Genomic DNA, 51960 nt, shown 5'->3' with positions numbered 1-51960 from the left:
TGTTTCTTTGGCTGATTTCTCATTTTCAAGTCTCTTAAATTAGTTTGACGTTATAATCTGGATAAATCAGATTGTTCTCTTTATGTCTGAATTTAAAGGATCCTGAGTTAAACGACTCATTTCTGAATCTGGAAACTGACTGTAGTTTATAGAGACAATCAGCTAAAATGTCAGTAAACTTTTTTCCCATCAGGACTCAAAAGCTAAAAGACATTTTATTCCTGGAAAACAGACGACTGTGTTCTGTTGTTAGACTGGTTTCATGACCAGATAACTGGTCAAACTGGTTGAACTGGGTGGGATGGAACATCCCAGTCGACAGTCTCACTGAGACAACAAGCCTTTATCTCCCAGTGAAAGGCCCAGTTACTCACTGGGAATGATGGGAGAACATAATGGTCCGTTCTCTGCAGCATCTCCTCCAGGCGCCGACTCCAGTCTGGGATTACTCCCAACCTGGCAACCCATCAGCATCAGGGCAGGTACTGCCACAGGTTCATGATGGAGGAGATGATCGACTCTCAGTTCCTCCGGTTCTGGTTCTGGACCAGAACCAGTGGACCTCTCAGTGGGTTCTTCATCACCGATGGGACCCGGTTGGACCGGGCCGGTCTTCATCTGCGGCGCTGCTTTGGTTTGTAGAGGTGAAGAAGGCGCTGAGCTGAAACAGAGCAGCTGGAGTTCTGGTCCATCTCCGTTCAGTTCGTCACGTTTTACTCACAAAAACAGAGAATAGAAGTAAAGAGCAGCAGCAAAAGCAAAGGAGGCGGATTAGCAGAGCTAGCTGACGACTGATGATGTCATCCAGAACATCATCTCTGCCATTATCACATCATCACCGTCACACAGCAACGACCTTCAGTCAGAGGCCTGTCATTAATACACTGACTGCTACAGGAGCTCCGTGCAGCCCGCAGCATCACCGTCCACAACGACCGTCTGAAGAACCGTGGAGGATCATAAAGTCATAACCTGTAAATAAAATCTGATCATAAACGTGTGAAATGAAGCTGACTGTTGGTTCTCTTACAGTCAGACGGTTTCCTGCAGAAAGCAGCTCAGTTATCAGACATCACAACCTTTCAGCTCAGATGAAGATGAAGATGATGATTGTGGAGGTCAGAGGGTCAGTCTGAGGCTGTGACCTCACTCAGCTGCACTGAGCATGCTCAGTGCGTCCTGCTCACAGCAGCTCACATCCATTAGACATGTTTAATTATTGATCTGCAGAGTCCTGCTGGACACACACACACACACACACACACACCCCACACACACACACACACAGACACACACACACACACACACACACACACACACACACACACACACACACACACACACACACACACGCACACACGCACACACACACACACGCTCACACACACACACACGCACACACACACACACACACCCACACACACACACACGCACACACACACACACGCTCACACACACACACACACACACCCCCCACACACACACACACACACACAAACATGTTATGATGTAATCTGAGAGGATGTGTGTGTAGAAAGAATCAGATCAGGAATCCAACCAGCAACCTTCCAGAGACGCAGCACCTGGAGAAACTTGGTGTCTCCGTGTCTCCAGGTGTCTCCAGGTGTCTCCATGTCTCCAGGTTTCTCCAGGTGTCTCCAGGTGTCTCCAGGCGTCTCCAGGTGTCTCCAGGTTTCTCCAGGTGTCTCCATGTCTCCAGGTGTCTCCAGGCGTCTCCATGTCTCCAGGTGTCTCCAGATTTCTCCAGGTGTCTCCATGTCTCCATGTCTCCAGGTGTCTCCAGGTGTCTCCGTGTCTCCAGGTGTCTCCATGTGTCTCCATGTGTCTCCATGTCTCCATGTCTCCAGGTGTCTCCAGGTGTCTCCGTGTCTCCAGGTGTCTCCGTGTCTCCAGGTGTCTCCATGTCTCCAGGTGTCTCCAGGTGTCTCCGTGTCTCCAGGTGTCTCCATGTCTCCAGGTGTCTCCATGTCTCCAGGTGTCTCCATGTCTCCAGGTCTCTCCAGGTGTCTCCATGTCTCCAGGTGTCTCCATGTCTCCAGGTGTCTCGGGGTTCAGCAGTGATTGATTGATGCTTCAGTCTCTGTCGCCCCCTGCTGGCCGCTGGCAGACACAGCTCCTCTCAGTGTGGATGGTTGTGACTCCCAGATGTTTCCAGCTGCAGAGCAGAAATCATTTTTCATAGAGACACGTTGTTTCTGCTCTGGACTGAAAATCTGGAAAGTGCGGCATGCATTTGTCTTCAGTCCTCCTGAGACATTTGTTCACTCTCGTTTCCAGCTGTTCCAGACTCAGAGTTTAACAAAACGAAACATTTTAAACTCAGATTTCTTGAACCGGGTCGGGCTGGTTCTGGTTCTTCCAGAACAAACTGTTTGTCCTGCACAGAAAAATTTATCTGTTTTTCTTTTGATAAATATTCTGCAGGTAATTCTGACTCTTTATACATTTATCATCTTTTGTTTTGTTTCTTTTTTCAGATCTGTTAAATTTTAGTGCATTCTTTTATTATTATTATTATTATTATTATTATTATTATTATTATTATTATTATTATTATTATTATTATTAATAATAATAATAATAATAATAATAATTAAGGGTGTGTTGTGAGTATAAAGTGTTGGATATTAACTGTAGCTGTTTTAAGTTTATAAATTAAACCTTTCATCTGATATTTCTGCTCATTTAGATCAAAGTTCTGCAACATTAATAATCCTAAGATCCATATTCGCAACTTCTCAGGATCTTTAACATCTTAAAATGTTTCATAAATGTTTACTTTAAGAAATTTGTTATCATTTTTACATTTTATTTCTGTTTTCAGGTTTCAAAATAAAGAAAAACATAAAACGTGGGAAGAGAAGAAGAAACATTTGTTTCTTCTGGGATGTAGAAATAAAATCAAAAAGGAAATAAAACTATATTGTTTCCAACTTCATGATAAAAATGATGCAAAGCAAAATGATGTCATGGGAAACAATTTATTACAGGACAAAAGAAGCTTTTGAAACCAAATTTAATTTGTTATTAAATTTAATTTATCATGTTATTAAGAGCCACTTGTGGCCCCGGAGCCGCAGGTTGAAAACCGCTGATCCAGAAAATCTAACAGATTATTAGTTTCAAACATAAACTCAAATAAAACTCATAAATTCAATTCAGTTTCATTTAATTTTCTTTTTTTGGTCATTTTTATTCAAGATTTTATTTGAACATCATTTCATTAATTTTTAGTTATTGTTTTAAATTTGGATTTTTTTTTCTCTACGTTTATTTATATTTAGAACAGAAAATAACTAAATGTGGAATAACTGAGTCAGAGTCGGTCTGCTGCCACCTGGTGGCCATCAGGAGACCAGCAGGCGGCAGCAGAGAGTTTGGTCCAAGACAACAACTAACTAACTAACTAACTAACTAACTAACTAACTAACTAACTAACTAACTAACTAACTAACTAACTAACTAACTAACTAACTAATCCAAACCCAACATGTTAAATTATTAGTATTTTTTCTGTTTTTGTTATTAAAGATGAAATAAATGTAAAACTGACGTGTTTTCCACTATGACGGATCAGAGAGCTGTTTCATCAGAACCAGAACAGGTCCGGACCCGTCCTCGTTACCGGGCTCCAGGTGTGACAGCAGAACCTCCGTCTTCAAGTCCGGACCTGAACCCAGTTCACACTCAGTCCGCCTTAACTCAGCCCGGAGTAGCAGCTCCGATTTAAGGTGGAAGTGTTGGATAATGGGTCAGAACACGACGCGGTCCGACCCAAACACGCACCGAACCTCCATCCCGTCCTGGATCAGAACGCGAGGCGGTCCAGTCAGCTGCTTCCATAACTGATGATGAAAGTATTCATGTTTTCAAACTGGGAGTTCTGGAGAACCCGGTCAGGGCTGGAGGTCAAATATATTCATACAGAGGTTCTGGTTCTGAAGCTTCATCCTGCAGGACTTTCTGGTTCCGACCCGGTTTAGGACTACATCCCAGACATTCCTGCAAGTTTATCACCTGAACCACCGAGCCTGTTGCTTCTCAGCCCGTCCATCTGGACCGCTGCAGGTTCCTGCAGGGCCGGTCCAAACCCCCACGGGGCCCTGGGCCCTGGGCCCGGTTTGGCTTTGGGATCCTGATGATAATATTGATTATTGCAATCAGCAGTCAGATTACAGATCAAAACTTCTCCAGCAACAAAACAACCAGGAAGAAATGAAAGAAAAAATGTTTTGCCAAAAGTTTCATCTGGTTTATAATTTTTGGCTCCAAAGAGTTTAAAAATAATAAATACATAAATAATGTAAAGCAACTGGATCAGAACCAGGCAAAAATGGCCGAAAAACAAGTTTAAAGATGAATAATAATTAAAATCCTGTAAATATGTGGAACAATGAAACCTTTTATTATTCTGTTCTTCATCGTCTCTCCACTTCCTGCCTCTTCTGGCGGCTTCATGACATCACTGTCCACACAGCGTATGTAAATATCTGACCCTGTGTGGATCAGAACCGGTTCTGGTTCCTAAGAATCGCTGCAGCTGGAAGTTTGACAAGAGAAATAAAATGATCCCAACAGGAAACTAAATGTTCTGGAGGCTGATGCAGAATCTCCTGTAGAGGTCTGTGCTGCAGCGGCTCAGCAGCTGCAGCGGCTGCAGCAACGTAACCGGCTGAGAAAAAACCGTAAATATTGTCCACTGAACACAGAACCAACATTTCTATAAACATTACATCTACTCAGACTTTTCACATCAGAACCAGAACCAGGACCAGGACCAAGACCAAGACCAGAACCAGGACCAGAACCAAGACCAGGACCAGGACCAGGACCAGAACCAGAACCAGGACCAGGACCAGAACCAGGACCAGGACCAGAACCAGGACCAGAACCAGGACCAGGACCAGGACCAGAACCAGGACCAAGACCAGAACCAAGACCAGAACCAGAACAAAAACCAGAACCAGGACCAGGACCAGAACCAGGACCAAGACCAGAACCAGGACCAGAACCAGAACCAGAACCAGGACCAGAACCAGAACCAGAACTAGAACCAGGACCAGGACCAGGACCAGAACCAGGACCAAGACCAGGACCAAGACCAGAACCAGAACCAGAACCAGAACCAGAACCAAAACCAGAACCAGAACCAGAACCAGAACCTCCTTCAGGTCAAATGAAAATCTTAATAAAACTAGTTTCAGTTTTATTGAGATTCTCCACCGTTTAGAGAATCCAGACATTTCAGAGGAAACATGGAGATTACAGATTACAGATTACAGATTACAGATTACAGATCACAGATTACAGATTACAGCTCAGAGGGATCTCTGTGGATTACCCAGCAGGTTAGTCGGTTTGTTTGTTCCAGACGAGTCCAGAGCCGGTTAATGATTAACCCACAGAACCGTCCGCTCTGGTTCTGGACTCCAAACTTCAACTCAGTTGAAATTTAAAAACTCTGTGGTGCCGTTTAACTGTCAGGATGTGAACATCTGCTTGTTGTGACTTCAGATTACTGATGTTGTGGCATCTTTTTATTTTAACCTTTATTTTTGTCGTAGACTTTAAAAAGCTTAAATTGCTGCAGAAAGCTTTTCCAAAAAAGACAGGATTTGAATATTATTAGTATCTAAAGTACAGAAAACATGTTTAACGTTCCTGAAACATCGTTGATGTAAATAAAATAATGTCCTGGGGAATTATGGAAGAGTGAAATAATAATCCCATGTTGGTCATTTAGGTTATATGACTGGAAACACAGTGGAAGCAAATTCTACAGAAAATCTCTAAATGTTTTTAGTGTCTTTCATCTTACAGGTTTCTGCAGCCTGCAGTTTGAAAATGTGATGAAGTGAAGCTTCATCCTGGTCAAACCAAACACACCTCACCGACTTTCTCCTTCGTTTCAAAGGTTCAGTCTAAATTTACCTGCCAAACGTAGCGAATGTCCCTGAAATCTTCTCTGTCCTCCAGATTCTGGTTGGTTCATAGATTTTAAAGTGTTAAAATTTTAATGCATTTAATCCCTTTTTTTATTTTATTTTTTTTACAAACATCAGTTTCAGCCAGAACGTTTGTCTTTGTGTTTCTGGTACATCCGAACATCTGACGCACGAGCTACATCCGCTAACAGTGATGGCCGACGAAGCCTCTTCAGTTCTGCCTCTAATCGATCTGATGGAAAAAACTATTGTTGAGTTCAAGTTGTGCTAAAAGGAGTTAGCATAGCAACGCTAAACATGTAGCAGCTAATGCTAATGTCAGCGTCCACGGTCCATTTCTCTGCAGACGCTCCATGAACGATCAGAACTTCCTGAAACTCTGGAAAAATGAACTTTGTTCCAATCTGATGGATGAAAAACTGAAGAATTAAAAACTATTAATATCTTTGCTGTTCTGCTGTTTATTCAATAATCGACCAGCAAAAATAAGGTTTGAATTGAAAGTGCTGCAGATTTTGTTGATTGATTGTGATTAATTAATTACAGACGGAGAAATTAACCTGATTTCTCCGTTTGATCAAAACTCTGACGCCTCACATGATGTTGGTTCCCGTTAAGATTCAGCATCTGATTGATTTCTGTTTATTCAGTCATTTAGCAGGAAATTTGGGTTTTGAATTGAAAATGTTGCTAATTATATTGATTAAAATGAAATGAACTCCATTAATAATTGTCGCCACTAGTTTTCATGTGTTTGCTGTCAGTCAGTAACGGAGCAACGGTTCCTCTAAACTCAGAGAAAGTTCCATGAATCGACTAAAATGATCACATTTCAGTCAAACATTCAACCAGAACCTGATGACTAAACTGTTGTTTCTGCACAGACAGCATTAAGTGCAGTACCAGCTGCAGCCTGCAGGTGTCACCAACAGGACTGCGGTGTTGCTGTGTGGGTTGAAGTACAGTGTTTCCTTTCAGAGCTGCAACAGTGGAGGTTTGGCATTCCTGCCCCCCATCCACTCCTTATCTGCCGTCTCTGTCTGTCCTCCTTCCGACGCACCCCGCCCCCCGGCCGGCCCACACACACCCAGATCAAACACTCCTTTGATATGTGATGGCCTTTATTTGTGTGTGCATGTGAAGGGGGGGGGGCGTTTCCATACCGTAAAAGTAAAGAGGCTTTCTTTTCCCTCCAAATTGTTTCTGGTGGATCCAGGTTGGAGGAAGTCGGGTTATAAATGAGGCCTGGAGGCCGTAAAACGGCCCAACGGGACAATAAACGACAGGAAGGAGCGCAGCCCCAAAAAACCTGACTCAGCTTTTAAAAATAAAAACATGTTACACTCTAAACATTTACAAACTGGATTTTCAGCTTTCTTAGGGTCAAAATGTGTCGTCCGTTAAAGGTCAGAGAAGAAAAGACGTTTCTTCCTTTCATTTTTCAGAATAAAAGTCTCCTAAATGTGACAGATGGAGTGTTGGCTGAAGGATGAGGGGTCAGTGTGTTTCCAGGTGACCTTTAGTCTCCTGCCTGGCTGTAAGCGAGTGAAGGCGGCGCTGCGAAGGCCGCTGCGCGTCCGGACGTCTGCAGGTGTGAAGGTGGAAACATGGAGGCTGCAGACAAAGAGCTGCTTTTGTTTCTGCCATGATGCAGATGAAGGGCCTCTGTGCAGCTCCTGAAATGGCGGCCTGCTGAGGGAAGCAGGCTGAGCGGCGGCAGCGAAATCCCGGACCGGAGTCCGGCTCAGCCTGGATCCGGAGTCAAACCTGGTTTCACGTGTTTCACCCAAATAAAAATCTACTTTCTCATCCTGACCACATCGCGTCCCTCTGAAACCTGAGCCAGGAGTTTTATTTATTGCTAATAGACGCAGAAATTTCACATCAAAGCTGAAAGTTTGTGGATTTGGAGAAGAAAATGAAATCATGTCAGAGCTGCTGACTCACAGCAGACTGAACAAACAACAGTTCAGTTCAGTCAAACAGGAAGATTATTTCAGATGGTCAACATGATAACCAGCAGCAGCCGGGTCAATGTTGAAACATATTTACTCAGAGAAGAAAGCTGAAGGTCATTAGTCCACATCAACTGTTCCAGCAGGAAACCTTCACATTCATATTTATTCATTTAATGACTATTCAGTAATAAATCTACACTAAGCAGATTAGCTGAACATGATGGCTGATAACCGGTGAGTCAAACAGCAGTCAGTTTATTAACAGTCAAAATAATAAAAATCCCCAAAGGTCAAAATCAACATGTTGATCTGATCTTTAGAAAACTCAAAGTTTTATAAAGACAGTTAGATCAACTATGTCTTTATTAGATCCCATTAATTAAACTTACTGTAAAGCTACGCTAGCTGTTCTCAAAGTTTTTAAGTTCAACAATTACATTTGAACTTAATAAATATTTAGGAGCTAAAAAGAGATAAATGAGTTGTGATTTTAAAATATGCAGCTTAAATTAGCAGCAGGACAGACAGACAGTAGTTAGCTCCAAACAGCCTGCAGATAAAAACATCCTAATTTTATTTCATCTCCTCAATATTAAAAGTTATGATAGTCAGCTCAACTCTGTGTTTAGGAAGCTGTGCTAGCTTCTCCACAAATAAAATGATTGATAAATAAAAAAGAGGTAAAAACATAAATGATCTGTAGTTTTAAAAATCCATGTAGTAGTTTAGCTTAGCATAAGGATTTATAACAGGTTAAACGTATTGTAGGATAGTTGCAGCTGCACAGTGTTAGTCTGTAAACTGGTTAATAAAATGTTTATTTAATCTACATAAAATCCACAATTTAAATAGAATAGAGAACTAGATGAATTCTTTGTAAGGCCAGTTTATCCTCAGTTAGTATGATGGCGTGTGTCTTTAGCCACTATTAGCTAAGGTAGGTAGTGAAATAAGCTAGTTAGTTAAAATTGAAAATGACAAATAAACAGACGATGAAATGCACAAAATAAAAGGAACATGAATAAAAGGTCAAAGTATTTGATCTAAACTAAAGAAGACTTCTTCAGTTACAGCTAAAGGACTGAAAGCTGAGGAAACTTTATTAATAAGACTCCAATGTTTTACTTTCAGCAGGTTATCCATCCATCCATCCATCCATCCATCCATCCATCCATCTATACATCCATCCATCCATCCATCCATCCATCCATCCATCCATCTTCTTACACTCTTATCCCAGTGGGGTCAGGAGGTGCTGGTGCCTCTCCAGAGGTCAACGGGCGAGAGGCGGGGTCACCTGGACGGGTCACCAGTCCATCGCAGGGCAACACAGAGACAGACCAGCTACACACACAGACCTGCAGAGACCAGTTAACCTGACAGTCGTGTGTTTGGACTGTGGGGGGAAGCTGGAGAACCCGGACAGAACCCACCATGTACAGGGAGAACATGCAGCTCTGTGCAGAAAGACCCGGGCCGGGAATCGAACCCAGAACCTTCTTGCTCTAAGGCAGCAGTGCTACCAAATGCCTTCCACCAGGTTAGCTATGCTAAATTACGCTAACAAGCTAAACTTTAACTTGGTGAATCAAAATTCTGTTACTTTTGAATAAATGACCCTATGGTCTAAAATTTGGTTTCAGAAATGTAAAGCTATGACTGTAGAATATTTATGGTGGATTTTATTTTGTATCTAAAGTTTTATTGGTGCATTTAGTGTTTATATTCCAGTGAGGAAATCTGACTTAATCTGATGCATCTTTATTTATTACAGGAGGCCATTTTAGAGTTAATATTAGAAACATGATAAGATGAAGCTGAGATGAAGATCAGAGTAACGACCAGATGAATTAGTTTATTTAGGGGCGTCAAAACTTTCTATATCAAGACTCCAAAACTGTCAGATGAAAAGATCTCAAGCCTCAAAAATTATATAATAAAGTCACAGGAACTACTATTAACATTTTGTTCTCAATTGGAAAAACAAAACAGAAAAACAAGATTCTGTTCTCAGCAACAAGAAGAGGATTTAGGTCACTGTTTCTTTAAGAACGTTAGCTTCATTTAGCCAAGTTTAATGAACTCATGTTCCAGTGGATGTGATTATGAAAATAAAGACAAAACTAAATTAAATACTTTATGTTGGACCTAACCATTTTTTTGTTTTTGCCAAAATTATAAATAAAGTTTGCATCAACTAATTCAATTCAATTCAGTTTGAATTAATTGAAAAGTTTCATTAGTTATAAAGTTTCATTTCAGAACAAACTTTACAGTTTAATCACATTCATTTAAAACTAACAGTTTATTATTATTAGTTTATAAAGTTTCTATCTGAGGAAACCCAATGCTTTGTGTCGTTCTTGAATTGTAGTTGACGGCCGCACAGACTAAGTCTATGGGCCATAAATAGCCCCCGCCCCACACTTTGGACACCTTAGAACTTCCTCTGCTGCTGAGAAAAACAGAAGAATCGTTTATTCTGAAAGCAGAAGTTGGTGTGAAACGAGGCTCAACGGTTCAGGCTGCAGAAAGAGCAAATTAAAGCGTTTTAAAACGCTGCAGTTCCTCATGAGGACCGACTGGCTTCCAGGCCTCACTTTAACACCGACAGCTTCCTGTCTGCAGAACCGGGCCGCCTGGTTCTGGATCAGAACCGGCCTCCTGCAACAACCAGAGGAAACTTCCTGTTAGCTCTGCTGCTAAAGCCAAAGATACCAAACAAGTTTCAGATCCACTTCCGAGCCAAAGGCTGACGTGAACGAGTCCAGAACCGGAGAGGTTCTCCAGCACCGGAGAAGCTCTACAGAACCAGCGTGGTTCTGAACATGAGACAGAACCAAAACATTTATCTGAAGGTTTTAATCAGCTCCTCCAGAGCTGCTGCTCTCTGGGGACAAACTTTCACCTCCACTGGAGGGAAAATCCCACCGAGAGAAGGAAGAAGAAGAAGCAGAAGAAGAAAAAGAAGCAGAAGAAGAAGAAGCGTTTGAAGCTGAGTGACTGCAGGTTGTTGTTAGAGTCGGTTTGAGTCGTTCTGCAGCTGATTCAGCAGAGCAGGAGGCCGACATGAAGAGACATGATGCTCCATCTGTCACTGTCAGCTTCTCCTCCCAGACACACACACACACACACACACACACCCATCCACACACACACACACACACACATCCACACCCATCCACACACACACACACACACACACATCCACACACACACACACACACACACACATCCACACACACACACACACACACACACACACACACACACACACACACACACACACATCCACACACACACACACACACACACACACACACACACACGCCCTCTCTCAGCAGAGCCAGTAAGTCTGCCTCTCTAAAAATACGGGAGTTGCCCTCTGAGACCGGGAGGAAGCCGAGTCCCTCCCCGCTGGAGGATCAGGAGAAGTTCCCTCAGACCAAACATGGAGGAAGAGAAGAAGGACGAAGGGGAGGAGGAGGAGAGAGGGGAGGAAGAAGAGGAGGAGAATAAACAGCAATAATAATGAGAGCCGTTGCAGCAACATGGCGTCTGATCTCTGGGAGATTTTATTGATATGTGGAGATTTTTAATGAGTTTGTTTTTCATGTTTTCTCCTGCCTCATTTCCTCTGAACTCCCTGCAGACGCCGTCCATCCGTCCGTCTATCTGTCTGTCCGTCCGTCGGCCATTAGCTCTGGTAGCAGGTCCCCCAGGGCCACAGGGAGGGGTGGGCCAGGGGGCCGGGGGCCCCGGGGGGCGTCGTCTCATTAGAGGAGCGAGTCCTTCACCAGTCACACAATAAACCAGCTATAACACAACACAGAATATTTATTTACATCTTAAATTATTACATATATGTTTAAATTAGTTATAAAAAAGTAAACTTTAAATATAAAATAATATGAAATAAATAAATGCAATGCATTAAATTGTGATGGAAAGTATATCTCATAAGAATATAAAAATATGAATAATATTTACAATTAAGAGTCAAATATTCATCAGTAATTCAAAAAATATTAATTAATTTATTTTTGCCATTTTAAATAACTATGACATTTATTTTTATATAAAACACTTTTAGAAAATTATTTCAGATTAATTATTTTTTATTTCCATTTTCTGAATAATTTTAACAAGTTAAGGTGAAAGGTCACATTTATACAACGTCTGCAGAAAACCATAAATTATTGTGAAAATAATTCATGAAAACAATAACAAAACATTACAATTAAAAAATACATTTCAAAGAATTATGTTAAGAAATTTGTTGTTAAAATGAATTATAAATTTAGAATATTCATTAAATCAGTTCATTCTGCAGAATGTTTGGTTCTGGACAGAGACCCGGATTACTGGACCAGGAAGCAGCAGAACTTTCTGGTTCTGTTCAGTTTTATCAGTTTTTTGTCACTTTCAGTTCTGGTTTTTATCAGAACTTTGTCAGATCAGAGCAGCTGCTGCAGCGCCACCTGCAGGGCAGAGCGGGTCTGACATTTACCTCTGGAAACACACACGCGACCGCACACACACACACACACACACACACACGCACCCACACACACATACACACACACGCCCGCACACACACACACACACACACACACACCCCTGCAGGGACAGAAATAACTGGCTGTTCTGTGTTTTTCTCCATGTGAACTCGGGTTCCTGCAGCAGATCCAGTTCTGCTGGTTCTGGATGGAGAGCCGATGTGAGCCGGGCCTTTTTGGGTCGGGTCGGGTCAGGTTCTGGGGGGGTGGGAATGAGGAAGTGTGTGTGAGCTGCAGGAGTCGGCCTGCAGGCCTGAAACTCATCGGATCACTTCCTGTTTTTGTCTGCAGCAGAAAACAGGAAGTGAGGAACGGCGGAGAGGGAACGGGTTCCCTCCAGGTTCTGGACGGTTCTGGACCCGGACCGGGTTTCTCAGTCAGCTGCAGCTCTTTGATCTGCTGACAGAAGGTCAGATCTAAAATAAGAGCAACCAGAACTGGAACGGTTTGGGTTCTGCAGACTGAGCGGGTCCAGAAACACTCCGGCTAGAAGCAGGAAGTGATCAGAGGTTTTCACTTCCTGGTTTCCTGTTTGTCTCGTTTCAGTTTCTGATCATTAAATCAAATTAATTATTGATAAAAACAACATTCAGTTTTTATTTTATTAGTATAAAACAATCCAAACCTTTGAACAGCTTCTTAAAGGTCAGGCCACAGCATTAACTTTGACTAGGCCAATCCAGAGTCCTCATGTTGTTCATCAGCCAATCAGAGGAAGAGCTGCTGGTGTGTTTTGGATCAGAACCTGGTTGAAGACACCATGCTGCCACCACCGTGCTCTACTGTGGGATCAGTCCGAATATTTTCCCAGAAGTCTTTGGGATCATCTGGATGTTCGGCCATTTTCCCCTCCAGTCTGATGGACCGTGACCTCTGACCTCCAGTTTCAGATCAAACAGATTTTAAAGTCAGATAATAAATCTATTCAAACCGACCTGCTAAATATTCACACCCTGACCCACTAGTGTCACTGTGGATGACCTTTGACCTGCTTTGGTTGAAGGGTTTTGCTGCAACAATTTCCTGGTGAAGGTTTAGACTTTGACTAAGCCATTGTATGGCTTAGTCAATTCCTAATAATTTCCATGCTGGGATGAATAAAGTAATTCTATTCTATTCTATTCTATTCTATTTTGTCAGACCTTCAGAAGTGGAGCAGGCCCACAGCATCATGCTGCCACCACCATGTCTGACTGCAGCGGTGAGCTTCTGAAGCCTGGAGGATCACCAGGAGGTTCCTGGGTTCTTCTGGGTTCTTCTGGGTCAGCAGCGGTTCTGGTCTTAGACCTCGACATGGAGGCCATTTTTGTTTTGTTGAATCATGACCTCTGACCCCTGCAGAGGTTATTATAAAAGTCACATTTAAATCCATCGTCTGCAGCAGCGTTGGGCTCGGGTCTCTGAACTGGGCCACTGGGCCACCTGGTTCTGGTTCTGGTTGGTCCCAGGAGGTTCTGCAGCGTTAAGCAGGTTAATTATCTGGATCACAGGAAACTGAACAGAACCGTTCTCCCAGAGACAGACGGACGGACGGGTCGAACAGAACCAGAACCTTTAACCTCATTAGAAACCTGCTCTCTGGTTCTGATCCAGGATCAGCTAATTACAGCACCATTTTCATTATTTGATGTTGTCAGAAAACCTTAATGTGAAAAACCTGAGAAGAATAAAAGTTCTGCTCAGACCCGGTTAGCTTTGACTCTATGAGCCTTTTGGGTCGGGTCGCTAAGCACCTAAAGCTAATCATTTAAGGTACTGTGCCTTTAAGAAAGTTTAGCTCACTCTGATTGGTCAGAAAAAGACTGGGGCCGTCAGATTTATTATAAAAAGTTTTAATTGTTCTGATTGGTTAATATTAATAATATGACAAACTGGTTCTGTAAAAAACTGAAAAAGACATGAAGACAACGCCTCTTCTCTTCCTTCCTCCTGTCTTTGCTGAGAGTTTGGTTTAGATTTGGTGGCAGACTCCCCCTAGTGGCCTGGAGGATTCTGTTTTCAGGAGTTTAATAATTGCTCTTGTTATTTCTTGCAGCGTTTTTTGTTTGAGTTTTTTGGAGGGATTTTTTTTTTGTAAGGTTTTGAAGTTTGTATCATTCGTATGTTTGAAGTGCAGTTTACACCTGCTGACCTCCGTAGTTCTATAAATTAACTTCAAATGAAACATTTAGGTAAATCAGTAAATAAAATGATGAACAACAGAATATATTTACAACTAAAAGAAAAATTATTTAAATAATACAAATGAATAAATAACATAATAGAAAATTTCTTTATAGACTTTAAAGAAATGCAACAAATATATCAGATAAAAATATTAGCTGCCCAATAAAGTAATTAAGTGATGCATAAAATATTAAATAAAAATGAAATATTTCTTCATGTATGAACACGGTGTTTAAACATAGTGAAGGTGGTTCTGCTCCGGTAGAGCGCCCCCTGCAGGCCGCACACAAACAGCATCCTGCTCCGACCGCTGACGACACTGCAGAGCTGCCCTGGCAACCGAACAGCAGCCCGTCGCCCTGGCAACCAGCCCAGATTGAGAGTCACCACCGGAGTGAGGTCAGTGTTTCCATGGCGACGGAGCAGATGAGCGGTAATCCGTCCTTATTTGTGAACAGTGAAAACAGGATGGGAAGGGGGCGGGGCCAGTCTGGTCACGTGACCACGCCCCCCTTTGAGCAGCAGCTGCAGCAGCGCTGCAGATCCTGCAGGAACAAGATGGAGGTCAGACCGCAGAGCTGCAGCTCCTCTCTGACGTTCAGCAGCTCAGTCACCTTCATTAAAGTTTTATTAAAGAAACAAAAACATCTAAGCGCTTTAATGAAACATTTCTCCACGGATTTAAATAAAAAAACAGGAATTAAAGAAGCTGCAGTTCCTCTAGTCGCCACCAGATGCTGCTAAAGAATCTGGATCTGTGATCAAAGCGGTAAATAAAGGTAAAGCCAGAATAAGAGCAGCTGACCTCCCCTCCAGAACCAGCTGTGGTTCTGGTTCCGATCAGTAAGCTCTGCTGGTCATTTATCAGCAGGAACCAGAACCGGGTCGTGTTCTAACAGACTGCAGCTGCTGCTCATGACTCCAGCGGGACATTCATCATCTCTGACTCCGGGTTTTTTCCTCTCACCCCCCCAACAGTCTTTCTTACCCCTTCTTCCCCCTTCATTGCCCCCCCGCCTCTCTTTTCCTTCTAGCATCTTTCAAACCGCGTCCTGGCCTCTGATTGGTCAGGCCTGGTGTGAGGAGGCGTGAAGCCACAGCCAATCAGATGTCGCCTCCGTCTCCCCGCCCCCTCTTGCCTTTTTCCTAACCCCCCCCCCCCTCCCCCTGAATAAAAAAATCCCCTCTGAGCTGTAAATCTGCCCCCCACACCTTCCTCCTCCTCCTCCTCCTCCTCTTTCTCATGCAGAAGCGGAGCAGCTTCCCAACATGGCGGCTGCTTTGTGTCACTCACACAATGGAGCCCCCCCTCCACCCCCCTCCAGCCCCCCACCAGTTGGGTGGAGGTTTCTGGTTGCAGCAGCAGCAGCTCGGCCTATAAATAACCCGGCAGCCATCTTGTGTTGTCTCTGCCCTGTAGAGGAAGGACATAGGAAGAAGAGGCACTCCAGGGACAAAGACAGTGACGTCACGGCCCGTCAGCATCTAGAGGTTCTGACCCGGTCCCGGTCCAGTTAGTCTGGGGTCTCAGAGAACATTTGCATTCGTGTGTGTGTGTGTGTGTGTGTGCAGCAGATGCTCTTCAGCTGACATGTTTCAGGTTTTCTTGTTCTGTTTGAACCCAAACCTCACTAACCAGAAATGAGTTTTTATTTTTAGATATCTCTGAATAGTGTGGCATGCATTTGTTTTTTTCCTCTAGAGGCAGAAATCTGTAGAACTTCCTCTATTCAATACTTTGCTGTTAGTGAGTCTCACAATGTCATCATTTTAATAGTTAGCATTAGCTTTCACCAACGTTTTTAACATGCTTAGCGGTTTGGCATTAGCTTCTGCTGTGTGTTTAGCGGTTTACAATTAGCATCTACAATATTTTGTGTGCTAGTCAGTTTATGTGTTTAGTGGTTTAACTTCTAACTTGTTGTTTAGCAGTTCAGCGTTAGCTCCTGCAAATGTTTTCTATTCTGGTAAATTAGAAGCTGCTACAGCACCTGAGTTTTGGTTAGCTGTGCTCGGCTCAGTATGTATCATTTCTATGGCTTTTGCAGAAAGACTCAGACAAACTGAGCTGCTTGTCAGAGGCCGATGTCACTAGAAGCTTTTTTCTGATTCAAATTAATATTTTATTATAATTTTATGAGGTTTTTCTGGTATCGTCTTCATTCTGATAACTGAAAACTCATTTCATGGCCCTGATTCTCCGTCATACAATCAGAACGGATGATTGAAATAAACATTTTTGAAAATATATTGTAATTTCCTTTTTAGAAAAGACAGAAAAATAAAAATCTGATCTGGTATAAAAAACTGGATTTTATTTTGAATCCAAACCAGGAAGAGAACTCTGGTTCCTACCAGCTCCAGTTGATCTTCATAGGAACCGTTCTCCTCCAGCCGGACGCCATGATCAATGACAGGACAGGAGCTGCTGCCCCACTGCATTCTGGGGTTTGTAGTTTGATCCTTCAGCCAGAACTACAAACCAACCGGTGAATCAAAGTGATGTCAGCGGCTAAACGTGACACACGACCAAATATGGAAATCCTGTGTGAGGTCGGAAATATGAGACATTATATTTAGAACCAGTTAAATCAACAGAACCACCGTCCCGGTCCGATCCGTCTGGTACTGACCAGAACCCGGTCCAAACCTAACATGGAGGAACCTGGTTCTGATTTAACTGATGATTTCATTTCATTTCTATAATCTTGAGTTAAGGACAAATCTGGACCCGACCAGAACCAGAACCAAACTGACCTGGTCTGTAGAGCATTTATCAGTATTTGAGCGATTAGAACTGATCCAATTCCAGAACAACAGAACCGGGTCGAGCTTAATGTCAGAACCGGCCCAGAACCCGGCGCTGCTTTCAGGCTGGTTCTGTAGAACATCCGGGTCGGGTTCAGAACCTCTTCCATGGGTCAGAGTAAACCAGGCCTTCAGCTTCAGTGCAGCCCATCTGTACCGGGTTTGGACCCGGGTCCTGGCAGAACCGGCCTCAGGAGGACAGATCGTCAGTCCAGGTGGAGTCTGTCCTGCTGCTGGAACCGGATCAGAACCGGCCTCCTGATCCGGTCCGGTTCTGTGAAGAAGTCCGACTGACATCCCTCTGTCTCTGAAGGGAACTCGCATCATTCCGGGTCGGGTTTATCTGAGCGGAACCAGAAGACTGGTTTGGATTCTGAGGCCCGGTTTGGGTTCTGATCGGGACGGCTGGACGGAGAGGGGGATGATGGGAAACGGGCGCCGAGGAAGAGGAAGATGATGAAGAGGAGACGTCTTACTTCGTGGACAGCGACAGCCTGAAACAGAGACAGGAGAAGAGGTTCTGGTTCTGACCCAGTGAGACGGGCCTGCTGCAGCGGACCGGACTCACCTGAAGCTGTCTCTGTCCTGCAGGTTGAGCACCAGGCTGTCTGCGTTCAGGTACACTCGGTTCTGGGACTGCGCCACCTGCAGGACGGACACAAATGGATCAGAACCAGAGCCAGGTTCTGCAGAGCCCTGCAGGTGTCGGGTCAGGAGAATGGTTCGTTTCTAATGAGAAAAGATCTGAATAGTGTGGCGTGTGCCTGTTCATCTGTCCTCAGCCTCCTTTACAACCCGGTTCTCTTCAGGTTCTGGTTCTGGTCTGAGGTTCTGTACAGAATCACCAGCGTCACCATGGAGACCAGAAACCCAGCAGAGGAGGTCCTGGTTCTGGAGGAGCAGCAGAGATCACAATCTGCTGAAACTTTTATTGTGCGGTTTGAAAACCTTGCGGTGGCAGCATCATGCTGTGGGAGCCTGAACATCCAGCCAGAGACATTATGGGATGGCCTAGTCAAAGTAAGGGACCCACTCCAGCTGAGAATCATCAGTGGTAAAACTTTAAGAAGAATGTTCTCCATGTTCTCCAGTCAATATAAATGCAAGCCACACTTTTCAGATTTTTACCCATAATAAAATTTAAACGCCGTTTGGTTTTTCTTCTTCTCTGGTTTGAGTCGACCTGCTGCTTCCTGTTTCTCATCCTCCATCTTTAAAAACTCCAGCTGTTGCCGGGCAGATTAACTCTCTGCTGCAGGTTCTAACCTGCTCTGATGGTGACAACCAGAGGTCAAAGGTCAGAGCACAGCAACAGAAGCTGAAACGAGGCTGATTGCTGGACGTTTGTTGCCCCCTGGTGGCCGTCTGTCAGCAGCTGCTGGAGGGAGCAGAACGGACCTCCAGAACCTCCAGAACCTCCATTTTGTTTCATTGGGATTAATCAGAAACTTTCATGTTTTTATTGGGATTCAAAGCGAGTCCAGATCAGAGGAAACTCTGCAGGAACCAGAACCGGTTCTTATAAAACCCTGGAGGTGATGCTGCTTAGTTTACCAAGCTGGTTGCCATGGTAACCTGCAGCTCCGCCCCTTGCCCCACCAAGCGTGTGTGTGGAGCCTGCAGCTGGTCTGGACCAACAGGAAGTTCTGCTGGGTTCTTACCGTCTTGGCGATGTTCTGGGCTGCCCGGATCTTCCGGAGCTTCAGGTAGCCGGGGTTCTTCGTCACGGCCAGGCCCAGCTGACACACACACACACACACACACACACACACACACACACACACACACACACACACACACGCACACACACACACGCACACACACACACACACACACACACACACACACACACACACACACACACACACACACACACACACACACACACACACACACAGTCAAGTGGGTCGGACAGTAACGGTTTCTGCACGCGCTCAGATGGAGACAGGAAGTGTAAACAGTAAATCTGATCATAAAGTCACTTTAACTCTTCAGTAACAGATCAGCTCCTCTTCTTCTTCTGTGGTTGATGTGGAAACTGTTTAATAAAACATCCAGGAATCAAATCACAGATGTACTGAATTATCAGGCCGAGGTCAGCAGAAAGGTGAGGTTACCATGGTAACACAGATCGCAGCATACGACGCATTTATGGCTCTTTTTGCACATTTTGAAGCATCGTATCATAAACAGTGGATGGAAGCTAAAAAGTTCCAGAATAACTTCCTCAATTTGGTCTTTGGATTTTCTTAAAGAGAGTTCAGAACCGGTCCAGAACCAGCTCTGACCCGAGCCGGTCGTCCAGCTCACCATCTTGGCGGCCTGCGCCTCGCCCTCAGCCTGGATGATCTTCTGCTTCTGCTCCTGCTTGGCCTTCTCCACGTAGAACTGGGCCCGCTGCGCCTCCTGCTGGGCTGGAGGAGAACAACCAGAACCTCAGATCCAACCGGGCCTGCTGAGCCTGCGAAAGCGGCCCGGTTCCGGTCCACTCACCGACTTGCTTGGCCTCCACGGCGGCCGTGTACTCGCGGCTGAAGCTCAGCTCGGTGATGGCCACGTCGTCCAGGATGATGCTGAAGTCTTTGGCTCGCTCAAACAGCTCCCTGCGGATCAGCAGCGACACCTGCAGGAGGGGACGGGCCGGACGGAACCGGGCCGGATCAACATGACTGACTTCCTGCTGCACCAGAACCAGCAGTCGGGTCAGCTGCACCTACCTGGGCCCTCTGGGTGATGAGCTGCGAGGCGTTGAACTTGGCCACCACGCTCTTCAGAACCTCGTTAACGATGGAGGGCAGAACCCGCTCATCGTAGTCCTGACCCAAACGCTGGTACAGAACCGGCAGGTTGGAGGCCAGCGGCCGAGACAGAACCCGCAGCGTCACGCTCACCATCTGCAGGTCTGACAGAACCAGAACCAGTACCAGAACTGTTAACCAATCAGAACCAGAACCGTTAACCAATCAGAACCGTTAACCAATCAGAACCAGAACCGTTAACCAATCAGAACCCATGCTTTTTTCACACTCAGGTCTGACAGGACAGCTGATTGGTTAACCTGGTCAGTTTTGGTTCTGGATGGTTAACGGGTCGGTTCTGGTACCAGACAGAACCCGACCGTCCAGATGAAGCAGGGAGATTAATTACTGATTTATTCATCATAATAAATAAAAACTGTACCAGGATATCATTTTAGCTCAGAGGGAAAAACATCTTTAAACTTTACAAACATTAAAAAATGTTTTTGTTCGTTTTTACTTTATGTTGACAAATAAATAAACTATAAAAACAAAATGGAGGCTGAGCTGTCTAGTTAAAGGGAAATGTGCTCATAGATAGTGGTTGCCATGACGATCAAACCCTCAGATGAAGCTTCCAGTTAATGGATGTGCTGCCCTCTAGCGGGCAGACAGCAAACTGCAGCCACTTCCCTTTAATCCAGAGTTTCTCAAACCTTTTCAGGCTGAAAATCACTTAACCTGAAATAACACATCTGAATTTAAAAGAAAATATCAGTCTGTTTACTCACATATTGTTGTTTTCTTAGTTCTTCCTAATAAAGAGTGCTGCCATGAAAACGTCTATTTGGGCAATTTGAGTTATTTACAGATTCTGAAAGTGTTTAAGCTGGAAACACATGGAAATATAAAAGTTGTTCTTTACTACCAAGTGTTGTGTACAATAACAACATTTAGGGATATTTGTGATTTTGAAGCACAATTAAAGAAAAATAGATTTGAGTTGCTTTAACAGAAACAAAAAAATCATTTTCTGCACCAAATATAAAAATAATTAACCCATTTCTATCAATAGTATTTAATGTCATTTCATATTTTTTAATTAAATTAAAAAATAACAAGAGGTGTTGATGTGCAAGCAGAGTATCATAAAAAAGAACAGTTCTCAGTAAGTGAGTCGAGTCCTACAGTTCACCGCACAGAGCCGTTCAAAGGAATCCAGTCGCTAGTGAACCAAACATCAACACTCAGCAGCTTCAGCTTCTCTGATCATATAATATTCCTGGCCTTGTTTTCTTTCCACCAGTATCTTTTTTTGAGTGATCTGGTTTTAAACCAGTTTTCTATCATTATTTTTAACACCATCCTTTGCTAAGCTAGCTGTAGCGTCGCACTTGGTATGGAAACAGTTGTTCACATGCAGGACCTCGCGGACCATAGTTTGAGAAAGACTGGTTTAAACCAATGAACTGTTCTGGTCCAGAACCAGAACAGAAAGTCAAACATGGGCCTGATTTAAAACGACCTCTGACCTTTGCTTCCTGTGAGGGAGGAGATCTTCCTGGGCCGGGCTCTGATGTCATAGATGATGGGGTACTGGAACCAAGGGATCCTGCAGACGACAGCTGAGTCAGAACCAGAGGAAAGTAATCTGATTACAGCAGGAAAACCTTCATCCTCATACAGAGGATGACGAGTCCCTAAATGTCCTCATAACTCAGATCAGCCAAGTTCCTTCAAAGAGCCGTTATGGCTGGTGATGCTGGAAGGAGCTCCAGTAGCAGTCCGTCTCACAGTGACTCTGAAGAGGCCTCTGACTGAAGACTGTATGACAGTCTCATGCCAACAGTTCAGTATCCAGGCTGGATGGCTCCCTCAGCTGTTAGCAGCTCTGCTAATCCACCTCCTTTGCTTTTGCTGCTCTTTAAATCTGTCTGGTTGTTTGGTTTGAAATCCAGGCTGAGAGACGCTGGAGTCTGGGATAAGATCCAGCAGTCATGTTCCACTGAATGACAAAATAAATGTAAAACTCTGGCTGGATCCTGTTTTAGTTTTGAAGTTCGTCCATTTTGTTTGCCAAAGATCTTCTATTGTTCACCATGATGGATGGAGGAGACGCTCTGAACTTCCTCCTCCTCCTCTCAACTCCATGAAGCTTTTCAACTCCTCTGGGATTCAGGGTCAAAGTTCAGGTATTATTTGAGCCTCTGAGATGCTAATCAGATGTGAACACTATCATAGCAGCTGTTAAAATGCAGCTAATACAGCTGCTAGCTAAGCTAATGTACCTTAAGTGGAGACCTTCAGCCAGAACTGTGTTCATCTCCATCCCACCGATCCTGTTGAAGATGATGGCTCGATGTCCTCCTTCCACTGAACACAGAGAGAGAGACAGAGGACAGTCAGAAGGTTCTGGTCCTGGTCAGGGTCCGAACCGTTACCTGCAGGATGCTAGCGGTTCTGATCCGCAGCATGATGCTGCTGATTCCTGTCTGAGTTTCAGTCTGGTTCTGCCACAGCGTTAGCTTTCTATTGGACATTAACTGGCAGCTTCCTGCTGGAGCCACATTAAATAACACAGAGAAGAGTTTATAACAGGATGTAAAAACGTGGCCTGGGGGCCATTTACAGAACCAAACGAGTAGAAGCAGCTTTCAGCATCTATGCACCACAAATTTGGAACAAACTTCCAGAAAACTGTAAAACAGCTGAAACACTGACTTCTTTTAAATCTCAACTATAAACCCACCTGTTTAGGATTGTATTTGAAATGTAATCAATTAGATTTATTGATGGAACTTGACTTAATGTAGTGTTTTGATTATTGATTCTATGTTGCTTTGTGTTTCTGTGTTTGTAATGATGTAAAGAACTTTGAAATGCCTTGCTGCTGAAATGTGCTATACAAATAAAATTTGATTGATTGATTGATTGATTGATTACAGCCCGCTGGATGGCTTTGTTTGGCCCCTCAGTCCACATCTTAAAAAAGGAGTAAATTCATAATTAATTCAAGAATTTTTACAGAAAAATAAAATGCTCACATTTATTTATTTAGGATAATTATCTTTAAACTTCACTAAAACCAACCAGCACTGTCTGTCCTTAAGTAAAAAAATAATTCATGAGGATAATAAACTCAAAAAAATATTTGGAAAATATTTATCTGTCACGTTAAACAGCAACTCTGCAAGATCCTGTTTCCCAGATTTCTTTTCTACAAAACTCAGACTCTTTTGCTTTAATAAATTATTGTCTATTTAGTATAATATAAGAAATCTTTTCAGTTTTAACTAAAAAAAATGTGGCTTTCTCGCAACTTTACAGTTTTGGCCCTAATGGCTGAAAGTTTGGACACCCCTGACCTAATTATTGAGCCGGGGTTATCAGTGGGATCCCAGAGGATCCCGAGGTTTTCCAGGTACAAATCAGATTGGATGGGATTATAAGGAGTCTGACTTGGATTGGGATCAACTGGATTTAAATCAAAATTTAGACCAGCTGAGAAGGTGTTTGGGGTCAAAGGTCAGGGCTACCTGTGTATGTAGCTTCCTTTACGCCGTAAGCCAGAGCTCCAGCTCCGATCAGGAGCTTCAGTCCGGTTCCTGCTCCCCGGGGTCCAGAGGACATCCTGCCAGCGATCTGCCGCAGCTGCTGCAGAAAACCCTGACAAACACAGCAGATCACGTCTGATTAGATCAACAGAACCTGCAGATACAGAGCATCAGGCTCAACTAACCTGACCTCCATACCAGGCCTTAAAGCTTGGATCCCTGTTCTAATAGAGCTCATGTAAATATCCGGTTGTTCTGTAAACAGCGATAATCGGTGGATTTTAGAACAATTAGACCAGAATAAATCTCACTCCAACACCTGCTTTATGAGCCGAATTAAAGTTGAGTTTCTGGAGACTTTAGTAAAGTTTTAATAGAGTCAGAATACCAGCTGGAAATTAAAGAAAATCCTAAAGTTACCTTATTTTAGAGCTTTTCTCAACGTAAATTTGACTCCTGAGCGGAACTCTGAAGCTTTCTTGACATAAACCCCGCCTGATTCTCTAAATCAAGTCTGAGTCACTAATGTTGAACAGATTTATTAGAACAGCCATTAAAACAAAGCAGAATCAGAAATTTATATTATTACTAATCACATTTAAATCCTCCTAAATCAGCTCTACCTGTCATCTAACGACAGCTGGACTCAAGGGCTGAATTTTAAAATGGCACGAGCCGGGGAGCAAAGCGCGGGAAACCACGGAGCTGTTCTACCGAACTGGACCCGGAAAGAAGAAAAAGGTTCCGTAAAAATCATAGATATTAACGGAAAAAGCCCACTTACACCTGGCTCCTTGTTCGCCATGCTGTCCTGTTAGAAAACCGAATGGGAAGAGACAACAAGGTCACGGGTGATGACGTATTTCCGTGTCCGTCGAGGATCATGGGAAATGTAGGCTTCGTGACTGTCTCATCGTTTTTCAGTCATTTTTAATGATTCAGATGATTATTTATTTGATCAAATAATTTAAAAACAAGAAAGATGACCTCCGTTTCCATATGTTTGATTTTCATGATTTTCTCTATTTGTTTGTTGCTGTTTTCTAAGTATAAATAAAACATCTTGTGCATTTTTCTTAAATTACTATGTTGAGTGGCATATTTATATTGATATGAGATATTATTTTTCAATACCTGTACAGTATTTGTCCCATGCTGTAAATTTGTCCGTACTGTACACTCTCTATTCCATTCTATTCTATTTGAATATTTATTCATTAGTATTTATTAATATGGGCTTTCAAAAATATTTCTTGATATTTTTCTCTCAAGCTGTCAGTCTTTCTTGAAATCATTTAAAGTTGATCTTTACTTCCTTTAATCCGGCATGAAGACACAATGTGCTGTGAGGAAATCTGAACAAAATGATCAAATTTGATCAACCATAATTTTGTAATGGAAGCATCCTTTATTGTCCTTTACTTGCTCCTGTGCAGCAGGGGGCAGCAGAGCTCTGGAGCTCCCGACTGATGAAATATTTCAGTTACTTTATGTTTTGAATCAAGTCTGAGTCACTGATGTTCACAGAGAAAAAGTCTCCACTGATATTATTCTTTTGGCTGAATGATAATTTATTAAAAACTAATTATATGGTTACAAAATAAAGGTTGAATTTGATCAAAGTTGATTAAGATTAATGCAGATTTTTGGGGACAAATATGATGACAAACAATAAAAATTGTTGCAGATTTCTGTTAAAATGAGATCTAGATCTTAATGGGGTTTTAATTGGCTGAAAAAAGGAAATAAAAAAATATTAATTATTAAAAAGCGACCCCATATTGACACCAAGAGGACACAAGACCAGTTTTTATTAAGTCTGTCAACATCCATCCATCCATCCATCCATCCATCCATCCATCCATCCATCCATCCATCCATCCATCCATCCATCCAGCCAGCCAGCCAGCCAGCCAGCCAGCCAGCCAGCCAGCCATCCATCCATCCATTTTCTTCCACTCTTGCCCCATTGGGGTCAGGAGGTGCTGGTCCCTCTCCAGCTGTCAGCGGGCGAGAGGCGGGGTCACCTGGACAGGTCGCCAGTCCACCGCAGAGGTTGGAAATTGAAAATAAGTAAATAAATAAATAAATAAAAAGTTGTCTACATTTAAATAATAAATAAATAAAACATAAGGATGATGTTTCTGCGTGTCCCGAGGCCGAAACATCGTCAGTGACCCCTCACACCCCCACCATGGACTGTTCTCCCTGCTGCCCTCTGGAAAGAGGTTCTGCAGCATCCGGTGCAGGTCCACCAGGTTCTGAAACAGCTTTTTCCCACTTGCCATCAGACTGCTGAACTCTTAACTGGACTGCACTCAAAATCTGGTCTCCACTTCATACCTTGCACATGTACAGAGCTAAATAACTTCTATTTTACTGTCAGTCCTGCACTTTATATTTTATATTCAGATTTATATTCATATTTTATACTGTATTTTATTTTATTCTGGAGTAACCTCACAACATTGGAACCTCAAAACATTGTCCTGAGCCGTATGCAACGAAATTTGGTTCTGTATTCACCCTGTGCATGCAGAACGATAATAAAGTCAGTCTAAGTCTAAGTCATTAAAAATAGGCTGCGTGAATTAACAAACAGAGAAATTTAAACATTTTGTGTAAAGTTCTCTGTTTTATCTTTCATATCATAACAAAGAGCAGCTGATGAAACAGGAAGTGAATTATCTGAAGATTAAAGACAGTTTAATACAAACATTAATCAGACATTCAGGGTCAGAAAATGTCTCTGAATCTGTTTGTGTTGGTATGAAATGAATTATTATAGATTTATAATGAACTGAGCTTGTTTGCCTTGCAGCGTCTTGAGATGCAATCAGCTAAATGAACTCAGATTTCCTGACAAACAGGCAAAGATGATCAGCAGAAATTAACACCAAGTAAATACAGGGACAATATTATCAAAACCAATACTTATTATTTAAGAACGATTCATAATCAAACTTCTCATATTTGGGCATTTTTGTGTTTTTTGAATTATTTAAACATTAATGAGTTAAATAGGGAAGAATTCAGATAAAGTTTAAGCGTCAACAAAATACTTTAATGAAATATAATAATGATAAACAAAACAACTAATTTGTGTGCATTGCTTTCTAAATAAACAAAATATGAAAGAATGATCAGTGGAGACAGAATCAAGTTATTTTTTACAGTATTATTGAGAAACTACAAAGCAAAAATAAAGAAGGAAACTGAAACTGAAGTGTTGATTTAATCTCCCTGGTACCAATCTGATATTGAAACTGACTTGGTATCAATATTACCAATATTTTTAATTGAGCCACCCACCTCTAGTGATCAGATAAAAGAACACAAATAGAAAATATTTTTATTTTTTTAGGAAAAAGGCTAAATAAATCATGTAGAAGTAAAAATCCCTGGCGCCAGCTGTAATTTGCTTCATTTATTCATGTTATTTGTCAGAATTAATGCGACCAATGACTTAATTAATGAGCCGAATAAAATAAAAGTTTATGGAAGATGTTTTGGTGTAAAGGTGAAGCAGGAAATCTTTCAGCAACAGGTGGAAACTGATGAAAATGTTTAATTTTAGATGGATTTTCAACGGAGTCTGGTTTCACAGAGGAACTTTGACCCTGCGCACAGAGCGGACCTGCGGCATGGATGATCACCTGGAACCGGAGGTTCTGATGCGCGGGGCTCGGACCGGCGGCCGGTTCCGACGGTCCATTCGGTTCTGTGCGCGCGGCGGAACCCAGCTTGTCTCCTGCTGCTCTCTGATTGGCTCACGCTTCAGTTCCTCCTGAGGAAATCACTCCTTTTATAGTTAACGGCGCTGCGTGCCGCCGGTTTCCGGGTTGACTCTCACCAGCATGTAGAGGAGGCGGGCCGCCGGGAGACACCTGGAGCACCGCGGGCACATCGGGCCATCGATCCGCTCCGCACTCATCGATCAGCGATCAGTGAAGGTGAGCGCGGCGCGGCGCGGCGCGGCCGGGGCCGGGAGGGGTGGAGGCGGCGGGGTCCGGGCCGGAGGTGGGGGTTAGATCTCAGGGTGGATCCTGACTGATCAGACATGTCAGGTCCTGCAGACCGCTGTTGCTGCTGCTGCTGGAGGAGCAGAACCTGCAGCAGAACTGTGAGGTTCCGATGCAGGTTCTGACCCACATGGAGGTTCCGATCTGAGATCAGATCCTGAGAATAAAAACCTCCAAATCCTGGCGCCTCTCTGCAGGTTCGAGTCTGTTTACCCGCAACCAGCAGCGGGACTCATTTCCGTTTTCACTCCGTTCAGACTGTCAGAGCCGCCAGCGGGGAGGCCCGACAAATCTGGGGCTGAGCGCGGCTTGTCCAGGGGCGGTGCGAGGAAACAGGCGGCCGGGGGGCTCCGGCCCCCAAGGCACTAATGTTTCAACTAGACATGGGACTTGATTAAACTTTTTAATCAAATATATCTGTAATTAATTAATCACATTTTAATCAAAAGCTATATATTGACAACATAAGCATCCAATTCAAAAAACATTTTTGCTGGTAAATTATTGAATAAATCTGTTCTTCAGCCATCAGAAGTGTTTTTCTATCCATTCAGTTTTTTAGTTTCAGGAAGTCCTGATGAAGCTTCTTTAGAAATCTGGACTGTGGACGTTGACATTAGCATTACCTGCTACATGTTTAGCATTGAGATGCTTCACTGCTAGCTTCTCTGACAGGCTAACTCCTTATAGAAATGGATTAATTGCCCTAAACTTTTGAACTTATTGAAATCTATGTAATTAATGAATCAAAATGAAAGCTTTACATTCTCAGCCTTTGTCTTTATAAAATGTTTGCAAAATATTAAAAATATGAGCATTATTATGTCCTTCAGCAGGTTGAAACCTGAAATTCTGGACACAAAAATATAAAAATAAATAAACTGTTTAATATTCTTTCTGCTTTTCTAATTCAATTTTAAACTGACTTTAATTAATACATAAACTGGGCCGATATGAAGAACTGATGTTCATTTCCATCTTGTGTTTAAGGGTCATGTGACCTCTGCTGGGTCATGTGACCTCTGCTGGGTCATGTGACCTCTGCTGGGTCATGTGACAGGGATGCAGATTGTGGGGAATTTAACTGCAGCAGAAGAGCAAAGTCAGCAGTTTATTTATATATACCATAACAGATATTAATATCACACACCAGGATGTCTCTAATATATTTTCCAATATTTTCTGTGTCATAAATCAGTTCATAATAACTATCAGATGATAATCTGGTCTCTGCTGTAATCTGGATTATTTGCTCCGCTGGATGTTCAAACCTGTTACTTCCTGCCGGGTTCTCCAGCTGTTCCACACACTCCCATACTGTTGCTGTTAAACCAGCGGGTCCGTTGGAGCGGTTCTGGGTTCTACAGGCCCGGTACACTCGGATCCAGATTCATCAGCTCTGTATCATTCCAGTCATGTTCCTTCTTTAATCAGTGAAATCAAACGAAGCTTAAAAAGTGAAACTGAAGTTGGTTTTGGGATTCGAACCATCGTTCAGTTTCTGCTGCTTTTCATTTGCTCATTTGTTCGACTCTTTCTGTCCGTCCGTCCGTCTGTCGTCTTTCATTCAGGAACAGAAAACCATAAATAGATCCATATCAGGCGATAACCTGATTATAAATAAACACTTTGACCTTTGACCTCATGCTTAGGAAGACGATTCAGCCACAAAACAGAACGACAGATTAGATCTCATCTGATTCTTCAGCTCAAACTTTACTGGCAGCCCAGATTCCTTCACAATAAAATACACATTTCAGAATAAAAGCACTTGATAAAACATAATAATAAAGTTTAACCAGAAGTTTTTATCAACCTGCAGCTGAACTTTCTTCATCTCTGACCTTTGACCCTACAGGCTGCAGAATGAAAGTACCTTTAGTTCAGATCAGAGGAAACATTAGAGAATATGAAGCTCCGCCTCCAAGCATGATGTCACCACACACCTGGTCAGGGCCGACCGGACCTCTGGAGCCGTCGCTGGTCCGGACAGAGGTTCTGGTTCTGGTTCTGGTTCAGAATTTATATGAAGGTTATGATTTTATTCATTTCCAGAAAAAGTCAAAGTTTCTGAGTTTATCAATCTGTTTATTAAAAGTTTAAGGATAAAACGAGCGGATCGTCTTAAAGTTAAATAATTACAGGAGGATTCAGAGATTTAACCCAAAATTAATATTTTTTATGTCAAACAATTTATTTATAAATTCTGACTCAAGATGTTTTGTGTTTAATTGTAAAAAAGTATTTAACTTTAAAGAGAAAACAAACCCAGTAAATATTCACATCCCTGCTAATATTTACACATCTCTGCTTTTGCAGTTTGTTAATAGAAATTTTCTTTTTAATGCTCAAACATTTATGCATATTTTGGAAACAATAAAGGACATTTCTGTTTAATTTTAGTCCAAACTGAGAGGTTAAACTTCAGATTTACTGAGAAACTTTAACATTTTCTTCCATTTTAAAAGTTAAGATTCTTTAATATGAATTCAGTTAATAACTTCAAACGGTTTTTTTCTCTGAGGCTTTTATGTGGTAATAATGAACGATTCTGTCATTTTAACCCGTTTTATTTGGGTTAAAATGCGTCAGTTTGAACGTTCTGAGCAATAAGAACCCAGCTTTCCTCCGTTCTGGTCCAGAACCCGGTCAGAACTGGTTCTGATCGCTGAGTTTCAGCAGATAGAGAGGAAGTTGGAGGCTCAGCTCATCAATATATTTAGAAACACCACAGAGTTAAAAACAACAAGATGTTTGCTTAAAGCAGAGAGATGCTGTCGTTGTTAGACGTTAGATTCTGCAGAACCAGCTGGTCGTTTCCAGCAGCGGTTAACCTCAGGGGTGGTTCTGGAGGGCCGGTCTCCTGCAACGTTTTGATGTGTCTCTACTTCAACACACCTGGGTCAAATAATGAGGCCATCAGCAGAACTCTGGAGAACCTGACCTCACTGAGGAGGAGATCCTGCTGTTGGATTCAACTGTGTTGGACCAGAGAGACGTCTAAGAGTTGCAGGACACCGGACCTCCAGGACCAGGATTGCCCACCTCTGGGTTAGCCTCAGGTTCTGCTGTCTGGGTCAAAGTTCTGTTCACCCGGAACCATCTATAACATCACCCTGGGTGACCTTTGACCTGCTCTGATCTGCTCTGATTTCATTCCCTGCAGAAGCAGTAAGTGAACTACAATCCAGGGCATTCTGGGTAAATACAACCAAAGCTAACGTGCTAGCCTAGCGCTAGCAGCAGAAATGTCTGATGGTCTTTAGCCAAAGACTAAAGAGAAATCCTCCAACCGCTAAAACCTGACACCTCCATCTTGTTTGGTGAAGAAGGAAGTTGGAAAACACTCTAAGACTTTTGCACAAGCAGGACAGGAACTGAGCTGCTTCTGTCCAAGAAAACCATGTAAGACCAGCGAACATCCGAACTGATGGATCCCCAAATAACGAACAAAACTGTCACAGATCAGAGCAGCGACGTGTTGGACGTCTCCTGTCTGAACCAGAGTCAACAGTTTAAACTGTTGGTCTTTACTGACGTTTGTCCTCTCAGGAAAAACGTTTCCTGTTTTACTGACCCAGTTTATGAAGAACCTCGACCCAACATCGCTTAGAAAGACGAAGCGTTGGGTTGAGGCTGGTTTACGCCCACAAAGGCCTGACGCTGGTCACCAGGACTTCAGTTTGATCATCAGCTGTCAGACTGAAGGAAACACCAGAACCTTCTGGAACCAGGCTGGCCCATGAAATGGAGGAAACGATCAGATGACCTTGTGATTAAAGCAGCCGTCGTGTCTCCAAGTGAAACTTCCACATTAGGAGTTCACCAATCACAGCCCACTTCAGAGCGAGAGTCCATTACGGCTCCGTTTGGGGAAGTAAAAGTCCATTTTAAAGAGCTGCTCGGGTTAAAAATGATCACTGAAACTGCAGGTTGTTTTTAATCGGCGGCTCAAAGGAAAACTAACGTTTTATTTATTGAAGGAAGTAAAGGAAATGTTTCTGCTGGAGGAAAATCTGCAGCTTTTTGTGTTTTAGAGAATAAAATAAGGTCTGATGCTTTAAGGCGTAACAAAGTCTTCCTGTGTTTGCAGTCTTTAGCAGAACCAAATGGACCGCCGGGCTCTACAAACCGGGATCAGTCGTTTCTGCCGTCGTTCTTTTCTGCCTTTCTTACCTGAACTCAGCTCGGCCTGTTTTACTTCCTCTGTTTTAAATTTAGGCCAAACTTTCAGAGACTTTGTTGCTTCCTCTTTTCTCCATTTTTAACACGAAGGCGTCGCTTCCACTTCAGCTTGCAGCCACAAACTGCCAAACTGTCAGCCGGCGAACATTTTAGAGCACAAAGAGCAAATCTACCCCGACAGCATGAAATGTTCTCCAGATAAAGGTGAAGCTGCGAGCTTCACTTCTCCTTTAACGCAGCTTCAGGGTTTCCTCACTCAAATATTGTTACTTTAAATGGGATCCTGGTTTATCAGAAACAAACTTAACCAACACAAAGGCCATGAATAGGAATTTTACTGTATATTTTGAGGTATTATGTGTTAAAATGTTAGTCTTTACTACTATTAAAAGGATCTAGAAGCAGTTTTATTGGTAAATCCATTTTTAGAAATCTCACTTTAGAGATTTTTAAAAATGGATTTACTAATAAAACTGCTAAATCAACTTTTAAAAATCTCTAAAGTGAGATATATAAGTTTTTAAACGATAAATGAGAAAGATTGAACATTTCAAGGCCTTCTGATGATTAACGACGATTTCAACCTCCGTCACACCAACGTCCCCAAATGTTTCAAATCCTCCACATCATCATCATCATCATCATGATGATGTTGATGATGATGATGATGATGGTGGTAATCTAAGGCCAGACTCCAGTTTCCATGCCGTTATTCAGGGAATGAAGTTGGATTTACTGGATTTAGATGTTCTGTTTTAGCTTCAGTTCTTTAAAACTTTAATGTTCTGTGTTGTATCACGTGATCTGAGAATTAGGAAGTGAGACCTCAGCTGAATGTTTCTCACTTGTATCTTTGTTTCTTGTTTAGATTTGACCAGTAAATTCGGACTCGGATGTAAAGTTCTAGTTACATTTAAAAACAAGCTGTTTAGGTGGCTAATGTTGTCACTTATGTATGAAAACTGGCGTTAGAGTACGGGGAATATAATAATGTAATGGGTTAGCATGCTAACATGATCATTGCTAGGCTAACATCATCAATGATTGAATGTTCGGCTGAATAATTTTACAGTAACTGTCACTAATGTCTGCATTTAAAATGCTAATGTTGCTATTAACAGTAGGCTAACATTTCACTTTAGATTTGAATGTTAGCTAGCAGAAATTGTGCTAGCTGGCTAACAGTATTATTAATGACTGAATATTAGCATTAGCATCATAGCTGTAGTTCTGTCATGTGAATGTGAGGATTGGTTCAGTAATTTATCTTCCAGATTATTTATATGAATTCCTGTTGGTTGGATGATGTAGAATCTTTTTAGATAAAGTCTTTAGGAGAAAAGCAGAACGTTTGAAATGTCTTGACGCCTGAGCATCATTGTGTCACCATGGTAACTAGTAACCTTTCTCAGTAATGGACCTCAGATCAGCAGACCCACTGTGCTGTGCTAACATTAGCATGCTAACGTTAGCGACATGGTTAACAGTTTTCCTTCTGTCTGTCTAAAGCTACTTTGCTTCTTGTGTGGGCAGCATGGGGAACCTGATCAAGGTGCTGACCCGAGACATCGACAACAATGCTGGAAACTTCTTCCTGGACTTTGAAAGTAGGAATCAGAGACTCTGACCAGTCGAATCCGTCTGCCTTCCTGTCCAGCTGTTAGCAGCAGCAGATGTTTTGATAATGACCCCAGGCTGTTCTTCCAGACGCTCAGCCTTCGCAGTCAGAGACGGAGGTGTGGGAGAAGGTGAACCAGGTGCTGACGGAGGCCAAGGTCATCCTGGAGGACCTGCAGACGTACAAAGGAGCAGGAGAGGAAATACGACAGGCGAGCAGCTTGATGAATATGACAATATAATAAACATTCAAAGAGCTGGATTTCAAACTTTACCATTCAAATATTTTACTTACTAAATAAATATTTAGCTTGTATACTTAATATTTAGTTAGCAAGCTAAATACTTAGTTTCCTTACTAGATATTTAGTTTGCAAACTAAATATTTATCTTTCTAACAATATATTTATATTGCTGAATAACAGTTTAGTTTGTAAGCTAAATAGTATTAACTCCAATCTAAATATTTAACTTACTAAATAAATATTTAGTTTGAAACTGTGACGTTTATAATTGAATGAATAAGACTTTGAAAAACTAATCACACTTTTTTTTCTCTAATGAAAGACTAAACAATTCAAATGATTTCTGTTAATTTGTGTTTGTGTAACTTTACAAACGGCAGCATGAAGTCATAAAAACATGATCATTTAGACTTTAACTTGGCCCTTTATGAAAACTTCCTCTGAGTTTGTTGGAAATCAGAGAGAAATGCTGAAAACAGTCTTTATAAACACGGAGGATTTTATTTTGAAAGTGTGCAGAGCTCAGTTCCTGGTTTTAAAGTGTCGTTGTTGTTTTCAGGCCATCCAGAACCCAAACGTTGAGGGCGTTCAGGAGACGGCCTGGGCCGCCGTGGTTCCTCTGGTCGCCAAACTCAAAACTTTCTACGAGTTTTCACAGAAACTGGGTAACCGACTTCTAACAGGTTTCAAACTACCAACCCGACCCACTTTTCTACATGTTTTCCTTCCAAGCAGCCGGATTCGTTCTCTAAATGTTGAAAGTCTTGATCATAGTTTTAGTTGGACTGAGGTCCAGTTTCAGTTCAGTCCTGAAGGGAAAACGTTAAGAAATGTGGTTTAAAACTTTTGCACAGTGCCGTGGTGAGTTTCCGTGTGTTTCCGTCAGAATCCAGTCTGCACTGCCTGCTGGACATCCTCACCAGCGCCGACTCGACTCCGACCCAACATCTGGAGCAGAAACAGGCGCTGGCCCGTCAGTTCGCCCACATCCTGCATTTCACGCTGCGATTCGATGAGCTGAAGGTCGGCTGCTCCTCCTCCTCCTCCTCCTCCTCCTCCTCCTCCTTCTCCTCCTCCTCCTCCTCCTCCTCCTCTTCATCGCTCTGACTCTGTCCCGTTTCAGATGACCAACCCGGCCATCCAGAACGACTTCAGCTACTACCGGCGAACCATCAGCCGCATGCGGATCAACAACATGTCGGTAAGAAACTCGTACAAAGATTCAAAATAAATATTTAGTTAATATGCAAATTCACTTACTGATAAGTGGAAGTGCACTATCAAAATAAAAGCTGGATCTTGTGAATCTTTGTATAAACTTCTGCTGGAGACGCTGAATCTCCTCACAGCAGCCGGTCACTGTGATGGTAAACTCCTTTATTGTCTTTAAAACGTCATAAAGGAACAGAAGAAAAGAAACGACGATCATTAGGAACCTAAATATTTAGTTAGTTAAACTATGAAATAATTAGCTTTTAGTTAGAAAGTTTAATATTCAGCTGCCAAGCTAAATATTTTTCATCCAAGTTTAAATATGTAATTTGAAACTGTGACAGTTAAAATGAATGAATATTATTTATTGCTGTTATTTTTTCACTGTGTAACTTTACAAATGGCTCCTCATAAAGCAGAATCAGGTCAGAAAGATTCTCTGTTCGTTGAACCTGGTGAGCCACAGGGACGTGTCCTCGGTCCGCTTCTGTTTTAAATTTAGAAAACCTGAAATCTAAGGATATCAGGTGATGTTAGAGCTTATCTTGGTGAGTTATGAGGTGAGATAAACTGATCACTGAGGGATTTAATCCTGTTGGCTCTAATCTGCTGGTTCTGCCTCAGATTTGATGCTGAAATCCAAACTCTTGTTTATGTTTTCAGATGTCAGTTTGTGACAAAATCAGATAAAAATGTCTCAGTATAAAATGTAAAGTTCCTTGCACCATCCTTGTGTTGTAACCTCTCCTCTGTGAAAATGCTCTTCGGCTCGTTGAGTCTCTGGGTTCTGCTGGTTTTTCAGTCGGACTCGGGCAGCGAGGTCAACAACGAGCTGGCCAATCGGATGTCTCTGTTCTACGCCAGCGCCACGCCCATGCTGAAGACGCTGAGCGATGCCACGTCAAAGTTCGTCTCAGATGTGAGTTTATCTGTCATTTAATGGGGTTCTGTCCTCCAGGACGGGTTCTGGTTGGTCCAATCTTTCTACTGACTGTCTCACTAAACTCCCCAAAGCTCTGCTCTGCAGAGACTCATCAGAAAATACAGATTTATGGATATATTGATGTAATCTTCTGTCACTGTGAGGTGATTATGAAGAAAAAATGCTTTTGTTAATTTTTACACATTTTCCAGATTAATGTTGATGAAACAATCAGTGATTAACAGGAGAAAAGAGAAACTTTTAAACTTAAATTTAAAATAAATCTGTCATTCAGATTTAATAAATCAATGCATTAATCAATAATCATTCAGTTCTGAATGTAGCTTTAACTGATAAATCTTCCAGTTTTTGTGTAATTATTGATTATTGAACAGCAGGACTGATGTGATCAGCAGCAGCTGTTGTTTGCTGAGCTCACCAGCAGGGGGCGCACTCCTCCTACTTTAAGCAGCAGAACCAATGCTGGTCGGTTTGTTCCTGCAGGTCCAAGATGGGTTCTTTGGTACCGAACATGTAGCAGTTCTGTCCGGTTTGGATGTGGTTTCAGAACCACTGGTCCAAACTGATATCAGAACCAAAATAAAACCTTTGGACAAAGTTTGATTTGTTATTCTGGATGTAATTTGAGTATTTTTGTGACCATTTGACTTCATAAGTCATAAAAATAACTCGTCTCCAAAGACAACTAAAGTGGTGGAGCTGTTGGGTTTTCTCCCATCATGCATCTGGAGCGCAGCGGTTCCCCACTTTGATGATCCGTTTGTCTCTGCTGTCCAGAACCCGGATGTTCCCATCGAGAACACGACCGTCTGTCTGAGCACCATGGCCTGCGTGTGCAAAGTGATGCTGGAGACGCCGTGAGTCCTGAACGCATCTTCATCACCTGGTCTTCCTCCGCCGCTTCGGCCTGACGCTCACTGTGTGTGTGTGTGTGTGTGTGTGTGTGTGTGTGTGTGTGTGAGCAGGGAGTACCGCAGTCGCTTCGCCAGTGAGGAGACGGTTCTGTTCTGCCTCCGTGTGATGGTCGGCGTCATCATTCTGTACGACCACGTCCATCCGGCCGGCGCCTTCGTCAAAACCTCCAACATAGACGTACGTCACGCCCAACATCCGGGGCCACAGAGTTTTATTCTTCATATTCGTTTTCTTTTATGAACATTTGATAATAATTTCAACAAATATGTAGAAAAACACATTTTTCAAAAGAGTTACAAACTGCAGCTTTGATGTTCTGTCATTTGCATCAGTAAAATAATTTTTCTTAGTGGATCGACCAACAACATTTAAAATCAGAAACAGAACCGATCAGAACCTCCTGATCCAGAAGCGGTTCTGCAGGTTCTAGATTGACGTGTTGTGTTTTCAGATGAAGGGCTGCATCAAGGTTCTGAAGGATCAGCCGCCCAGCAGTGTGGAGGGCCTGCTGAACGCCCTGAGGTAGGAGAGAGAGAGGCATCCAACCGTACATCCAACCGTACATCCATCCCTCCCTACACCCTCTAACCCTCCCTCTGCCTCCAGGTACACCACCAAGCACCTGAACGATGAGACTACCTCCAAGCAGATCAAGAACATGCTGCAGGCCAACTAACTTCTTCTTCAGCACTGAGTAGGAACGGAGCGACAGGAAGTGTTAAGGTCCAAATTTCAGAAGAACTACTGAACAAAACTTCAGTTTTTTTGTCTTTACTTTGTATTTTATTTTTTTTAATTATTTTTATATTGTAAGTTCAAACATAGGATGTTTATTGTTGAAGAAGGGAGGAAGATCAGTGTTTGCATTCAGGTTTAATTCTGCCCCCTGGTTTCTGGTGCTGGGTAGAACCGACGCTGGACGTTCAAACACTCAGTTAACCGAGCTGATGGTAGATGCGCTTGCTCCCCCTAATGGCTGCAGTGATAATTACAACGACTAACTGCTTTTATTCCAGATTCAGTGACATCTCAGCTTTACTCTGTAGGAACGGAAACGTTTCCGTCTCTCTGCTCTCTGGTGCTTCCTGACGGCTCTTTGACTCAGAACCGACTGTTGGGTTATTTCCTCCCAGTACTTCTGTGTCTCACAGCCTGTAAATCCGACGCGCCCCCCTGCGGTGTGTGTAGTCTCACACTGGATGTGATGATGCGACTCGGTGAGTCCATCCCAGCCTGCAGAACACGGAGCTTCGGTCCAAACATTTCAGCTGCTTCACGTCTTCATGGAGGTCAGGAAGCTGAACGAACCTCTGTGATGATGATGATGATTTGGTACGGATGTGAGGAAGATCTGTCCACTGATGTGGATTTTGATGTTCTCGACCTTTGACCTGATGCTATGTGTTTTGAGCTTTAAGTTTCCTTGTATCTCGATGCTGCAGTTTTATTGTTTTAAATGATGTTTTGGCCAAATAAAATTTTTACATTTTTAATAAAAAAAAAGTTTGTTTTCATCTTTATAAAAATGACTTTAAGGCTCAAATTCCTGGTTTCTGAAATGAGGAAAAAAATCACAAATTCAGTTAAAAATTCTGCTATTTTTCCCAAAGGCAACAGACGATATTCCACAGTAACTCATCCTGAATAAAACCGTGAAAAACTGCTGATCCAGCTCCTTTGCTTTTGCTGCTCCTCTTTCTGTCTGTTTGCTCGTTCTGTTAGAAAGATGTTGGAGTAGGGCAGTGCTTCTCAATCCAGTCTTCAGCTTCCTCTGCATGTTTTAGATGTGCCTCTATTCAGAACAGCTGGTCCAAATGATTGCATGACCAGAATCCTGTTAGTCACCAACAGATTCAGTCCAGGTGTGGCAGAAGGGAAACACCTGAAACATGCAGGCAGGGGGCCTGAGGCCCGGAAACACTGGAGTCGGGGATCTGATCTCTCTGCATCCATGAAGCCTCCTGTTAAGCTCCTCTGGGATTTGGGGTCAAAGTTCAGGTAATATTTGATTTTCAGATGCTAATCAGCTGCTCCTGGTTCTGAAAAGAATACCTTGTTGCTATGGTTACACATGACCGTCCTAATTAAGTAAAGAAGTAAGAGTGTAAATGACATGATGACGCTGAAAGAGTTTGAATTTCCTTCAGCGTCTGAAACCTGATCAAACATGTTGAAATGTTTGATCACTTTGTCTCAATATTATGACCTCTGAGTGTTTTTTTAATATTTCAACTTTAATATCAATGTTTCAACTTTGTCTTTTTAATCTAAATAGTCTAATCTTTACTCTTTTCTCTCAGAAAAAAACATCCACCAATAAAAAACTAAAACATGTTTTTCCTCCAGTAAGTGAACCAAATATTTCAACATTTAACTTGAAATATTTTACGTTGGCCACCAGATGGCAGCAGAATAATCTGCTCTGAAAGAACTGAGCTGATCCTGGTGACAATATGTGATCAGTTGTCATGGTAACTAGCCTTGAGAGCGTGTAGACGTTAAATAGAAGGGGTCCCAGGTTTGAGCCTTGGGGTACGCCACGTGATTTCTGTCCAATGAAAAGGAAATTAAATTAAAAACCTGAACTGGACTTTCTCAGCTTGGGAAAGGATTCACCTTGCTATTTTGAAAAACAAAGAAGGACCAGAACATTGACAGGAAGGTCCAGAAGAGGTTTGTCACTGACACGGACCTTTGATCAGTCCAACATCCAATATGGCCGCTAATATGGCCGCCTTATACCGTACAACTTAGTGACAGCTGGAGTGAACTCCTGACCTTCGGATCTCGTTAAGGTCTCACCTGGAGTGTGTTCATTTTGGTCTGAATCAGTTGATGAGTTTATAAACTCAGAACCATTTCCAGAACCTGAAGTCTGTTTACGGGCCAGACATCAGAACCAAACGTAAATACAGGAAGCAGACTACAATCAGGTTGATTCTGGGTTTTATTTCAGTTAAAACGATCGAAGTGAACTGTTCTGGTATTATTTATTAGTTTGTCTACGGCATCCCATAATGCAATGCAAACCCGACTACAGGATGGAGTTTGACACCAGGTAGCTGTCGGGTCGAGGTTCTGATCACCTCCACACCTCGGTACAGTGTCCCTGAAGAAACTTCCAGTCTACTTATTTTTGTGAATGAAACGGGTCGGTCCGGTTCATCAGGTTCAGTTTGGCGCCACCTTGTGGTTCTCTGGTCATGGCGTCTACAGGACTTCATCCATGTCTGTCCGGCGCTCCACCACCCTGCTCTAGACATCACTGCCCCCTGGTGGCCGTTCAGAAAGAAACCAGGCCTTGAGTGTAGCTGGCCCAACCAGAGGTCAAAGGTCAGGGTTTCCCTTCGCTTCTGTGCTGAGCTAAAGAATCCCAAGTTGGTGGATTTGTTCACAGCTTCATCTGATTTCATTAACAAACCAAGTTTAGGGTCAGGAAAAGAGATCCGGGTCGGGTTGAGTTAGAGCAAAGACTCAGAAGGTTTCCTCAGCCCATAAATTAATATTTATAATTATGTAAATATTAACTATCTGTTAATTCATGTTTAAATGTATATTTATTTACCTTTTGAGGAATATTTAGTATCTGTTTCAGGTTTTCTGATTCTGGATCTGTGGCTGTAATGACCACTGCGGCCTGCAGGGGGCAGAATTGGTCCTGGTTGGACCTGCGAGGAGGCGAGGCAGGAATGTGAGCTGAAGAGGTGAAGCTGCAGGTCCTGAACCTCCATTCAGGTCCACCTGTTGAAACTCCTCAGAGCTACAAACTCATCAAACTCTGCAGCAGTTTTCAGTTTCTCTGCTGAAAGTATGAAATCATCTCCACGTCAGTCTGACCAGCAGGATGAAGCGCAAATCATCTCAAATATTAAAGTTAATATTAAAACCTGTTTGTTCCACACATCTGGTCCTGAAGGAAGTTTAATTAAATCTCTAGTTAGTAAATGAGTCTCAAACATTCTCAGCTTTAAAACTGTTTACATTTCAGTTGTTCAGTAACCATGACGACGCCTGTGGGGAACATCAGGGCTTCGTGTTTATCTCCTGAGGTTTTGGATCCAGTTTTTCACCATAACCGACTCCATTCAGGTCAGATATTATTAGTTTTATCTACGTTTCCTTCAGCTGCTGCAGCTAAAAATAAACATGAATGAGTTTTTATTTATTATCAGGCAGATAGTGGGGCAGCCCCACAGGTGGAGAAACGCTCAGCCTGCTTCCTGTCAGCTGCTGAACCCAGCGGCTCACAAAGGGTTAAATGAACCTGTTTAAATAAAAGAATCTTTAGTTTTTATCTTGAGGTTTTAGGAGTCAGGATTTGGTAAATGAGCCTGGGTCAGTCAGAGAAAAGAACATTTTAATAGTTTTTGAAAAGTTGTTTAAACTTTTGGCTAAACTTCAACATTAGAAACTGTATAAACTGATCAACAGTTTAAACATCAATGTCAATCATTTTCAGATGAAATAATTTATCCAGACACCGAACATGTTTTAAGACTGAATCGGTTTTCTGTTGGCCTGAATTTGTCAGTATTACAGCTCCATATAAGGAGCTTCCTTCCTGTCGGTGGACCGGAACAGGAAGCTGCTGGGTGTGGCTGACAGGCGGCGTGTCGGAGGCCGGAGCTCATCAGCCGTCAGGTGCCGAGCAGCAGCAGGATGGAGGTTTCTCTGCCCTCTCGCTCATTTCTGTCAGGATTTTCTCTCATTCATGAACCAACAGATCATCTGCAGAATAAAAACAGTTTGAATCAGGCCTGATTCTATTCCTGGTTTTTCACAATAAAAGTCCTTTAGTTCAGAACCAGTTAAACTGGTTTTAAAGTTTTAAAACGAGCTGCTGAGATGAGACCAAACAGCTGCGATGAACCTGAAGGTCATTTATTCCAATTGATGATCAATCAGTTAATTCAGTTAATTATTCAACTTAGTTTAAAAGTTTCTACCTAAGGAGACTCAGCAGATCGCATCGAGTCGTTGACCTGCAGCGTTCACTCCTCCATTAGAGAGGAAAAACTCTCCTTCAACAGGAAGGAACCTCCATCAGAACCAGAACCAGAATTATTAGAACCAGAACCAGAATGATCTGAATCTGAATCAAACAAGGAGCGAAAACAGGAAGCTGAACGTTCAGAGAGGACAGCAGGAGGTCCAGCAGAGACGCTGAGATGTTTCTGGAAAATATCCTGGGTGCATAAAGAGCTTCAGTCAGAGATAAATGGTTGCTAGGAAACTGCAGGTTCTGATCCACTGGGTTCAGAAAGAACCCGATCATTGTTCATAATAATAATCTGACCAGATCATGAACCTTATTGTTATATGTAGATATTAACTCTCAGATCATTATAGCATCACATCTAAAATCAGATTTTTTGACAGAATTGTTCAGTTCTGATAAATACTGTCAGCGGAAAGTTGAGTGGAAGGAAAAAGTCTGCTGGAGAAACACTATAAACAGAGATGCCTGCAGCTTTGAGAGGGTTGTGAAGCAAAAACCAACCAGAGAGTTTAGAGGACAAAGCAAGAGACCAGAACAGAACCAGCAGCTCAGAACCACCTGGACTGAGGACTGACCTCGGCATGCTGTCTGCATGTGTTTGTTTCTCCAGTGTTTGTTTCTTCACAGTGTTGAACCAGAGCAAACTCCATTCTGCTCTGAGTTTCTGCCTCCAAATTATCCTCAGAAAATTTGCCAACTGGAAGATTTTTCTCATAGATTAGATGTAAAATATTCAAAATAATACAACTTAGGAAGCTCAGATACATATTAGCAATGCTAGCTAACACACCATTGCAGTGACGTGCGGTGAGGTTCATAGCTGGTGAGGCACTGACGTCATCAGAATCAGATTTGCAAATAGATGCATAGATTGACAGCAGTTTACAGGTTATGTTTCACTTCTGCATCCTTACACATACAAACTGTAGCTCACAAAACACACATTTCCTTAAAAAACAAAACAAAATAAATGTTATTACTGTCTTACCTGCTTCGATTGAAAGTCCACTTGAGAAAACTTTTTTAGTGTTGTAATGTAGTCATCCATGTCGAAAGTCGGGATAAGCGAGAGGAAAAAAATCACTATCGCTATTATAATCTATCGCTGCACTTGTCTTGCTTCCCGAATCGTTTAGCCTAGCTCGCTGTCACTTACTCGGCAGTTGAGGAGTGAACAAGACGAACGTCTGGGATCTTGAGCGCCCCCTGCCATGAGGCAAGAGAACTGCCTGCCTCACCTCGAACCTGTTCTCTGCCGTTTATAATCGCTCATTACACGAAACACGTTACACAAACACAGTTGGTGACAAAAAGCACTGTACATTATATACATAAGCTAAATTATTGGAAATAAGTTCACATATTAAATTTGTTTAAACCATTTTATTGACGCCGTACAGCAACATGCTCTCTCCGCTTAGCAGCCAGCGCAGAGCCAGGGGTTGCGCAATCCAAGGTGAGGCAGAGCTCGCTGCTGCCTCACCGGCATCGCTTCCAAGCATTTGAATGGGAAAATAAGAAAATTCAGCCATTTTGAACAAATAAAAATCGAAATTGGTGAAGCTACATGAAAAATAAATATTTTTTAGTACAAACCACCGGATGAATATAACAATTTAAATTTCTTTATGATTATATATTTTCTTTCTTTCCATGATGGCAGGTGAGGCACTGCCTCCCCTGACCGCACGTCACTGCACCATTGGTTGGTGTTTTAAAAGCAGCCAATCCAAGACCAGCATTTATTTTCCTCAGTGCTGATTGGCTGAACCCCCAGAGTGGAAGAGTGTGGTAGCACTGAAACAGTTTCCACCATGTGCATTAATGCAGATTAAGGTATATTAACATACGTTAATATATTAATATACCTTAATCTGTTTGAACTATTAAAAAAACAGTTAATATGAATAACAGAAGTAAATATCGGTGCCAGAACACTGATATTCATATCACATATCGACAGTTTTTCAGACATTTTTCTCTAAAACCTCCAGATGCTGAACCAGTTTCTCTCATTTCTCCTTCTGTAAAACTTTTACTTGAGTTTCTGGAGTTTCCACTCTGTGTTTTCTACCTGCTGACAGAAAGTTGTGTGAAACATCTGTATGGAAAGTCACCTCAGGTTGTGGGTTTCAGTCACACTCCAGCAGCAGCAGCAGCAGCAGACGCTGTGATCCCTCAGCCTCACTCTGCCTCCGCTCTGCAGCGGGACACACCGTGACTCACGCTGCGCTCTGACTCATTCAGCCTAAAAGTATTTAACACACGTTTCTGCCTTCAGTTCACACAACAACTGATGCATTTAAAGGGAAATTCCCCCTAAAATGTGTAAAGTCTGTCATGTTTCCTTCAGTGACTCATGTTTGATTGTTTTGGAAGATTTTTGTCGTTGTTTCCTTTTCCCCTGAATTTTATTTGATGCAGATAAAACAATAATTGCTGAAAATCATTTTTTCCCTTAAATTTAAAGTTTATTTAACTTTACGGAGCTGTGTAGCTCTGCTGCCTGGCAGAGGGAGGCTGCAGGTTCAAATCCCAGTCTGGGGTCGTTCTGCTCTGAGGTTGTTCTCCATCTCTACTCGTTCTCTCTCTGGGCTGATCCAGAGGATATTTCTGCTTCAATCAATCAAGTTTATTTGTTTTGCACGTTTAATTAACAACGCAGCTCAAAGTGTTCATAAAAACACAAAAATAAAAGTCATAAAACATAATAAAGTCTCAGAAACCAGAAACAAACATCCTGATGAGTGACATCATCAAAACCATCAATAATCATTAAATATGCTGATCAATGTTCCATTTATTATGTTTCAAAAGCAGCTCTGTCTCAGTGTTTCGGCTGTTTTGCAGTTTTTTTGAGTGTCTCCAGCCAGGAAGGTTAATAAATAAACTTCAGTTAAACTGGAATAAAATGACTGAAAATCTTACATACATTTAGTTTTTTTGTACTCTGAGTCTCTAGCAGAGAGGAAAGTTGAATTTATTCTGAAATCTTTACGGTGAGTTCTTGTAATAACTGGTTTATTTATTGTTTACCTCTCAGTCCAACCAGAACTTTGTATGTTTTTGATGGACAAGTTTTGTGTTTTTGGCTTCCACTGGTTGAAGCAGTGGGATTTAGTTTCCTCTAGTTAAGTATTAGTTTTCAGTGTGGTTTTGTTTTTATTGTGACTTGCTATAAAGTCACAATATAAATTGTAATATTTCTGTAAAATATTCTGATAGGTTATGTTTTCAAACCATTCAGTTTCATTTTTTTTGGTTTTTTGAATAATTACATCACAGTAATTTGCTGCAGAACAAGTCATGGATTTCCTTTTAAGCAAATTCACTACAAGTGGATCAGTTGGTTGTTGGGTTGTTGGGTGGTAACAACTGACTCCTTCTTCCCTCCACACCAGATTTCTGCAGCATTCGTAAAACAAACTTTCCCACTGAGGGGGGAACATTTCCCAGAAACTCAGATCCCACCGGCTCTTCCAGGATGTTCTCCACCAATCAACAGTCTGTTCATTCTGACTATTTCAGACATGAATTCATGAATTTATCATGTGTTGCTGTGACATCCTGGCCGTTGTTTTGCTAGCAGTAGCATTGTGCGTTCTGCTAATGTTAGCTGTGTGCTAGCTGTTAGCTCCTTGAGGACAGAACTGTACTGCAGGTATTAAATAGTATTTTTACATAAATAATTTGACTTTGCTATTGTTGTTTTTGTGTTAGAGAACAAAAAATCCAAATGCATTCAGTGACAGTACTGCGCCGATAATCTGCTAATAAACTTCAGAAATGGTGGAGTGGAGCGCCGCGCCATGTGGATGGGGGCGGGGCTTGATGTGCCTTATTTGCATTTAAAGAGACGGCATTAAAGCGAGTTGCTCTTGGTCCAAAAGGATCATGTGGTTCTACAGGAACTCAGACCAAAACATCGCAGATCAGATTTAAATCAGCCACAACAATTTTAATGTGAAATGGAAAAATTTAAAGCATAACATTTCCACTTTAATCCTGAAGTAGATGATTTTAGCAACATGAACTTGTGATGTTTTGACCAAAATGTTTGGTTGAAGTTTCAGTTTTTCTTCTGTTAGCAGAAACCAGCCGCCGTTCGATCAGAACGAGGCTCCATGTGTGAAGCAGCGCAGCGGAAACAGAGCTGCGGTCGACGGTGGTCTGCTGACTGAAACGCTTTCGGTTTCCGCGCAGCGTGGGGAGGCGACCAACCGACGCGCAGGAAAACCCTGCAGGCGTGGGCGGGGGGCATCATGGAGTCCCAGAGGAGCTGCGCCCGTCGCGGGGGTTCAGGCCCGCAGCTCCACCTTCAAACCCAAAACACTGAAAAACCAGAAGGTTGATCCGGGCGTTTGGACCGGTACCAGCTGCTGGGTTATTTATAGAACCAGATAATACAACACCTGCAGCATTTAATGTGGTTCTGATTTGATCCAGGATTAAGACGCTGACCCGGTTCTGAGCAGCAGAGTAAACCGGGTCGGGTCACAAGAACCGAGTTCTCTAGGAACAGAAACTTTGAGTAAACCTGGATGTGTTGAACATCTGGAGTTTCTGCAGAAAGAAGGTCGATGATGAAGATGAAGATGACGAAGAGAAGTTCCTCCTCTTCAGCACCACTTCATCATCATCATCATCATCATCATCATGTTTCTTACTGGTATCTAAACAGAGACCTAATAAACCGGTCACATGTGAACAGGTTTGGTCGGCGGTGACCTGCCAGCAGCAGGTTCTGCATCGAGGATCCACCTGAGACGGTTGATCCTCTGCTTCCAGGGGTCAAAAGGTCACCAGAGGTTTAGGGAGGAAAAGGTGAGTTTGGTCCCAACAGGTAATATTGTCACCTGAAAGGCTGCAGAGGATCTGATTGGTCGGATTCATCCAAACGCCTCCAGCAGATCAGAAATGAATTTATGGGACATTTCAGGCTGTGAAGGTAAAAACTGACCCTTTAGAAGAATTTGCTCTGAGGTGTGTGTGTGTGTGTGTGTGTGTGTGTTAGTCTATTTCAGAGCTGGTTAACTGTTCAGCTGGGAGCAACAGTGAATGCTTAACAGACCGGAGAAGAAAACATTACTGTTGTCAAGGACATGAGAGAAACTGAAAACAGACTGAATGACCTCTGACCTTTAATTCATTTTATGGGTATTCTGTGGAAGAATGAATGTAAAACGTGGTGATACATAATGTTTATATCTATCTATTTACATATAGCTATGAGCATATGTATATCTATAGAAATATATATGTATAGATATAAATGTAACTGAATGTCATCAGAATATAAGGTAACATACACCTGCTGTCTCTTTATAGGATATTTTATAACAGGTAATATTAATACACTGAAAAAACAAGACACCAGGATATTAAGCAGCAGCACCTGAACGCATCACTAAAAACATCTTAATTTTCTCTCTGTGTTTAATGAGCCGGTCATTCGTCTTCAGGCTGATGCTACATGTGCAGAAGGCAACAGTTTCAGGTCATTACAGTTTCAGGTCACTAGAAAATATTATAGAATTAAAATATTTAACCTTAAAAACACAAAGTTTTAAATCCAGAAAGATCTTTAAAAGTCGACTAGATGGAAAGAAGTTCTTTAGATCTGGAGGAGAACCGGGTCAGACTGGATCTGTTCAGAAAACGAATCGTGAGAGAAAGAATGATCCAAACTGTATAATATTGAGACGGGACTAAATGAAGACAGATGATTGGCTGCGGCGACGCCTGAAGGGAAAAGCCCAAAGAGAAGAAGAAGGAAGTTCTGTCAGTTTGAAATATGAGACGTAATAAACAGACTGAGGCAGTTCTTCAGAGTTTGGTGTAGTTAAAGTAACGGAGCCTGAGGACAGTGTGAAGCTACTGAACCGTCGGATGATTTCCTGCATGACTGGAGGATCAATGATTATCCATCAGGAACGCTGCGGCGCCGTTTGAGGCGCGCAGGAAAACCTAACAGGAAGTGAGTTCCTGAGAAAACCATCAGGAGGTCTGGCAGCTTCCAGGCTGACGGAGTCGGGATGTTAATGACATCACAAGCTGCTGAGGCTCAGGTCAAAGTTCACCAGGAGCCCAAAACGAGTGGAGATGGATTTTCTTGTGATGAAATCAGATTTTACAGCCTCTTCAGTAAAAACTGGTTAATAATTAATGACACATAAAACCCACGAATGATTTTTATAATTTTAAAAAATATTCAGTCAAAACCTGATGATTTTAAAAAACACGATAATTTTATCCAAATTTAATCTTTTGTAATTACATTTGAATTATGATGAATAAACTGTAATTAAACTGATTTTAACCAACAGACTGGAACTTATTTTAATAAACTGTTTTATGGCTCCATAAAGAAGCTGGTTCTGGTTCTGGTTCTGAAGGGTTGGATCTGGATCAGCAGAAACCTGGATCAGGAGCCGACAGGAAGAGGAAAGTCGTGACTCATGGATGACGGATCCGGACCAGCAGAACCAGCTGGAGACCCGGACTGTGACTCAGCGGACCGGACCGAGGTTCTGGCCCGAGGTTCTGACTCAGGGTGTGTAACCCGCCTGAAACCGCTTCCTGTTTTACTGTTTTTGGCAGGAGGAAGGAAGAAGCTGCGGTTCTGCCAGAGTCCAGATTTAGGAGCAAATGCAGCCCAATACAAACTGGACCGTTTTGGTTCTGATGGGTTCTGGTGAGATAAATAAAGCTGATGCTTTTATTTTGAAGGGAAAGGCCTGGGGTCTGCCAGTTAAAGGGTTAATTTCTCCCTGGATGACGGAAACTGTTTCATTCCTGGAGTTTTTATCTCTGCGTTTCAGACCAGGAACCCAGAACCAGCCTGGTTCTGTGTCTCCCAGACCCGGACTTTAATCGGACCGGAGCTGAACTTTCACCCAGTTTTCCCTCCGACTTCACTGGGAACAGAACCAGAACTGACCGGGCCTCTGCTTCCAGGTTAGACGGTCCTGGATGACACAATGACAGGAACCGGGCCAAATGGACCTCAGAGGACACGTCTGATTGGACCGCGGATCGACCCGGAACATACGGAGGAATAAATTCCAGGAAAACGGGTCAGCGGATCGGATTCACTCCTGAGTTCATCCCTCAGGAATGACATCAGAAATTCTCCTCCAGTGAATCCGACCCGGTTCAGAGGAAACGGGTCAAAGCAAAACAGAACCTCTGGTCCAAGCAAATCAGGGCTTTTATTTTGACATGTTTGATTTCTATAAAATATAAAAATAAAATCATTTCACAACAGAAGGGGGACAAATTAAACACAGCTAGGTTAAATTAGAGTAAATAAATAAAGGTTCTGATCCGGCGGTTCTGATAGAACCCGTTTCTGTCCTGTGGTCATTTTGACTCTCTAAGCTCCGCCTCCGTTTCCAACATGAAAACTAGCTAAAAGCTGTTTAGCGGCTAATGTAGCGTCCGGAGCCGCTCCAGGCGCCGCTGCAGCTCCCTGCTCCTCTTCGTCAGCTCGTCCTTCTTCTTCAGCAGCCTGCGCTCGTCCGCCCGCGCCTCCCGGATGAACGCCGTCGCCCCCTGCAGGATGGCTACCTTGGCCGCCTTGTGGTTGGCGGCCAGCGCTGGGATCTGCTCCCTCAGCGCCAGCAGGCTGAGCCGCAGCTCGCTGCGCCGCTGCCGCTCCAGCACGTTGTGAGTCCTGCGTCTGTCCTCGTCCTCGCTGTCCGACCGCGGGCTCCAGCAGCGCCGACCGCCGCCGGTGCTCTCTGTCGACCTGGGCCGTTTCCCAGCAGGCTGTGGGGCGGCGTAGTTGTGCTGCTGGATGTCGATGAGGGAGCGTTTGAGGACCAGAGGGGACTGATGGGACGTCCTCCGTCTGTCCACCGTCACCACGTCAATCTCTTCTTCCTCACCATCCTCCTCTTCCTCCTCTGTGGAGACAGAACCAACATGGATGAAGAGAATTTCCACCAGAGACGAGCAGAACTTCATCAGACCAGAAGGAAAAACTCTAGAAAATGTTCATGGTGGCGACCAGATGGGGCCCAAATTTATATAAATATTCATGCAAAAAATTTATATATTTTAAAGATTTTTGAAATTTTATTTTTAAGTTGATAAATGTATTTTTTATTGGGTTTACATTTATGCCTTGAAGGAACAAAGTGACTCTGAAAGCCTTTCTTTGACTCTCTGGGGTCACGGCCCCCCTGTGGGGTCACGGCCCCCCGGGGCCTCCTCTGCGGTCGCCACTGTATCAGAACCAAACGTCTCCTGATTCTCACCTGATTCGCTGCTGCTGCTGAGCGGCGGCGTCTCCAGACTCAACTCTGACCCGACCTCCATCGCCACTCCATTGTCGTGGTTCTGGTTCTGGCCCGTCAGCGTGAAGGGGAGCACCTCAGAAGGGTCGATGCACGCCGCCGCCACACCCTGCAGGTACCCGGTCTCGTCCCGTGCATCAGAACCAGCTGCTAGCCCGCTGGTGTCGGTTGGGTTCTGCCGGGTCCGGAGACACGCCAGCCGCTCGGACACGACCCGCTCCAGCTTGGCGGCTGCAGCGAAGCTGCTGCTCCACATGCAGTCCTGGATGATGAAGGACTGCAGCGCGGCGGAGGGGCGGAGCTCCTCGTCCAGCAGGTCCGACAGCGCCTCCAGGTGGTCGGCGGCGGACAGCGGCGGGTCCGAACGGGGCGGGGTCCGGCTGGGGGACATGGGCGGCGTCGGCAGGAGCTCAAACTTCTTCCAGATGTCCTCGCCGGGACCGGGCAGGAGCTGGCTGGGGAAGACGTCCTCATCGTCTCCGCCCAGGAAGAAACACGGCTGCATGGAGTCGAAGTCGTAGGGCGCCGGGGGCGTGGCCAACATGACCGCCATCATGGCCGCCTGCACAGGAAACAGAGTTAAACGTGACTTCAACAAGAAATAAAATGATCCTGTTGGGTCCAAACTGCTGGCTCCATCAGAACCAGGATCTGTTTCTACCATCAGAACCTTAAAGTGATGCGTTCACTGTCTGCAAAAGCGTAGGAATAATCAGCTAAGCAGCTGCAGCCAATCTGATCCAGATAAAAAAAGAGCTTTATTTTGTTAAAAATCTCCTTTAAGACCCAAATGATCAGAATAAATCCAAAATGTTAACAATCATATCTGCTTAGTTTGCATTTATTTGAACAAATTATTCTTTTTTCTCTAGGAAATGTGAGAAAGTGAATATATTTTAATAAAAGTCAACCGAACATGTTTACATATTTCTGAGATAATCTGCTGGTTCTGTTTGGGTTCTGTTGTCTCGGCTAATTACAATGCAGTCTGAATCATCATATTTACATAAAACCATAGAAGAAGAAGAAGTTCGGCAGCTGATCAAACTCTGGTTTAATATCAGGTTTAATTGAAAAACTCAGACATTATTTAACATAAAGACGATAAAACTCTGTTCTGTTATAAATCTGGACATAAAAAGTGACTTTAATCAAACAGCTGAGATGTTCTGATCCAAATGTTTCAGTTTATTTAGAGTCAAACAGAAACATCATGGGTTAAATATAAGATTTATGAATATTTAATCGAGCTGATGAACTCACCTCTGAACAGAAATCTTCAAAGTTTCTGAAGAAAAAAGTTAAAATCTTCAGAGGAAAGTTTGCTGAGAACCTGATCGATGGATCCGGATCAATAACTGATTATTATCGTTATTATTGTTGTTGTTTTCTGAGCTGATGTTTTCCTCCGCTCCGCTCTCAGTGTGAATCACCGCATCCAGCCGAACGTCACGCATTTATACCCGCCGACTTCTTTTCTTTCCGCTGACGTCACGACGTTCCCGCCACTCATCTTCTACGTAACAACCTAAAAAGCGCCTCTTTCTGCTCTCTGACCGCCGCGAAGCATCAGCACCGCTGGTTCCGACAGAGCAGCGGGGCTCCGGTACCGGTTCCGGGTCTAACCGGGTCGGAGGACCGGTTTAAAGAGGGAACTAGTTTATTCTGCGGATGTGCGGTGTAACGGTTCGGGTGGTCCAGACTGACTGTAAATGATGCAAGGGGAGAAAGTTCCGGGAAATCCGAGATGATCCGGTGATGATGTCATAAAAA

General features: G+C 42.9%; 3 protein-coding genes across 4 annotated transcripts; 1 reads left to right on the top strand and 2 right to left on the bottom strand.

Moving 5' to 3' along the window:
• Nucleotides 1-16942: 16942 nt before the first annotated feature.
• LOC102229030 (prohibitin-2-like) lies at nucleotides 16943-24593 on the bottom strand. Of its 2 annotated transcripts, XM_005814952.3 has the most exons (10): nucleotides 24534-24593; nucleotides 23732-23861; nucleotides 22484-22568; nucleotides 21728-21807; nucleotides 20175-20359; nucleotides 19951-20080; nucleotides 19768-19871; nucleotides 19119-19196; nucleotides 18026-18102; nucleotides 16943-17951 (listed from the first exon to the last, which is right to left on the bottom strand). In XM_005814952.3, the coding sequence occupies exons 1-10, from the start codon at nucleotides 24552-24554 to the stop codon at nucleotides 17930-17932; spliced, it is 912 nt and encodes a 303-aa protein (XP_005815009.1). In that variant the 5' UTR covers nucleotides 24555-24593; the 3' UTR covers nucleotides 16943-17929. The 2 variants fall into 2 exon arrangements, with proteins under 2 accessions (XP_005815009.1, XP_023191155.1); XM_023335387.1 differs by lacking the exon at nucleotides 19119-19196.
• Nucleotides 24594-27284: 2691 nt separating this feature from the next.
• LOC102229291 (protein FAM49B-like) lies at nucleotides 27285-38383 on the top strand. Its single transcript, XM_023335385.1, has 11 exons — nucleotides 27285-27702; nucleotides 33490-33563; nucleotides 33664-33785; nucleotides 34378-34483; nucleotides 34705-34841; nucleotides 34942-35019; nucleotides 35833-35949; nucleotides 36751-36830; nucleotides 36939-37065; nucleotides 37340-37410; nucleotides 37495-38383. The coding sequence occupies exons 2-11, from the start codon at nucleotides 33491-33493 to the stop codon at nucleotides 37562-37564; spliced, it is 981 nt and encodes a 326-aa protein (XP_023191153.1). The 5' UTR covers nucleotides 27285-27702; nucleotide 33490; the 3' UTR covers nucleotides 37565-38383.
• A 10696-nt stretch (nucleotides 38384-49079) lies between these two features.
• LOC102229551 (transcriptional regulator Myc-B-like) lies at nucleotides 49080-51744 on the bottom strand. The gene is made up of 3 exons (XM_014474899.2): nucleotides 51451-51744; nucleotides 50149-50749; nucleotides 49080-49794 (listed from the first exon to the last, which is right to left on the bottom strand). Exons 2-3 carry the CDS (start codon nucleotides 50741-50743, stop codon nucleotides 49316-49318), a joined length of 1074 nt encoding a protein of 357 aa, XP_014330385.1. The 5' UTR covers nucleotides 50744-50749; nucleotides 51451-51744; the 3' UTR covers nucleotides 49080-49315.
• Between the last annotated feature and the right edge of the window lie 216 nt (nucleotides 51745-51960).

Source organism: Xiphophorus maculatus, chromosome 6, assembly GCF_002775205.1.
Source record: "Xiphophorus maculatus strain JP 163 A chromosome 6, X_maculatus-5.0-male, whole genome shotgun sequence".
NCBI lineage: Eukaryota > Metazoa > Chordata > Actinopteri > Cyprinodontiformes > Poeciliidae > Xiphophorus > Xiphophorus maculatus.
Note: the sequence above shows the minus strand (reverse complement) of the source record. Positions and strands in the feature narration are given on the sequence as shown.

Coding starts and splice junctions, on each gene's coding strand:
- LOC102229030 (XM_005814952.3), bottom strand. CDS start 24,554: ATGGCGAACAAGGAGCCAGGT. Junction 20,360..21,727: donor CTCCCTCACAGGAAGCAAAG/GTCAGAGGTCGT, acceptor TGGTTCTGTCAG/ACCTGCAGATGGTGAGCGTG. Junction 17,952..18,025: donor CAGGACAGAGACAGCTTCAG/GTGAGTCCGGTC, acceptor TCTCTGTTTCAG/GCTGTCGCTGTCCACGAAGT.
- LOC102229291 (XM_023335385.1), top strand. CDS start 33,491: ATGGGGAACCTGATCAAGGTGCTGACCCGAGACATCGACAACAATGCT. Junction 33,786..34,377: donor CAGGAGAGGAAATACGACAG/GCGAGCAGCTTG, acceptor TGTTGTTTTCAG/GCCATCCAGAACCCAAACGT. Junction 34,484..34,704: donor CGAGTTTTCACAGAAACTGG/GTAACCGACTTC, acceptor TGTTTCCGTCAG/AATCCAGTCTGCACTGCCTG.
- LOC102229551 (XM_014474899.2), bottom strand. CDS start 50,743: ATGATGGCGGTCATGTTGGCCACGCCCCCGGCGCCCTACGACTTCGAC. Junction 49,795..50,148: donor CAGCAGCAGCAGCGAATCAG/GTGAGAATCAGG, acceptor CTGTCTCCACAG/AGGAGGAAGAGGAGGATGGT.